We start from the raw sequence: 72,089 nt of genomic DNA on the forward strand, positions 1-72,089 counted from the left end.
TCGACGACCAACACCGCGGTTCCTGGTGTGTCCGCTGTGCCGTGCGTGTGATCATTGCTTGTACAGCCCTCTTTCAGTGTCCGGAGCAAGTATGGTGGGCCTGACACACCGGTGTCAATGTGTTCTTTTTTCCATTTCCAGGAGTGTATAATGCTCCGCAAATACACTTGCTAACTGTAAACTATTAAAATAATGCATTGCTCAGCATATAGACCTGCAAACCACTCGTAAATAACCGATCTAATGCAGTACACTGATGTACAGACACGCAAACAAGTCGTAAATTGTCAAAATAATGCAAACAAGCTAACTCCACAGACATGTGAACTACTCATAAATTACCGAAATAATACAGTACACTGGTGCACAGACACATTCACTACGTGTAAAATCATCAAAAACAAAGAATGTGTTGTGCTATGCAAACACGCTCACAACGCTTAAACTACCGAAATAATGCAGTGCACAAACACACATTGCATGTAAAACAGTTTTCCAACTATCGTTCGTAAATTCAAGCACAACGTATCAGCAAACTGTCCCCTACAGATTTTCAAGGCGGAATGATGACCAGATGCATTCTTCCTAGAGGTCCCAATGGGACAGCCCATCCCACATGCGAGATGCATCTAGCCACGCATGTGTCTGCCGTGGCTGATGGATAGTTTTCAGAGTTGCGGGTCCATTCTCGAGTGAGAGACGTTTGCATAGTGACTCACCCTCGCAGGCGCAGTTAAAAGATTGTCAGTATTACACTGACGTCACATGTCTCTGTAAATAAGAGCCAAGTCTACCTATCAGAAATTGAAAGTGCTGCAGAAACAGTTAACCATCACTTTTATTGTTGCTGTAGGAGTTTTCGTGACGTCTCAGCTTGTTTGCATGGAATTTCTTGTCCTAACAAGACCTGTTTACGAAAATATCCCAGAATAGCGCCGAATGCATTCCTCCTGATGGTCCTAACGAGGCACCCCGTCCATCATATGTTAGCCTTCGTGGAAATCGTGCTGTCATGCTTTCAACAAACATTTCCAATACGGTAAACGTTCTCACCGCTATGTAGAGGCTGTTACATCCCAGCACAAATGATGTCGTCTGATTGAAAGAAGCTTTCTGATTGGCTCTTACTGAATTTACCCCCCAAATTACTGAAGCTGCCAGTGTGGGAGCAATGTTCTCCTTTCTTTCTGCTGGCAAGACATGGAGTGCCAAAAATATTTTGTACAGATGGCCATACTGCACTGACAGTTAAACCCCGCAAAAGTGGTCTCCAGATCGTCAAATACGGAAAGACTCTCGTTCAATTACACTGATCTGCCTCTGACGATGGAAGCGTGAATAATTCAGCGTGAAACTTATCTCCACGTACCATAGATACGTAGTAAACACACAGTTCGTATCCTGCGCCACACAAAATCGCTACTTTTGCATCCTGCATATATCCATCGACCACCAGACACTTGTACAAATACCGCGAAGACAGACAGCATAGCCGGCCGCGGTGGTCTCGCGGTTCTAGGCGCTCAGTCCGGAACCGCGCGACTGCTATGGTCGCAGGTTCGAATCCTGCCTCGGGCATGGATGTGTGTGATGTCCTTAGGTTAATTAGGTTTAATTAGTTCTAAGTTCTAGGCGACTGATGACCACAGATGTTAAGTCGCATAGTGCTCAGAGCCATTTCAACCATTTGAACAGACAGCATAAACACCTGCATCATACAGTATATACTCCTCGCAGCATTAGACATTTCCCGAGAGGTCATATGATCATCAACCGCTGCTGACGGTCACAAGTCATCTGCCCCCTCCTCCCCGCCCCCACACACACACTGACCTGGTGCATGGTGAGAGTGCTGTCAGTGGACCGAGAAGACTCTCCAAACTGTTGAACAAAGACAGGGTCGGTTCCCCTCGGCACAAAGGCGTTACTATTTCTGGCCCCTACCTGCTTGCTTGCTTGCTTTGAACACCCACCTCCAGACTCTGGGATTCCAAGAGCATATGTATTTTCACAGGGTTTGCCAGAATATCATACCATTTTTGCGGTACTTCTCGATATCAAGAACTTAGCAGTATGCTACCGATCGCCTGCACACTATAATTCCGAAGATGTAGACTGGAGACTATTTCTCTAGAAACCCGAAACTTTAGCGAGTTGAAGTGTGCTGTAAACCACTGAGTAACTAGAAACGTTTGAGAAGACATTTACATGAAAACTCGAGAAAAATAGAGGAAACTGATATCTCCACTCGTGAATACCGATGTCGATTATTTTACAGATTCCATATCGTCCTTATAAATTACAAAGTCACTAAGGTGTTTCTCATGTCTAGAGAACCAGCTACCGTGTCTTCCATGCGTCTTTCACCTGCTAGATGCACACAACACACACCACAATCGATGTCCTCTCAACCAAATAAAGGCGGGAGGTGTGCAGAAGCAGTCAACCGGACAATTTTCATGGGAGGGAACAATGGTCCAGCGCAAACACACGTCCATATTGAATCTTCTCAAATTTCCACGGAGAAAACACGCAGTCATGAAGGCTGCCCAACACATACCGAGTATTAGTTCGCTATTCAGCCGTCTAGAGGACGACTCAGTTAGGTCAGGTACACTCCTGTACCCTAACAGACCTTTCCATTTGGACAGTTCCTGCCGTTAGCCAGAAACGTTAATCATTCCCGTCACAGGCCACTGACGGCGCCCGCCACGCACCCCCAAACAGAATCGTCCTAGGAAACTGCTCACATACGTATTTGATCGCTATGCCTACAATTAAATGTAACGATTGCACTCTCAATTGGACGACATTCAACAATGAACGAAGTATCGGAAATACCCCCCGCTGACGGCTGTGACTCTGGAAACAGAAATATCTGTACCATTGTTATGACGACATACTTTTCCAAGTAAAAAAAATCTTTCATTCCCTTTGCGCCTATCGAAGTATTCCACGTCAGATCCATACCTTCCCTTATGACAGGACATAGTCATTTTCTTTGCAAATGTCGGAACACACACACACACACACATATACTCTATAAGCCTGATACCCAAGGCTAGTTTATCACACATCGACTACTACTAGGTACAATACTTCTCCAGTAACTGATTGCTGGCGATACGAAAAAATACTGATCGAAAATCAACGATGGGTGGACATGTCTCACAAGTTTTTCTTGCGAGTGGTACCACTGTGTCTTAGAAAGAGACACATAATCGTCTTACAAGGCGCCAGACGTTAAAAACACGATCGCAACAAATATGTTACTATCACAAGCGGTCTTGGTCCTACGGGTGCTCACAGGTATCGCTGACGATAGCCATGGAATGGAATGGAATGATTCTCATACACCCAGGCGAGCACGTATGTACCTTTATCCTTCCACATTATTTGTTATATGTTGATAAATTTTACGTATTTTCAGTCAATTTTCGAAATTTTATCAGATTTTTCCGTATTTTCAACGCATTTCACTCAATTATTGGAGGTCCAAAACACCACTCTCGACAAACTGTCACGTCAACAAAACGTTAGGTCGCGTCGATCCCATGATGCTATCAGCCAATGACATTGCAGAATGTTTCTTAATTTCTGCGTCATTGCTAAACCGCCCCCTCCCCCATATTACTTTCCAAAGGTCATATACATGTGGACACGTCGCGAACCCTGTTACACTGCTTTCACTACATAATGCAAATATTCTTTCATAGTGTAAGAAACAGCCATCGGCAGAGAAGATGTGCAGAAGTTACGTTCCTTAGCCGAAACAAATTATAAATTCGGTAAGATTTTATTACGATTTTTCATCTGACCCCATGTGGATGACAGTCACAACTCTGAACAAAACTCTGGATGGTCTCGCTACGTATCTCGTAGCTCTTCCTCCGTCTCTAACCAACCCTCCCTGCAACATTGCTCTGATTTAATTTGGAACTGACCAGAAGTAGGAGGGTACTATGTTCACTGCATTCGACGCCTTATGAAGGAACAAAATGATTTGATTTTCGTGTAATCTATACACAGTCATATGTTGCTTTCGCAAAGAGTATAACATTTGCTCCAAACTTGTACTGACCGACTCTAGTGATGCAGACCAGTATGCTCATTCCAATATTGTGACTGCCATTCTGTGAAGACTATTCCATACCAATCTTACTCATATCACCGGTCCAAATACACACGATCTCTCCAGATGCTTGCGTGCTAAGGAGTGTATAGTAGATATGCGCCTGATACATTTGTGAGTATTGTGGTGATATAACAGACGATTAAGAAGAAGAAACGTACAATAGGATATATGCATATTGGAGCTCCAGGAAGAGGGAGTTGGAAACATTTTACGTAGATCATTTGTGCTGTCAACTTGTGTTTGACTTTCGTACCAAGAAGATACTGGGAAAAGAGAAATGATCATAGAACATAAACAATCACTCCTAAGACTACACTGTTTTGTACTTAAGCATTCTGTAATGTTAGAGCAGTTTGTTCCCGATATACACTGAGGCGCCAAAGAAACTGGTTTAGGCATGAGTATTCAAATACAGAGATATGTAAACAGGCAGAATACGGCGCTGCGGTCGACAACGCCTATATACAACAGGTGCCTGGCGCAGTTGTTAGATCGGTTACTGCTGCTACGATGGCGGGTTATCAAGATTTAAGTGAGTTTCAAAGTGGTGTTGTAGCCTGCGCACGAGCGATGGGACACAGCATCTCCGTGGCCGCGATGAAGTAAGGATTTTCCGGTGCGACCATTCCGCGAGTGTACCATGAATTTCAGGAATCCGATAAAACATCAAATCTGCAACGTCGCTGTGACCGGAAAAAGATCCTGCAAAGACGGGGCTAACGACGACTGAAGAGAATCGTTAAACGTGACAGAAGCGCAATCCTTCCGCAAATTGCTGCAGATTTCAATGCTGGTCCATCAACAAGTGTCAGTGTGCTAAAAATTCAAAGAAACATCATCGATATGGGCTTTCGGATCCGAAGGTCCACTCGTGTACCCTTGACGACTGCACAAGACGTGGCTTAACAGCTCGCGTGGGCCCATCAACATCGACAATGGACTTTTGATAACTGAAAACCACAACACGTAGCTTAATGGCTCGCGTGGGCCCGTCAACACCGACAATGGACTTTTGATAACTGAAAACCACAACACTTAGCTTAACGGCTCGCATGGGCCCGTCAACACCGACAATGGACTTTTGATAACTGAAAACCACAACACATAGCTTAACGGCTCGCGTGGGCCCGTCAACACCAACAATGGTCTTTTGATAACTGAAAACAACAACACTTAGCTTAACGGCTCGCGTGGGCCCGTGAACACCGACAATGGACTTTTGATAACTGAAAACCACAACACATAGCTTAACGGCTCGCGTGGGCCTGTCAGCACCGTCAATGGACTTTTGATAACTGAAAACCACAACACGTAGCTTAACGGCTCGCGTGGGCCCGTGAACACCGACAATGGACTTTTGATAACTGAAAACCACAAAACGTAGCTTAACGGCTCGCGTGGGCCAGTCAACACCGACAATGGACTTTTGATAACTGAAAACCACAACACGTGGCTTAACGGCTCGCGTGGGCCCGTCAACACCGACAATGGACTTTTGTTAACTGAAAACCACAACACGTAGCTTAACGGCTCGCATGGGCCCGTCAACACCGGCAATGGACTTTTGATAACTGAAAACCACAACACGTAGATTAACGGCTCGCGTGGGCCCGTCAACACCGACAATGGACTTTTGATAACTGAAAACCACAACACGTAGCTTAACGGCTCGCGTGGGCCCGTCAACACCGACAATGGACTTTTGATAACTGAAAACCACAACACGTAGCTTAACGGCTCGCGTGAGCCCGTCAACACCGACAATGGACTTTTGATAACTGAAAACCACAACACGTAGCTTAACGGCTCGCGTGGGCCCTTCAACACCAACAATGGACTTTTGATAACTGAAAACCACAACACGTAGCTTAACGGCTCGCGTGGGCCCGTCAACACCGACAATGGACTTTTGATAACTGAAAACCACAACACGTAGCTTAACGGCTCGTGTGGGCCCGTGAACACCGACAATGGACTTTAGATAACTGAAAACCACAACACGTAGCTTAACGGCTCACGTGGGCCCGTCAACACCAACTATGGACTTTTGATAACTGAAAACCACAACACGTAGCTTAACGGCTCGCGTGGGCCCGTCAACACCGACCATGGACTTTTGATACCTGAAAACCACAACACGTAGCTTAACGGCTCGCGTGGGCCCGTCAACACCGACAATGGACTTTTGATAACTGAAAACCACAACACGTAGCTTAACGGCTCGCGTGGGCCCGTGAACACCGACAATGGACTTTTGATAACTGAAAACCACAACACGTAGCTTAACGGCTCGCGTGGGCCCGTCAACACCGACAATGGACTTTTGATAACTGAAAAACACAACACGTAGCTTAACGGCTCGCCTGGGCCCGTCAACACCGACAATGGACTTTTGATAACTGAAAATCACAACACGTAGCTTAACGGCTCGCGTGGGCCCGTCAACACCAACAATGGACTTTTGATAACTGAAAACCACAACAAGTAGCTTAACGGCTCGCATGGGCCCGTCAACACCAACAATGGACTTTTGATAACTGAAAGCCACAACACGTAGCATAACGGCGCGCGTGGGCCCGTCAACACCGACCTTGGAATTTTGATAACTAGAAAACCACAACACGTAGCTTAACGACTTGTGTGGGCCCGTCAACACCGACAATGGACTTTCGATAACTGAAAACCACAACACGTAGCATAACGGCTTGCATTGGCCCGTCAACACCGACAATGGACTTTTGATAACTGAAAACCACAACACGTAGGTTAACAGCTCGCGTGGGCCCGTCAACACCAACAATGGACTTTTGATAACTGAAAACCACAACACGTAGCTTAACGGCTCGCGTGGGCCCGTCAACACCGACAATGGACTTTTGATAACTGAAAACCACAACACGTAGCTTAACGGCTCGCGTGGGCCCGTCAACACCGACAATGGACTTTTGATAACTGAAAACCACAACACGTAGCTTAACGGCTCATGTGGGCCAGTCAACACCTAATTTGGACTTTTGATAACTGAAAACCACAACACGTAGCTTAACGGCTCGCGTGGGCTCGTCAACACAGACCATGGAATTTTGATAACTGAAAACCACAACACGTAGCTTAACGGCTCCCGTGGGCCCGTCAACACCATCAATGGACTTTCGATAACTGGAAACCACAACACGAAGCTTAACGGCTCGCGTGGGCCCGTCAACACCGACAATGGACTTTTGATAACTGAAAACCACAACACGTAGCTGAACACCTCGCGTGGGCCCGTGAACACCGACAATGGACTTTTGTCAACTGAAAACCACAACACGTAGCTTAACGGCTCGCGTGGGCCCGTGAACACCGACAATGGACTTTTGATAACTGAAAACCACAACACGTAGCATAACGGCTTGCGTTGGCCCGTCAACACCGACAATGGACTTTTGATAACTGAAAACCACAACACGTAGGTTAACGGCTCGCGTGGGCCCGTCAACACCAACAATGGACTTTTGATAACTGAAAACCACAACACGTAGCTTAACGGCTCGCGTGGGCCCGTCAACACCGACAATGGACTTTTGATAACTGAAAACCACAACACATAGCTTAACGGCTCGCGTGGGCCCGTCAACACCGACAATGGACTTTTGATAACTGAAAACAACAACACGTAGCTTAACGGCTCGTGTGGGCCCGTGAACACCGACAATGCACTTTTGATAACTGAAAACCACAACACGTAGCTTTACGGCTCGCGTGGGCCCGTCAACACCGACAATGGACTTTTGATAACTGAAAACCACAACACGTAGCTTAACGGCTCGCGTGAGCCCGTCAACACCGACAATGGACTTTTGATAACTGAAAACCACAACACGTAGCTTAACGGCTCACGTGGGCCAGTCAACACCAAATTTGGACTTTTGATAACTGAAAACCACAACACGTAGCTTAACGGCTCGCGTGGGCTCGTCAACACAGACCATGGAATTTTGATAACTGAAAACCACAACACGTAGCTTAACGGCTCACGTGGGCCCGTCAACACCGACAATGGACTTTTGATAACTGAAAACAACAACACGTAGCTTAACGGCTCGTGTGGGCCCGTGAACACCGACAATGCACTTTTGATAACTGAAAAACACAACACGTAGCTTTACGGCTCGCGTGGGCCCGTCAACACCGACAATGGACTTTTGATAACTGAAAACCACAACACGTAGCTTAACGGCTCGCGTGAGCCCGTCAACACCGACAATGGACTTTTGATAACTGAAAACCACAACACGTAGCTTAACGGCTCACGTGGGCCAGTCAACACCAAATTTGGACTTTTGATAACTGAAAACCACAACACGTAGCTTAACGGCTCGCGTGGGCCCGTGAACACCGACAATGGACTTTTGATAACTGAAAACCACAAAACGTAGCTTAACGGCTCGCGTGGGCCCGTCAACACCGACAATGGACTTTTGATAACTGAAAACCACAACACGTGGCTTAACGGCTCGCGTGGGCCCGTCATCACCGACAATGGACTTTTGTTAACTGAAAACCACAACATGTAGCTTAACGGCTCGCATGGGCCCGTCAACACCGGCAATGGACTTTTGATAACTGAAAACCACAACACGTAGCTTAACGGCTCGCGTGGGCCCGTCAACACCGACAATGGACTTTTGATAACTGAAAACCACAACACGTAGCTTAACGGCTCGCGCGGGCCCGTCAACACCGACAATGGACTTTTGATAACTGAAAACCACAACACGTAGCTTAACGGCTCGCGTGAGCCCGTCAACACCGACAATGGACTTTTGATAACTGAAAACCACAACACGTAGCTTAACGGCTCGCGTGGGCCCTTCAACACCAACAATGGACTTTTGATAACTGAAAACCACAACACGTAGCTTAACGGCTCGTGTGGGCCCGTGAACACCGACAATGGACTTTTGATAACTGAAAACCACAACACGTAGCTTAACGGCTCACGTGGGCCCGTCAACACCAACTATGGACTTTTGATAACTGAAAACCACAACACGTAGCTTAACGGCTCGCGTGGGCCCGTCAACACCGACCATGGACTTTTGATACCTGAAAACCACAACACGTAGCTTAACGGCTCGCGTGGGCCCGTCAACACCGACAATGGACTTTTGATAACTGAAAACCACAACACGTAGCTTAACGGCTCGCGTGGGCCCGTGAACACCGACAATGGACTTTTGATAACTGAAAACCACAACACGTAGCTTAACGGCTCGCGTGGGCCCGTCAACACTGACAATGGACTTTTGATAACTGAAAACCACAACACGTAGCTTAACGGCTCGCGTGGGCCCGTCAACACTGACAATGGACTTTTGATAACTGAAAAACACAACACGTAGCTTAACGGCTCACGTGGGCCAGTCAACACCAAATTTGGACTTTTGATAACTGAAAACCACAACACGTAGCTTAACGGCTCGCGTGGGCTCGTCAACACAGACCATGGAATTTTGATAACTGAAAACCACAACACGTAGCTTAACGGCTCACGTGGGCCCGTCAACACCGACAATGGACTTTTGATAACTGAAAACCACAACACGTAGCTTAATGGCTCGCTTGGGCCCGTCAACACCGACAATGGACTTTTGATAACTGAAAACCACAACACGTACCTTAACGGCTCACGTGGGCCAGTCAACACCAAATTTGGACTTTTGATAACTGAAAACCACAACAAGTAGCTTAACGGCTCACGTGGGCTCGTCAACACCGACCATGGACTTTTGATAACTGAAAACCACAACACTTAGCTTAACGGCTCGCGTGGGCCCGTCAACACCGACAATGGACTTTTGATAACTGAAAACCACAACACGTAGCTTAACGGCTCGCGTGGGCCCGTCAACACCGACAATGGACTTTTGATAACTGAAAACCACAACACGTAGCTTAACGGCTCGCGTGGGCCCGTCAACACCGACAATGGACTTTTGATAACTGAAAACCACAACACGTAGCTTAACGGCTCACGTGGGCCAGTCAACACAAAATTTGGACTTTTGATAACTGAAAACCACAACACGTAGCTTAACGGCTCGCGTGGGCTCGTCAACACAGACCATGGAATTTTGATAACTGAAAACCACAACACGTAGCTTAACGGCTCGCGTGGGCCCGTCAACACCATCAATGGACTTTCGATAACTGGAAACCACAACACGAAGCTAAACGGCTCGCGTGGGCCCGTCAACACCGACAATGGACTTTTGATAACTGAAAACCACAACACGTAGCTGAACACCTCGCGTGGGCCAGTGAACACCGACAATGGACTTTTGTCAACTGAAAACCACAACACTTAGCTTAACGGCTCGCGTGGGCCCGTGAACACCGACAATGGACTTTTGATAACTGAAAACCACAACACGTAGCTTAACGGCTCGCGTGGGCCCGTGAACACCGACAATGGACTTTTGATAACTGAAAACCACAACACGTAGCTTAACGGCTCGTGTGGGCCCGTGAACACCGACAATGGTCTTTTGATAACTGAAAACCACAACACGTAGCTTAACGGCTCGCGTGGGCCCGTCAACACCAACAATAGACTTTTGATAACTCAAAACCACAACAAGTAGCTTAACGGCTCGCATGGGCCCGTCAACACCGACAATGGACTTTTGATAACTGAAAACCACAACACGTAGCATAACGGCGAGCGTGGGCCCGTCAACACCGACCTTGGACTTTTGATAACTAGAAAACCACAACACGTAGCTTAACGACTCGTGTGGGCCCGTCAACACCGACAATGGACTTTTGATAACTGAAAACCACAACACGTAGCATAACGGCTTGCGTTGGCCCGTCAACACCGACAATGGACTTTTGATAACTGAAAACCACAACACGTAGGTTAACGGCTCGCGTGGGCCCGTCAACACCAACAATGGACTTTTGATAACTGAAAACCACAACACGTAGCTTAACGGCTCGCGTGGGCCCGTCAACACCGACAATGGACTTTTGATAACTGAAAACCACAACACGTAGCTTAACGGCTCGCGTGGGCCCGTCAACACCGACAATGGACTTTTGATAACTGAAAACCACAACACGTAGCTTAACGGCTCGCGTGAGCCCGTCAACACCGACAATGGACTTTTGATAACTGAAAACCACAACACGTAGCTTAACGGCTCACGTGGGCCAGTCAACACCAAATTTGGACTTTTGATAACTGAAAACCACAACACGTAGCTTAACGGCTCGCGTGGGCTCGTCAACACAGACCATGGAATTTTGATAACTGAAAACCACAACACGTAGCTTAACGGCTAGCGTGGGCCCGTCAACACCAACAATGGACTTTTGATAACTGAAAACCACAAGACGAAGTTTAACGGCTCGAGTGGGCCCGTCAACACCGACAATGGACTTTTGATAACTGAAAACCACAACACGTAGCTGAACACCTCGCGTGTTCCCGTGAACACCGACAATGGACTTTTGTCAACTGAAAACCACAACACGTAGCGTAACGGCTCACGTGGGCCCGTCAACACCGACAATGGACTTTTGATAACTGAAAACCACAACACGTAGCTTAACGGCTCGCATGGGCCCGTCAACACCGACAATGGACTTTTGATAACTGAAAACCACAACACGTAGCTTAACGGGTCGCGTGGGCCCGTCAACACCGACAATGGACTTTTGATAACTGAAAACCATAACACGTAGCTTAACGGCTCGTGTGGGCCCGTGAACACTGACAATGGACTTTTGATAACTGAAAACCACAACACGTAGCTATACGGCATGCGTGGGCCCGTCAACACCGACAATGGACTTTTGATAACTGAAAACCACAACACGTAGCTTAACGGCTCGCTTGGGCCCGTCAACACCGACAATGGACTTTTGATAACTGAAAACCACAACACGTACCTTAACGGCTCACGTGGGCCAGTCAACACCAAATTTGGACTTTTGATAACTGAAAACCACAACAAGTAGCTTAACGGCTCACGTGGGCTCGTCAACACCGACCATGGACTTTTGATAACTGAAAACCACAACACTTAGCTTAACGGCTCGCGTGGGCCCGTCAACACCGACAATGGACTTTTGATAACTGAAAACCAAAACACGTAGCTTAACGGCTCGCGTGGGCCCGTCAACACCGACAATGGACTTTTGATAACTGAAACCCACAACACGTAGCTTAACGGCTCGCGTGGGCTCGTCAACACCGACAATGGACTTTTGATAACTGAAAACCACAACACGTAGCTTAACTGCTCGCGTGGGCCCGTGACACTAACAATGGACTTTTGATAACTGAAAACCACAACACATAGCTTTACAGCTCGCGTGGGCCCATCAACACCGACAATGGACTTTTGATAACTGAAAACCACAACACGTAGCTTAACGGCTCGCGTGGGCCCGTGAACACCGACAATGGACTTTTGATAACTGAAAACCACAACACGTAGCTTAACGGCTCGCGTGGGCCCGTGAACACCGACAGTGGACTTTTGATAACTGAAAACCACAACACGTAGCTTAACGGCTCGCGTGGGCCCGTGAACACCGACAATGGACTTTTGATAACTGAAAACCACAACACGTAGCTTAACGGCTCGCGTGGGCCCGTGAACACCGACAATGGACTTCTGATAACTGAAAACCACAACACGTAGCTTAACGGCTCGCGTCGGCCCGTGAACACCGACAATGGACTTTTGTCAACTGAAAACCACAACACGTAGCTTAACGGCTCGCGTGGGCCCGTCAACACCGTCAATGGATTTTTGACAACTGAAAACCACAACACGTAGCTTAACAGCTCGCGTGGGCCCGTCAACACTAACAATGGACTTTTGATAACTGAAATCCACAACACGTAGCTTAACGGCTCGCGTGTGCCCGTGAACACCGACAATGGACTTTTGTTAACTGAAAACCTCAACACGTAGCTTAACGGCTCACGTGGGCCTGTCAACACCGAGAATGGACTTTTGATAACAAAACCACAACACGTAGCTTAACGGCTCGCGTGGGCCCGTGAACACCGACAATGGGCTTTTGATAACTGAAAACCACAACACGTAGCTTAACGGATCGCGTGGGCCCGTCAACACCGTTAATGGACTTTTGATAACTGAAAACCACAACACGTAGCTTAACGGCTCGTGTGGGCCCGTCAACACCGACAATGGACTTTTGATAAGTGAAAACCACAACACGTAGCTTAATGGCTCGCATGGGCCCGTCAACACCGACAATGGACTTTTGATAACTGAAAACCACAACACGTAGCTTAACGGCTCGCGTGGGCCCGTCAACACCGACAATGGACTTTTGATAACTGAAAACCACAACACGTAGCTTAACGGCTCGCGTGGGCCCGTCAACACCGACAATGGACTTTTGATAACTGAAAACCACAACACGTAGCTTAACGGCTCGCGTGGGCCCGTGAACACCGACAATGGACTTTTGATAACTGAAAACTACAACACGTAGCTTAACGGCTCCCGTGCGCCCGTCAACACCGACAATTGTCTTTTGATAACTGAAAACCACAACACGTAGCTTAACGGCTCGCGTTGGCCCGTCAACACCGAGAATGGACTTTTGATAACAAAACCACAACACGTAGCTTAATGGCTCGCGTGGGCCCGTGAACACCGACAATGGACTTTTGATAACTGAAAACCACAACACGTAGCTTAACGGCTCGCGTGGGCCCGTCAACGCCGACAATGGACTTTTGATAACTGAAAACCACAACACGTAGCTTAACGGCTCGCGTGGGCCCGACAACACCGACAATGGACTTTTGATAAGTGAAAACCACAACACGTAGCTTAATGGCTCGCGTGGGCCCGTCAACACCGACAATGGACTTTTGATAACTGAAAACCACAACACGTAGCTTATCGGCTCGCGTGGGCCCGTCAACACCGACAATGGACTTTTGATAACTGAAAACCACAACACGTAGCTTAACGGCTCGCGTGGGCCCGTCAACACCGACAATGGACTTTTGATAACTGAAAACCACAAAACGTAGCTTAATGGCTCGCGTGGGCCCGTGAACACCGACAATGGACTGTTGATAACCGAAAACAACAACACGTAGCTTAACGGCTCACGTGGGCCCGTCAACACCAACAATGGACTTTTGATAACTGAAAACCACAACACGAAACTTAATGGCTCACGTGGGCCCGTGAACACCGACAATGGACTTTTGATAACTGAAAACCACAACACGTAGCGTAACGGCTCGCGTGGGCCCGTCAACACCGACAATGGACTTTTGATAACTGAAAACCACAACACGTAGCTTAGCGGCTCGCGTGGGCCCGTGAACACCAACAATGGACTTTTGATAACTGAAAACCACAACACGTAGCTTAACGGCTCGCGTGGGCCAGTCAACACCGACAATGTACTTTTGATAACAGAAAACCACAACACGTAGCTTAATGGTTCGCGAGGGCCCATCAACACCGACAATGGACTTTTGATAACTGAAAACCACAAAACGTAGCTTAACGGCTCGCGTGGGCCCGTCAAAACCGACAATGGACTTTTGATAACTGAAAACCACAACACGTAGCTTAACGGCTCGCGTGGGCCCGTGAACACCGACAATGGACTTTTGTTAACTGAAAACCACAACACGTAGCTTAACGGCTTGCGTGGGCCCGTGAACACCGACAATGGACTTTTGATAACTGAAAACCACAATACGTAGCTTAACGGCTCGCGTGGGCCCGTGAACACCGACAGTGGACTTTTGATAACTGAAAACCACAACACGTAGCTTAACGGCTCGCGTGGGCCCGTGAACACCGACAATGGACTTTTGATAACTGAAAACCACAACACGTAGCTTAACGGCTCGCGTGGGCCCGTCAACACCGACAATGGACTTCTGATAACTGAAAACCACAACACGTAGCTTAATGGCTCGCGTCGGCCCGTGAACACCGACAATGGACTTTTGTCAGCTGAAAACCACAACACGTAGCTTAACGGCTCGCGTGGGCCCGTCAACACCGACAATGGACTTTTGATAACTGAAAACCACAACACGTAGCATAACGGCTTGCGTTGGCCCGTCAACACCGACAATGGACTTTTGATAACTGAAAACCACAACACGTAGGTTAACGGCTCGCGTGGGCCCGTCAACACCAACAATGGACTTTTGATAACTGAAAACCACAACACGTAGCTTAACGGCTCGCGTGGGCCCGTCAACACCGACAATGGACTTTTGATAACTGAAAACCACAACACGTAGCTTAACGGCTCGCGTGGGCCCGTCAACACCGACAATGGACTTTTGATAACTGAAAACCACAACACGTAGCTTAACGGCTCGCGTGAGCCCGTCAACACCGACAATGGACTTTTGATAACTGAAAACCACAACACGTAGCTTAACGGCTCACGTGGGCCAGTCAACACCAAATTTGGACTTTTGATAACTGAAAACCACAACACGTAGCTTAACGGCTCGCGTGGGCTCGTCAACACAGACCATGGAATTTTGATAACTGAAAACCACAACACGTAGCTTAACGGCTAGCGTGGGCCCGTCAACACCAACAATGGACTTTTGATAACTGAAAACCACAAGACGAAGTTTAACGGCTCGAGTGGGCCCGTCAACACCGACAATGGACTTTTGATAACTGAAAACCACAACACGTAGCTGAACACCTCGCGTGTTCCCGTGAACACCGACAATGGACTTTTGTCAACTGAAAACCACAACACGTAGCGTAACGGCTCACGTGGGCCCGTCAACACCGACAATGGACTTTTGATAACTGAAAACCACAACACGTAGCTTAACGGCTCGCATGGGCCCGTCAACACCGACAATGGACTTTTGATAACTGAAAACCACAACACGTAGCTTAACGGGTCGCGTGGGCCCGTCAACACCGACAATGGACTTTTGATAACTGAAAACCATAACACGTAGCTTAACTGCTCGTGTGGGCCCGTGAACACTGACAATGGACTTTTGATAACTGAAAACCACAACACGTAGCTATACGGCATGCGTGGGCCCGTCAACACCGACAATGGACTTTTGATAACTGAAAACCACAACACGTAGCTTAACGGCTCGCTTGGGCCCGTCAACACCGACAATGGACTTTTGATAACTGAAAACCACAACACGTACCTTAACGGCTCACGTGGGCCAGTCAACACCAAATTTGGACTTTTGATAACTGAAAACCACAACAAGTAGCTTAACGGCTCACGTGGGCTCGTCAACACCGACCATGGACTTTTGAAAACTGAAAACCACAACACTTAGCTTAACGGCTCGCGTGGGCCCGTCAACACCGACAATGGACTTTTGATAACTGAAAACCAAAACACGTAGCTTAACGGCTCGCGTGGGCCCGTCAACACCGACAATGGACTTTTGATAACTGAAACCCACAACACGTAGCTTAACGGCTCGCGTGGGCTCGTCAACACCGACAATGGACTTTTGATAACTGAAAACCACAACACGTAGCTTAACTGCTCGCGTGGGCCCGTGACACTAACAATGGACTTTTGATAACTGAAAACCACAACACATAGCTTTACAGCTCGCGTGGGCCCATCAACACCGACAATGGACTTTTGATAACTGAAAACCACAACACGTAGCTTAACGGCTCGCGTGGGCCCGTGAACACCGACAATGGACTTTTGATAACTGAAAACCACAACACGTAGCTTAACGGCTCGCGTGGGCCCGTCAACACCGACAATGGACTTTTGATAACTGAAAACCACAACACGTAGCTTAACGGCTCGCGTGGGCCCGTGAACACCGACAATGGACTTTTGATAACTGAAAACTACAACACGTAGCTTAACGGCTCCCGTGCGCCCGTCAACACCGACAATTGTCTTTTGATAACTGAAAACCACAACACGTAGCTTAACGGCTCGCGTTGGCCCGTCAACACCGAGAATGGACTTTTGATAACAAAACCACAACACGTAGCTTAATGGCTCGCGTGGGCCCGTCAACACCAACAATGGACTTTTGATAACTGAAAACCACAACACGTAGCTTAACGGCTCGCGTGGGCCCGTCAACACCGACAATGGACTTTTGATAACTGAAAACCACAACACGTAGCTTAACGGCTCGCGTGGGCCCGTCAACACCGACAATGGACTTTTGATAACTGAAAACCACAACACGTAGCTTAACGGCTCGCGTGAGCCCGTCAACACCGACAATGGACTTTTGATAACTGAAAACCACAACACGTAGCTTAACGGCTCACGTGGGCCAGTCAACACCAAATTTGGACTTTTGATAACTGAAAACCACAACACGTAGCTTAACGGCTCGCGTGGGCTCGTCAACACAGACCATGGAATTTTGATAACTGAAAACCACAACACGTAGCTTAACGGCTAGCGTGGGCCCGTCAACACCAACAATGGACTTTTGATAACTGAAAACCACAAGACGAAGTTTAACGGCTCGAGTGGGCCCGTCAACACCGACAATGGACTTTTGATAACTGAAAACCACAACACGTAGCTGAACACCTCGCGTGTTCCCGTGAACACCGACAATGGACTTTTGTCAACTGAAAACCACAACACGTAGCGTAACGGCTCACGTGGGCCCGTCAACACCGACAATGGACTTTTGATAACTGAAAACCACAACACGTAGCTTAACGGCTCGCATGGGCCCGTCAACACCGACAATGGACTTTTGATAACTGAAAACCACAACACGTAGCTTAACGGGTCGCGTGGGCCCGTCAACACCGACAATGGACTTTTGATAACTGAAAACCATAACACGTAGCTTAACGGCTCGTGTGGGCCCGTGAACACTGACAATGGACTTTTGATAACTGAAAACCACAACACGTAGCTATACGGCATGCGTGGGCCCGTCAACACCGACAATGGACTTTTGATAACTGAAAACCACAACACGTAGCTTAACGGCTCGCTTGGGCCCGTCAACACCGACAATGGACTTTTGATAACTGAAAACCACAACACGTACCTTAACGGCTCACGTGGGCCAGTCAACACCAAATTTGGACTTTTGATAACTGAAAACCACAACAAGTAGCTTAACGGCTCACGTGGGCTCGTCAACACCGACCATGGACTTTTGATAACTGAAAACCACAACACTTAGCTTAACGGCTCGCGTGGGCCCGTCAACACCGACAATGGACTTTTGATAACTGAAAACCAAAACACGTAGCTTAACGGCTCGCGTGGGCCCGTCAACACCGACAATGGACTTTCGATAACTGAAACCCACAACACGTAGCTTAACGGCTCGCGTGGGCTCGTCAACACCGACAATGGACTTTTGATAACTGAAAACCACAACACGTAGCTTAACTGCTCGCGTGGGCCCGTGACACTAACAATGGACTTTTGATAACTGAAAACCACAACACATAGCTTTACAGCTCGCGTGGGCCCATCAACACCGACAATGGACTTTTGATAACTGAAAACCACAACACGTAGCTTAACGGCTCGCGTGGGCCCGTGAACACCGACAATGGACTTTTGATAACTGAAAACCACAACACGTAGCTTAACGGCTCGCGTGGGCCCGTGAACACCGACAGTGGACTTTTGATAACTGAAAACCACAACACGTAGCTTAACGGCTCGCGTGGGCCCGTGAACACCGACAATGGACTTTTGATAACTGAAAACCACAACACGTAGCTTAACGGCTCGCGTGGGCCCGTGAACACCGACAATGGACTTCTGATAACTGAAAACCACAACACGTAGCTTAACGGCTCGCGTCGGCCCGTGAACACCGACAATGGACTTTTGTCAACTGAAAACCACAACACGTAGCTTAACGGCTCGCGTGGGCCCGTCAACACCGACAATGGATTTTTGACAACTGAAAACCACAACACGTAGCTTAACAGCTCGCGTGGGCCCGTCAACACTAACAATGGACTTTTGATAACTGAAATCCACAACACGTAGCTTAACGGCTCGCGTGTGCCCGTGAACACCGACAATGGACTTTTGTTAACTGAAAACCTCAACACGTAGCTTAACGGCTCACGTGGGCCTGTCAACACCGAGAATGGACTTTTGATAACAAAACCACAACACGTAGCTTAACGGCTCGCGTGGGCCCGTGAACACCGACAATGGGCTTTTGATAACTGAAAACCACAACACGTAGCTTAACGGATCGCGTGGGCCCGTCAACACCGTTAATGGACTTTTGATAACTGAAAACCACAACACGTAGCTTAACGGCTCGTGTGGGCCCGTCAACACCGACAATGGACTTTTGATAAGTGAAAACCACAACACGTAGCTTAATGGCTCGCATGGGCCCGTCAACACCGACAATGGACTTTTGATAACTGAAAACCACAACACGTAGCTTAACGGCTCGCGTGGGCCCGTCAACACCGACAATGGACTTTTGATAACTGAAAACCACAACACGTAGCTTAACGGCTCGCGTGGGCCCGTCAACACCGACAATGGACTTTTGATAACTGAAAACCACAACACGTAGCTTAACGGCTCGCGTGGGCCCGTGAACACCGACAATGGACTTTTGATAACTGAAAACTACAACACGTAGCTTAACGGCTCCCGTGCGCCCGTCAACACCGACAATTGTCTTTTGATAACTGAAAACCACAACACGTAGCTTAACGGCTCGCGTTGGCCCGTCAACACCGAGAATGGACTTTTGATAACAAAACCACAACACGTAGCTTAATGGCTCGCGTGGGCCCGTGAACACCGACAATGGACTTTTGATAACTGAAAACCACAACACGTAGCTTAACGGCTCGCGTGGGCCCGTCAACGCCGACAATGGACTTTTGATAACTGAAAACCACAACACGTAGCTTAACGGCTCGCGTGGGCCCGACAACACCGACAATGGACTTTTGATAAGTGAAAACCACAACACGTAGCTTAATGGCTCGCGTGGGCCCGTCAACACCGACAATGGACTTTTGATAACTGAAAACCACAACACGTAGCTTATCGGCTCGCGTGGGCCCGTCAACACCGACAATGGACTTTTGATAACTGAAAACCACAACACGTAGCTTAACGGCTCGCGTGGGCCCGTCAACACCGACAATGGACTTTTGATAACTGAAAACCACAAAACGTAGCTTAATGGCTCGCGTGGGCCCGTGAACACCGACAATGGACTGTTGATAACCGAAAACAACAACACGTAGCTTAACGGCTCACGTGGGCCCGTCAACACCAACAATGGACTTTTGATAACTGAAAACCACAACACGAAACTTAATGGCTCACGTGGGCCCGTGAACACCGACAATGGACTTTTGATAACTGAAAACCACAACACGTAGCGTAACGGCTCGCGTGGGCCCGTCAACACCGACAATGGACTTTTGATAACTGAAAACCACAACACGTAGCTTAGCGGCTCGCGTGGGCCCGTGAACACCAACAATGGACTTTTGATAACTGAAAACCACAACACGTAGCTTAACGGCTCGCGTGGGCCAGTCAACACCGACAATGTACTTTTGATAACAGAAAACCACAACACGTAGCTTAATGGTTCGCGAGGGCCCATCAACACCGACAATGGACTTTTGATAACTGAAAACCACAAAACGTAGCTTAACGGCTCGCGTGGGCCCGTCAAAACCGACAATGGACTTTTGATAACTGAAAACCACAACACGTAGCTTAACGGCTCGCGTGGGCCCGTGAACACCGACAATGGACTTTTGTTAACTGAAAACCACAACACGTAGCTTAACGGCTCGCGTGGGCCCGTGAACACCGACAATGGACTTTTGATAACTGAAAACCACAATACGTAGCTTAACGGCTCGCGTGGGCCCGTGAACACCGACAGTGGACTTTTGATAACTGAAAACCACAACACGTAGCTTAACGGCTCGCGTGGGCCCGTGAACACCGACAATGGACTTTTGATAACTGAAAACCACAACACGTAGCTTAACGGCTCGCGTGGGCCCGTCAACACCGACAATGGACTTCTGATAACTGAAAACCACAACACGTAGCTTAATGGCTCGCGTCGGCCCGTGAACACCGACAATGGACTTTTGTCAGCTGAAAACCACAACACGTAGCTTAACGGCTCGCGTGGGCCCGTCAACACCGACAATGGATTTTTGATAACTGAAAACCACAACACGTAGCTTAACAGCTCGCGTGGGCCCGTCAACACTGACAATGGACTTTTGATAACTGAAATCCACAACACGTAGCTTAACGGCCCGCGTGGGCCCGTGAACACCGACAATGGACTTTTGTTAACTGAAAACCACAACACGTAGCTTAACGGCTCACGTGGGCCCGTCAACACCGAGAATGGACTTTTGATAACAAAACCACAACACGTAGCTTAACGGCTCGCGTGGGCCCGTCAACACCGACAATGGACTTTTGATAACTGAAAACCACAACACGTAGCTTAACGGCTCGCGTGGGCCCGTCAACACCGACAATGGACTTTTGATAACTGAAAACCACAACACGTAGCTTAACGGCTCGCGTGGGCCCGTCAACACCGACAATGGACTTTTGATAAGTGAAAACCAAAACACATAGCTTAATGGCTCGCGTGGGCCCGTCAACACCGACAATGGACTTTTGATAACTGAAAACCACAACACGTAGCTTAACGGCTCGCGTGGGCCCGTCAACACCGACAATGGGCTTTTGATAACTGAAAACCACAACACGTAGCTTAACGGCTCGCGTGGGCCCGTCAACACCGACAATGGACTTTTGATAACTGAAAACCACAACACGTAGCTTAACGGCTCGCGTGGGCCCGTCAACACCGACAATGGACTTTTGATAACTGAAAACCACAACGCGTAGCTTAACGGCTCGCGTGGGCCCGTCAACACCGACAATTGTCTTTTGATAACTGAAAACCACAACACGTAGCTTAACGGCTCGCGTTGGCCCGTCAACACCGAGAATGGACTTTTGATAACAAAACCACAACACGTAGCTTAATGGCTCGCGTGGGCCCGTGAACACCGACAATGGACTTTTGATAACTGAAATCCACAACACGTAGCTTAACGGCCCGCGTGGGCCCGTGAACACCGACAATGGACTTTTGTTAACTGAAAACCACAACACGTAGCTTAACAGCTCACGTGGGCCCGTCAACACCGAGAATGGACTTTTGATAACAAAACCACAACACGTAGCTTAACGGCTCGCGTGGGCCCGTCAACACCGACAATGGACTTTTGATAACTGAAAACCACAACACGTAGCTTAACGGCTCGCGTGGGCCCGTCAACACCGACAATGGACTTTTGATAACTGAAAACCACAACACGTAGCTTAACGGCTCACGTGGGCCCGTCAACACCGACAATGGACTTTTGATAAGTGAAATCAAAACACATAGCTTAATGGCTCGCGTGGGCCCGTCAACACCGACAATGGACTTTTGATAACTGAAAACCACAACACGTAGCTTAACGGCTCGCGTGGGCCCGTCAACACCGACAATGGGCTTTTGATAACTGAAAACCACAACACGTAGCTTAACGGCTCGCGTGGGCCCGTCAACACCGACAATTGACTTTTGATAATTGAAAACCACAACACGTAGCTTAACGGCTCGCGTGGGCCCGTCAACACCGACAATGGACTTTTGATAACTGAAAACCACAACACGTAGCTTAACGGCTCGCGTGGGCCCGTCAACACCGACAATGGACTTTTGATAAGTGAAAACCACAACACGTAGCTTAACGGCTCGCGTGGGCCCGTCAACACCGACAATGGACTTTTGATAACTGAAAACCACAACACGTAGCTTAACAGCTCGCGTGGGCCTGTCAACACCGACAATGGACTTTTGATAACTGAAAACCACAACACGTAGCTTAACGGCTCGCGTGGGCCCGTCAACACCGACAATGGACTTTTGATAACTGAAAACCACAACACGTAGCTTAACGGCTCGCGTGGGCCCGTCAACACCGACAATGGACTTTTGATACCTGAAAACCACATCACGTAGCTTAACGGCTCGCGTGGGCCCGTCAACACCGACCATGGACTTTTTATAACTGAAAACCACAACACATAGCTTAATGGCTCGTGTGGGCCCGTGAACACCGACAATGGACTTTTGTCAACTGAAAACCAAAACACGTAGCTTAACGGCTCGCGTGGGCCGTCAACACCGACAATGGACTTTTGATAACTGAAAACCACAACACGTAGCTTAACAGCTCGCGTGGGAACGTCAACACTGACAATGGACTTTTGATAGGTGAAAACCACATTACGTAGCTTAACGGCTTGTGTGGGCCCGTCCACACCGACAATGGACTTTTGATAACTGAAAACCACAATATGTAGCTTAACGGCTCGCGTGGGCCCGTCAACAACGACAATGGACTTTTGATAACAAAACCACAACACATAGCTTAACGGCTCGCGTGGGCCCGTGAACACCGACAATGGACTTTTGATAAATGAAAACCACAACACGTAGCTTAACGGCTCGCATGGGCCCGTCAACACAGACAATGGACTTTTGATAACTGAAAACCACAACAAGTAGCTTAACGGCTCGCGTGGGCCCGTGAACACCGACATTGGACTTTTGTTAACTGAAAACCACAACACGTAGCTTAACGGCTCGCGTGGGCCCGTGAACACCGACAATGGACTTTTGATAACTGAAAACCACAATAAGTAGCTTAACGGCTCGCGTGGGCCCGTGAACACCGACAGTGGACTTTTGATAACTGAAAACCACAACACGTAGCTTAACGGCTCGCGTGGGCCCGTGAACACCGACAATGGACTTTTGATAACTGAAAACCACAACACGTAGCTTAACGGCTAGCGTGGGCCCGTCAACACCGACAATGGACTTCTGATAACTGAAAACCACAACACGTAGCTTAACGGCTCGCGTCGGCCCGTGAACACCGACAATGGACTTTTGTCAACTGAAAACCACAACACGTAGCTTAACGGCTCGCGTGGGCCTGTCAACACCGACAATGGATTTTTGATAACTCAAAACCACAACACGTAGCTTAACAGCTCGCGTGGGCCCGTCAACACTGACAATGGACTTTTGATAACTGAAATCCACAACACGTAGCTTAACGGCTAGCGTGGGCCCGTGAACACCGACAATGGACTTTTGTTAACTGAAAACCACAACACGTAGCTTAACGGCTCACGTGGGCCCGTCAACACCGAGAATGGACTTTTGATAACAAAACCACAACACGTAGCTTAACGGCTCGCGTGGGCCCGTCAACACCGACAATGGACTTTTGATAACTGAAAACGACATCACATAGCTTAACGGCTCGCGTGGGCCCGTCAACACCGACAATGGACTTTTGATAACTGAAAACCACAACACGTAGCTTAACGGCTCGCGTGGGCCCGTCAACACCGACAATGGACTTTTGATAAGTGAAAACCACAACACGTAGCTTAATGGCTCGCGTGGGCCCGTCAACACCGACAATGGACTTTTGATAACTGAAAACCACAACACGTAGCTTAACGGCTCGCGTGGGCCCGTCAACATCGACAATGGGCGTTTGATAACTGAAAACCACAACACGTAGCTTAACGGCTCCCGTGCGCCCGTCAACACCGACAATGGACTTTTGAAAACTGAAAACCACAACACGTAGCTTAACGGCTCGCGTGGGCCCGTCAACACCGACAATGGACTTTTGATAACTGAAAACCACAACGCGTAGCTTAACGGATCGCGTGGGCCCGTCAACACCGACAATTGTCTTTTGATAACTGAAAACCACAACACGTAGCTTAACGGCTCGCGTTGGCCCGTCAACACCGAGAATGGACTTTTGATAACAAAACCACAACACGTAGCTTAATGGCTCGCGTGGGCCCGTGAACACCGACAATGGACTTTTGATAACTGAAAACCACAACACGTAGCTTAACGGCTCGCGTGGGCCCGTCAACACCGACAATGGACTTTTGATAACTGAAAACCACAACACGTAGCTTAACGGCTCGCGTGGGACCGTCAACACTGACAATGGATTTTTGATATGTGAAAACCACAACACGTAGCTTAATGGCTCGCGTGGGCCCGTCAACACCGACAATGGACTTTTGATAACTGAAAACCACAACACGTAGCTTAACGGCTCGCATGGGCCCGTCAACACCGACAATGGACTTTTGATAACTGAAAACCACAACACGTAGCTTAACGGCTTGCGTGGCCCCGTCAACACCGACAATTGACTTTTGATAACTGAAAACCACAACACGTAGCTTAACGGCTCGCGTGGGCCCGTCAACACCGACAATGGACTTTTGATAACTGAAAACCACAACACGTACCTTAACGGCTCGCGTGGGCCCGTCAACACCGACAATGGACTTTTGATAACTGAAAACCACAACACGTAGCTTAACGGCTCGTGTGGGCCCGTCAACACCGACAATTGACTTTTGATAACTGAAAACCACAACACGTAGCTTAACGTCTCGCGTGGGCCCGTTAACACCGACAATGGACTTTTGATAACTGAAAACCACAACACGTAGCTTAACGGCTCGCGTGGTTCCGTCAACATCGACATTGGACTTTTGATAAGTGAAAACCACAACACGTAGCTTAACGGCTCGCGTGGGCCCGTCAACACCGACAATGGACTTTTGATAACTGAAAACCACAACACGTAGCTTAACGGCTCGCGTGGGCCTGTCAACACCGACAATGGACTTTTGATAACTGAAAACCACAACACGTAGCTTAACGGCTCGCGTGGGCCCGTCAACACCGACAATGGACTTTTGATAACTGAAAACCACAACACGTAGCTTAACGGCTCGCGTGGGCCCGTCAACACCGACAATGGACTTTTGATACCTGAAAACCACAACACGTAGCTTAACGGCTTGCGTGGGCCCGTCAACACCGACAATGGACTTTTTATAACTGAAAACCACAACATATAGCTTAATGGCTCGTGTGGGCCCGTGAACACCGACAATGGACTTTTGTCAACTGAAAACCAAAACACGTAGCTTAACGGCTCGCGTGGGCCGTCAACACCGACAATGGACTTTTGATAACTGAAAACCACAACACGTAGCTTAACAGCTCGCGTGGGAACGTCAACACTGACAATGGACTTTTGATAGGTGAAAACCACATTACGTAGCTTAACGGCTTGTGTGGGCCCGTCCACACCGACAATGGACTTTTGATAACTGAAAACCACAACATGTAGCTTAACAGCTCGCGTGGGCCCGTCAGCACCGACAATGGACTTTTGATAACAAAACCACAACACGTAGCTTAACGGCTCGCGTGGGCCCGTGAACACCGACAATGGACTTTTGATAACTGAAAACCACAACACGTAGCTTAACGGCTCGCATGGGCCCGTCAACACAGACAATGGACTTTTGATAACAGAAAACCACAACAAGTAGCTTAACGGCTCGCGTGGGCCCGTGAACACCGACAATGGACTTTTGATAACTGAAAACCACAACACGTAGCTTAACGGCTCACGTGGGCCCGTCAACACCAACAATGGACTTTTGATAACTGAAAACCACAACACGTAGCTTAACGGCTCACGTGGGCCCGTCAACACCGACCATGGACTTTTGATAACTGAAAACCACAACACGTAGCTTAACGGCTCGCGTGGGCCCGTCAACACCGACAATGGACTTTTGATAACTGAAAACCACAACACGTAGCTTAATGGCTCGCGTGGGCCCGTCAACACCGACAATGGACTTTTGATAATAAAACCACAACACGTAGCTTAACGGCTCGCGTGGGCCCGTCAACACCGACAATGGACTTTTGAAAACTGAAAACCACAACACGTAGCTTAACGGCGCGCGTGGGCCCGTCAACACCGACAATGGACTTTTGATAACTGAAAACCACAACACGTAGCTTAACGGCTCGCGTGGGCCCGTGAACACCGACAATGGACTTTTGATAACTGAAAACCACATCACATAGCTTAACGGCTCACGTGGGCCCGTCAACACCGACAATGGACTTTTGATAACTGAAAACCATAACACGTAGCTTAACGGCTCGCGTGGGCCCGTGAACACCGACAATGGACTTTTGTCAACTGAAAACCACAACACGTAGCTTAACGGCTCGTGTGGGCCCGTCAACACCGACAATGGACTTTTGATAACGGAAAACCACAACACGTAGCTTAACGGCTCGCGTGGGCCCGTCAACACCAACAATGGACTTTTGATAACTGAAAACCACAACACGTAGCTTAACGGCTCGCGTGGGCCCATGAACACCGACAATGGGCTTTTGTTAACTGAAAACCACAATACGTAGCCTAACGGCACGCATGGGCCCGTCAGCACTGACAATGGACTTTTGATAACTGAAAACAAGAACACGTAGCTTAACGGCTCGCGTGGGCCCGTCAACACCGACAATGGACTTTTGATAACTGAAAACCACAACACGTAGCTTAACGGCTCGCGTGGGCCCGTCAACACCGACAATGGACTTTTGATAATTGAAAACCACAACACGTAGCTTAACAGCTCGCGTGGGCCCGTCAACACCGACAATGGACTTTTGATAACTAAAAACCACAGCACGTAGCTTAACGGCTCGCTTGGGCCCGTCAACACCGACAATGGGCTTTTGATAACTGAAAACCACAACACGTAGCTTAACGGCTCGCGTGGGCCCGTGAACACCGACAATGGACTTTTGATAACTGAAAACCACAACACGTAGCTTAACAGCTCACGTGGGCCCGTGAACACCGACAATGGACTTTTGATAACTGAAAACCACAACACGTACCTTAACGGCTCGCGTGGGCCCGTCAACACCGACAATGGACTTTTGATAACTGAAAACCACAACACGTAGCTTAACGGCTCGCGTGGGCCCGTCAACACCGACAATTGCCTTTTGATAACTGAAAACCACAACACGTAGCTTAACGGCTCGCGTGGGCCCGTCAACACCGACAATGGACTTTTGATAAGTGAAAACCACAACACGTAGCTTAATGGCTCGCGTGGGCCCGTCAACACCGACAATGGACTTTTGATAACTGAAAACCACAACACGTAGCTTAACGGCTCGCGTGGGCCCGTCAACATCGACAATGGGCGTTTGATAACTGAAAACCACAACACGTAGCTTAACGGCTCCCGTGCGCCCGTCAACACCGACAATGGACTTTTGAAAACTGAAAACCACAACACGTAGCTTAACGGCTCGCGTGGGCCCGTCAACACCGACAATGGACTTTTGATAACTGAAAACCACAACGCGTAGCTTAACGGATCGCGTGGGCCCGTCAACACCGACAATTGTCTTTTGATAACTGAAAACCACAACACGTAGCTTAACGGCTCGCGTTGGCCCGTCAACACCGAGAATGGACTTTTGATAACAAAACCACAACACGTAGCTTAATGGCTCGCGTGGGCCCGTGAACACCGACAATGGACTTTTGATAACTGAAAACCACAACACGTAGCTTAACGGCTCGCGTGGGCCCGTCAACACCGACAATGGACTTTTGATAACTGAAAACCACAACACGTAGCTTAACGGCTCGCGTGGGACCGTCAACACTGACAATGGATTTTTGATATGTGAAAACCACAACACGTAGCTTAATGGCTCGCGTGGGCCCGTCAACACCGACAATGGACTTTTGATAACTGAAAACCACAACACGTAGCTTAACGGCTCGCATGGGCCCGTCAACACCGACAATGGACTTTTGATAACTGAAAACCACAACACGTAGCTTAACGGCTTGCGTGGCCCCGTCAACACCGACAATTGACTTTTGATAACTGAAAACCACAACACGTAGCTTAACGGCTCGCGTGGGCCCGCCAACACCGACAATGGACTTTTGATAACTGAAAACCACAACACGTAGCTTAACGGCTCGCGTGGGCCCGTCAACACCGACAATGGACTTTTGATAAGTGAAAACCACAACACGTAGCTTAACGGCTCGCGTGGGCCCGTCAACACCGACAATGGACTTTTGATAACTGAAAACCACAACACGTAGCTTAACGGCTCGCGTGGGCCCGTCAACACCGACAATGGACTTTTGATAACTGAAAACCACAACACGTAGCTTAACGGCTCGTGTGGGCCCGTCAACACCGACAATTGACTTTTGATAACTGAAAACCACAACACGTAGCTTAACGTCTCGCGTGGGCCCGTTAACACCGACAATGGACTTTTGATAACTGAAAACCACAACACGTAGCTTAACGGCTCGCGTGGTTCCGTCAACATCGACAATGGACTTTTGATAAGTGAAAACCACAACACGTAGCTTAACGGCTCGCGTGGGCCCGTCAACACCGACAATGGACTTTTGATAACTGAAAACCACAACACGTAGCTTAACGGCTCGCGTAGGCCTGTCAACACCGACAATTGACTTTTGATAACTGAAAACCACAACACGTAGCTTAACGGCTCGCGTGGGCCCGTCAACACCGACAATGGACTTTTGATAACTGAAAACCACAACACGTAGCTTAACGGCTCGCGTGGGCCCGTCAACACCGACAATGGACTTTTGATACCTGAAAACCACAACACGTAGCTTAACGGCTTGCGTGGGCCCGTCAACACCGACAATGGACTTTTTATAACTGAAAACCACAACACATAGCTTAATGGCTCGTGTGGGCCCGTGAACACCGACAATGGACTTTTGTCAACTGAAAACCAAAACACGTAGCTTAACGGCTCGCGTGGGCCGTCAACACCGACAATGGACTTTTGATAACTGAAAACCACAACACGTAGCTTAACAGCTCGCGTGGGAACGTCAACACTGACAATGGACTTTTGATAGGTGAAAACCACATTACGTAGCTTAACGGCTTGTGTGGGCCCGTCCACACCGACAATGGACTTTTGATAACTGAAAACCACAACATGTAGCTTAACGGCTCGCGTGGGCCCGTCAACACCGACAATGGACTTTTGATAACAAAACCACAACACGTAGCTTAACGGCTCGCGTGGGCCCGTGAACACCGACAATGGACTTTTGATAACTGAAAACCACAACACGTAGCTTAACGGCTCGCATGGGCCCGTCAACACAGAAATGGACTTTTGATAACTGAAAACCACAACAAGTAGCTTAACGGCTCGCGTGGGCCCGTGAACACCGACAATGGACTTTTGATAACTGAAAACCACAACACGTAGCTTAACGGCTCACGTGGGCCCGTCAACACCGACCATGGACTTTTGATAACTGAAAACCACAACACGTAGCTTAACGGCTCGCGTGGGCCCGTCAACACCGACAATGGACTTTTGATAACTGAAAACCACAACACGTAGCTTAATGGCTCGCGTGGGCCCGTCAACACCGACAATGGACTTTTGATAATAAAACCACAACACGTAGCTTAACGGCTCGCGTGGGCCCGTCAACACCGACAATGGACTTTTGAAAACTGAAAACCACAACACGTAGCTTAACGGCGCGTGGGCCCGTCAACACCGACAATGGACTTTTGATAACTGAAAACCAGAACACGTAGCTTAACGGCTCGCGTGGGCCCGTGAACACCGACAATGGACTTTTGATAACTGAAAACCACATCACATAGCTTAACGGCTCACGTGGGCCCGTCAACACCGACAATGGACTTTTGATAACTGAAAACCATAACACGTAGCTTAACGGCTCGCGTGGGCCCGTGAACACCGACAATGGACTTTTGTCAACTGAAAACCACAACACGTAGCTTAACGGCTCGTGTGGGCCCGTCAACACCGACAATGGACTTTTGATAACGGAAAACCACAACACGTAGCTTAACGGCTCGCGTGGGCCCGTCAACACCAACAATGGACTTTTGATAACTGAAAACCACAACACGTAGCTTAACGGCTCGCGTGGGCCCATGAACACCGACAATGGGCTTTTGTTAACTGAAAACCACAATACGTAGCCTAACGGCACGCATGGGCCCGTCAGCACTGACAATGGACTTTTGATAACTGAAAACAAGAACACGTAGCTTAACGGCTCGCGTGGGCCCGTCAACACCGACAATGGACTTTTGATAACTGAAAACCACAACACGTAGCTTAACGGCTCGCGTGGGCCCGTCAACACCGACAATGGACTTTTGATAACTGAAAACCACAACACGTAGCTTAACGGCTCGCGTGGGCCCGTCAACACCGACAATGGACTTTTGATAATTGAAAACCACAACACGTAGCTTAACAGCTCGCGTGGGCCCGTCAACACCGACAATGGACTTTTGATAACTAAAAACCACAGCACGTAGCTTAACGGCTCGCTTGGGCCCGTCAACACCGACAATGGGCTTTTGATAACTGAAAACCACAACACATAGCTTAACGGCTCGCGTGGGCCCGTGAAGACCGACAATGGACTTTTGATAACTGAAAACCACAACACGTAGCTTAACAGCTCACGTGGGCCCGTGAACACCGACAATGGACTTTTAATAACTGAAAACCACAACACGTACCTTAACGGCTCGCGTGGGCCCGTCAACACCGACAATGGACTTTTGATAACTGAAAACCACAACACGTAGCTTAACGGCTCGCGTGGGCCCGTCAACACCGACAATTGCCTTTTGATAACTGAAAACCACAACACGTAGCTTAACGGCTCGGATTGGCCCGTCAACACCGAGAATGGACTTTTGATAACAAAACCACAACACGTAGCTTAACGGATCGCGTGGGCCCGTGAACACCGACAATGGACTTTTGATAACTGAAAACCACAACACGTAGCTTAACGGCTCGCGTGGGCCCGTCAACACCGACAATGGACTTCTGATAACTGAAAACCACAACACGTAGCTTAATGGCTCGCGTGGGCCCGTCAACACCGACAATGGACTTTTGATAAGTGAAAACCACAACACGTAGCTTAATGGCTCGCGTGGGCCCGTCAACACCGACAATGGACTTTTGATAACTGAAAACCACAACACGTAGCTTAACGGCTCGCGTGGGCCCAACAACACCGACAATGGACTTTTGATAACTGAAAACCACAACACGTAGCTTAACGGCTCGCGTGGGCCCGTCAACACTGACAATGGACTTTTGATAACTGAAAACCACAACACGTAGCTTAACGGCTCGCGTGGGCCCGTCAACACCGACAATGGACTTTTGATAACTGAAAACCACAACACGTAGCTTAACGGCTCGCGTGGGCCCGTCAACACCGACAATGGACTTTTGATACCTGAAAACCACAACACGGAGCTTAACGGCTCGCGTGGGGCCGTCAACACCGACAATGGACTTTTTATAACTGAAAACCACAACACATATCTTAATGGCTCGTGTGGGCCCGTGAACACCGACAATGGACTTTTGTCAACTGAAAACCAAAACACGTAGCTTAACGGCTCGCGTGGGCCGTCAACACCGACAATGGACTTTTGATAACTGAAAACCACAACACGTGGCTTAACAGCTCGTGTGGGCCCGTCAACACTGACAATGGACTTTTGATAGGTGAAAACCACATTACGTAGCTTAACGGCTTGTGTGGGCCCGTCCACACCGACAATGGACTTTTGATAACAAAACCACAACACGTAGCTTAACGGCTCGCGTGGGCCCGTGAACACCGACAATGGACTTTTGATAACTGAAAACCACAACACGTAGCTTAACGGATCGCATGGGCCCGTCAACAGTGACAATGGACTTTTGATAACTGAAAACCACAACACGTAGCTTAACGGCTCGCGTGGGCCCGTCAACACCGACAATGAACTTTTGATAACTGAAAACCACAACACGTAGCTTAACGGCTCGCGTGGGCCCGTCAAAACCGACAATGGACTTTTGATAACTGAAAACCACAACACGTAGCTTAACGGCTCGCGTGGGCCCGTCAACACCGACAATGGACTTTTGATAACTGAAAACCACAACACGTAGCTTAACGGCTCGCGTGGGACCGTCAACACCGACAATGGACTTTTGATAACTGAAAACCACAACACGTAGCTTAACGGCTCGCGAGGGCCCGTGAACACCGACAATGGACTTTTGATAACTGAAAACCACAACACGTAGCTTAACGGCTCGCATGGGCCCGTCAACACCGACAATGGACTTTTGATAATAAAACCACAACACGTAGCTTAACGGCTCGCGTGGGAACGTCAACACCGACAATGGACTTTTGAAAACTGAAAACCACAACACGTAGCTTAACGGCTCGCGTGGGCCCGTCAACACCGACAATGGACTTTTGATAACTGAAAACCACAACACGTAGCTTAACGGCTCACGTGGGCCCGTCAACACTGACAATGGACTTTTGATAACTGAAAACCACAACACGTAGCTTAACGGCTCGCATGGGCCCGTGAACACCGACAATGGGCTTTTGTCAACTGAAAACCACAACACGTAGCTCAACGGCTCGTGTGGGCCCGTCAACACCGACAATGGACTTTTGATAACTGAAAACCACAACACGTAGCTTAACGGCTCGCGTGGGCCCGTCAACACTGACAATGGACTTTTGATAACTGAAAACCACAACACGTAGCTTAACGGCTCGCGTGGGCCCATGACCACCGACAATGAACTTTTGTTAACTGAAAACCACAATACGTAGCCTAACGGCTCGCATGGGCCCGTCAACACCGACAATGGACTTTTGATAACTGAAAACAAGAACACGTAGCTTAACGGCTCGCGTGGGCCTGTCAACACCGACAATGGACTTTTGATAACTGAAAACCACAACACGTAGCTTAACGGCTCGCGTGGGCCCGTCAACACCGACAATGGGCTTTTGATAACTGAAAACCACAACACGTAGCTTAACGGCTCGCGTGGGCCTGTCAACACCGACAATGGACTTTTGATAACTGAAAACCACAACACGTAGCCTAACAGCTCGCATGGGCCCGTCAACACTGACAATGGACTTTTGACAACTGAAAACCACAACACGTAGCTTAACAGCTCGCGTGGGCCCGTCAACACCGACAATGGACTTTTGATAACTAAAAACCACAGCACGTAGCTTAACGGCTCGCGTGGGCCCGTCAACACCGACAACGGACTTTTGATAACTGAAAACCACAACACGTAGCTTAACGGCCCGCGTGGGCCCGTGAACACCGACAATGGACTTTTGATAACTGAAAACCACAACACGTAGCTTAACAGCTCACGTGGGCCCGTGAACCCGACAATGGACTTTTGATAACTGAAAACCACAACACGTAGCTTAACGGCTCGCGTGGGCCCGCGAACACCGACAATGGACTTTTGATAACTGAAAACCACAACACGTAGCTTAACGGCTCGCGTGGGAACGTCAACACCGACAATGGACTTTTGATAACTGAAAACCACTACATGTAGCTTAACGGCTCGCGTGGGCCCGTGAACACCGACAATGGACATTTCATAACTGAAAACCACAACACGTAGCTTATCGGCTCGCGTGGGCCCGCCAACACCGACAATGGACTTTTGATAACAGAAAACCACAACACGTAGCTTAACGGCTCGCGTGGGCCCGTCAACATCGACAATGGACTTTTGATAACTGAAAACCACAACACGTAGCTTAACGGCTCGCGTGGGCCCGTCAACACCGACAATGGACTTTTGATAACTGAAAACCACAACACGTACCTTAACGGCTCGCGTGGGCCCGTGAACACCGACAATGGACTTTTGATAACTGAAAACCACAACACGTAGCTTAACGGCTCGCGTGGGCCCGTCAACACCGACAACTGACTTTTGATAACTGAAAACCACAACACGTAGCTTAACGGCTCGCGTGGGCCTGTCAACACCGACAATGGACTTTTGATAAGTGAAAACCACAACACGTAGCTTAATGGCTCGCGTGGGCCCGTCAACACCGACAATGGACTTTTGATAACTGAAAACCACAACACGTAGCTTAACGGCTCGCGTGGGCCCAACAACACCGACAATGGACTTTTGATAACTGAAAACCACAACACGTAGCTTAACGGCTCGCGTGGGCCCGTCAACACTGACAATGGACTTTTGATAACTGAAAACCACAACACGTAGCTTAACGGCTCGCGTGGGCCCGTCAACACCGACAATGGACTTTTGATAACTGAAAACCACAACACGTAGCTTAACGGCTCGCGTGGGCCCGTCAACACCGACAATGGACTTTTGATACCTGAAAACCACAACACGGAGCTTAACGGCTCGCGTGGGGCCGTCAACACCGACAATGGACTTTTTATAACTGAAAACCACAACACATATCTTAATGGCTCGTGTGGGCCCGTGAACACCGACAATGGACTTTTGTCAACTGAAAACCAAAACACGTAGCTTAACGGCTCGCGTGGGCCGTCAACACCGACAATGGACTTTTGATAACTGAAAACCACAACACGTGGCTTAACAGCTCGTGTGGGCCCGTCAACACTGACAATGGACTTTTGATAGGTGAAAACCACATTACGTAGCTTAACGGCTTGTGTGGGCCCGTCCACACCGACAATGGACTTTTGATAACAAAACCACAACACGTAGCTTAACGGCTCGCGTGGGCCCGTGAACACCGACAATGGACTTTTGATAACTGAAAACCACAACACGTAGCTTAACGGATCGCATGGGCCCGTCAACAGTGACAATGGACTTTTGATAACTGAAAACCACAACACGTAGCTTAACGGCTCGCGTGGGCCCGTCAACACCGACAATGAACTTTTGATAACTGAAAACCACAACACGTAGCTTAACGGCTCGCGTGGGCCCGTCAAAACCGACAATGGACTTTTGATAACTGAAAACCACAACACGTAGCTTAACGGCTCGCGTGGGCCCGTCAACACCGACAATGGACTTTTGATAACTGAAAACCACAACACGTAGCTTAACGGCTCGCGTGGGACCGTCAACACCGACAATGGACTTTTGATAACTGAAAACCACAACACGTAGCTTAACGGCTCGCGAGGGCCCGTGAACACCGACAATGGACTTTTGATAACTGAAAACCACAACACGTAGCTTAACGGCTCGCATGGGCCCGTCAACACCGACAATGGACTTTTGATAATAAAACCACAACACGTAGCTTAACGGCTCGCGTGGGAACGTCAACACCGACAATGGACTTTTGAAAACTGAAAACCACAACACGTAGCTTAACGGCTCGCGTGGGCCCGTCAACACCGACAATGGACTTTTGATAACTGAAAACCACAACACGTAGCTTAACGGCTCACGTGGGCCCGTCAACACTGACAATGGACTTTTGATAACTGAAAACCACAACACGTAGCTTAACGGCTCGCATGGGCCCGTGAACACCGACAATGGGCTTTTGTCAACTGAAAACCACAACACGTAGCTCAACGGCTCGTGTGGGCCCGTCAACACCGACAATGGACTTTTGATAACTGAAAACCACAACACGTAGCTTAACGGCTCGCGTGGGCCCGTCAACACTGACAATGGACTTTTGATAACTGAAAACCACAACACGTAGCTTAACGGCTCGCGTGGGCCCATGACCACCGACAATGAACTTTTGTTAACTGAAAACCACAATACGTAGCCTAACGGCTCGCATGGGCCCGTCAACACCGACAATGGACTTTTGATAACTGAAAACAAGAACACGTAGCTTAACGGCTCGCGTGGGCCTGTCAACACCGACAATGGACTTTTGATAACTGAAAACCACAACACGTAGCTTAACGGCTCGCGTGGGCCCGTCAACACCGACAATGGGCTTTTGATAACTGAAAACCACAACACGTAGCTTAACGGCTCGCGTGGGCCTGTCAACACCGACAATGGACTTTTGATAACTGAAAACCACAACACGTAGCCTAACAGCTCGCATGGGCCCGTCAACACTGACAATGGACTTTTGACAACTGAAAACCACAACACGTAGCTTAACAGCTCGCGTGGGCCCGTCAACACCGACAATGGACTTTTGATAACTAAAAACCACAGCACGTAGCTTAACGGCTCGCGTGGGCCCGTCAACACCGACAACGGACTTTTGATAACTGAAAACCACAACACGTAGCTTAACGGCCCGCGTGGGCCCGTGAACACCGACAATGGACTTTTGATAACTGAAAACCACAACACGTAGCTTAACAGCTCACGTAGGCCCGTGAACCCGACAATGGACTTTTGATAACTGAAAACCACAACACGTAGCTTAACGGCTCGCGTGGGCCCGCGAACACCGACAATGGACTTTTGATAACTGAAAACCACAACACGTAGCTTAACGGCTCGCGTGGGAACGTCAACACCGACAATGGACTTTTGATAACTGAAAACCACTACATGTAGCTTAACGGCTCGCGTGGGCCCGTGAACACCGACAATGGACATTTCATAACTGAAAACCACAACACGTAGCTTATCGGCTCGCGTGGGCCCGCCAACACCGACAATGGACTTTTGATAACAGAAAACCACAACACGTAGCTTAACGGCTCGCGTGGGCCCGTCAACATCGACAATGGACTTTTGATAACTGAAAACCACAACACGTAGCTTAACGGCTCGCGTGGGCCCGTCAACACCGACAATGGACTTTTGATAACTGAAAACCACAACACGTACCTTAACGGCTCGCGTGGGCCCGTGAACACCGACAATGGACTTTTGATAACTGAAAACCACAACACGTAGCTTAACGGCTCGCGTGGGCCCGTCAACACCGACAACTGACTTTTGATAACTGAAAACCACAACACGTAGCTTAACGGCTCGCGTGGGCCTGTCAACACCGACAATGGACTTTTGATAAGTGAAAACCACAACACATAGCTTAACGGCTCGCGTGGGCCCGTCAACACCAACAATGGACTTTTGATAAGTGAAAACCACAACACGTAGCCTAGCGGCTCGCGTGGGCCTGTCAACACCGACAATGGACATTTGATATCTGAAAACCTCAACACGTAGCTTAACGGCTCGCGTGGGCCCGTCAACACCGACAATGGACTTTTGATAACTGAAAACCACAACACGTAGCTTAACGGCTCGTGTGGGCCCGTCAACACCGACAATGGACCTTTGATAACTGAAAACCACAACACGTAGCTTAACGGCTCGCGTGGGCCCGTCAACACCGACAATGGACTTTTGATAACTGAAAACCACAACACATAGCCTAAAGGCTCGCGTGGGCCTGCCAACACCGACAATGGACTTTTGATAACTGAAAACCTCAACACGTAGCTTAACGGCTCGCGTGGGCCCGTCAACACCGACAATGGACTTTTGATAACTGAAAACCACAACATGAAGCTTAATGGCTCGCGTGGGCCCGTCAACACTGATAATGGACTTTTGATAACTGAAAACCACAACACGTAGCTTAACGGCTCGCGTGGGCCCGTCAACACCGACAATGGACTTTTGATAACTGAAAACCACAACACGTAGCTTAACGGCTCGCGTGGGCCCGTCAACACCGACAATGGACTTTTGATACCTGAAAACCACAACACGTAGCTTAACGGCTCGCGTGGGGCCATCAACACCGACAATGGACTTTTTATAACTGAAAACCACAACACATATCTTAATGGCTCGTGTGGGCCCGTGAACACCGACAATGGACTTTTGTCAACTGAAAACCAAAACAAGTAGCTTAACGGCTCGCGTGGGCCGTCAACACCGACAATGGACTTTTGATAACTGAAAACCACAACACGTGGCTTAACAGCTCGTGTGGGCCCGTCAACACTGACAATGGACTTTTGATAGGTGAAAACCACATTACGTAGCTTAACGGCTTGTGTGGGCCCGTCCACACCGACAATGGACTTTTGATAACAAAACCACAACACGTAGCTTAACGGCTCGCGTGGGCCCGTGAACACCGACAATGGACTTTTGATAACTGAAAACCACAACACGTAGCTTAACGGATCGCATGGGCCCGTCAACACTGACAATGGACTTTTGATAACTGAAAACCACAACACGTAGCTTAACGGCTCGCGTGGGCCCGTCAACACCGACAATGGACTTTTGATAACTGAAAACCACAACACGTAGCTTAACGGCTCGCGTGGGCCCGTCAAAACCGACAATGGACTTTTGATAACTGAAAACCACAACACGTAGCTTAACGGCTCGCGTGGGCCCGTCAACACCGACAATGGACTTTTGATAACTGAAAACCACAACACGTAGCTTAACGGCTCGCGTGGGACCGTCAACACCGACAATGGACTTTTGATAACTGAAAACCACAACACGTAGCTTAACGGCTCGCGAGGGCCCGTGAACACCGACAATGGACTTTTGATAACTGAAAACCACAACACGTAGCTTAACGGCTCGCATGGGCCCGTCAACACCGACAATGGACTTTTGATAATAAAACCACAACACGTAGCTTAACGGCTCGCGTGGGCCCGTCAACACCGACAATGGACTTTTGAAAACTGAAAACCACAACACGTAGCTTAACGGCTCGCGTGGGCCCGTCAACACCGACAATGGACTTTTGATAACTGAAAACCACAACACGTAGCTTAACGGCTCACGTGGGCCCGTCAACACTGACAATGGACTTTTGATAACTGAAAACCACAACACGTAGCTTAACGGCTCGCATGGGCCCGTGAACACCGACAATGGGCTTTTGTCAACTGAAAACCACAACACGTAGCTCAACGGCTCGTGTGGGCCCGTCAACACCGACAATGGACTTTTGATAACTGAAAACCACAACACGTAGCTTAACGGCTCGCGTGGGCCCGTCAACACTGACAATGGACTTTTGATAACTGAAAACCACAACACGTAGCTTAACGGCTCGCGTGGGCCCATGAACACCGACAATGAACTTTTGTTAACTGAAAACCACAATACGTAGCCTAACGGCTCGCATGGGCCCGTCAACACCGACAATGGACTTTTGATAACTGAAAACAAGAACACGTAGCTTAACGGCTCGCGTGGGCCTGTCAACACCGACAATGGACTTTTGATAACTGAAAACCACAACACGTAGCTTAACGGCTCGCGTGGGCCCGTCAACACCGACAATGGGCTTTTGATAACTGAAAACCACAACACGTAGCTTAACGGCTCGCGTGGGCCTGTCAACACCGACAATGGACTTTTGATAACTGAAAACCACAACACGTAGCCTAACAGCTCGCATGGGCCCGTCAACACTGACAATGGACTTTTGACAACTGAAAACCACAACACGTAGCTTAACAGCTCGCGTGGGCCCGTCAACACCGACAATGGACTTTTGATAACTAAAAACCACAGCACGTAGCTTAACGGCTCGAGTGGGCCCGTCAACACCGACAACGGACTTTTGATAACTGAAAACCACAACACGTAGCTTAACGGCCCGCGTGGGCCCGTGAACACCGACAATGGACTTTTGATAACTGAAAACCACAACACGTAGCTTAACAGCTCACGTGGGCCCGTGAACCCGACAATGGACTTTTGATAACTGAAAACCACAACACGTAGCTTAACGGCTCGCGTGGGCCCGCGAACACCGACAATGGACTTTTGATAACTGAAAACCACAACACGTAGCTTAACGGCTCGCGTGGGAACGTCAACACCGACAATGGACTTTTGATAACTGAAAACCACTACATGTAGCTTAACGGCTCGCGTGGGCCCGTGAACACCGACAATGGACATTTCATAACTGAAAACCACAACACGTAGCTTATCGGCTCGCGTGGGCCCGCCAACACCGACAATGGACTTTTGATAACAGAAAACCACAACACGTAGCTTAACGGCTCGCGTGGGCCCGTCAACATCGACAATGGACTTTTGATAACTGAAAACCACAACACGTAGCTTAACGGCTCGCGTGGGCCCGTCAACACCGACAATGGACTTTTGATAACTGAAAACCACAACACGTACCTTAACGGCTCGCGTGGGCCCGTGAACACCGACAATGGACTTTTGATAACTGAAAACCACAACACGTAGCTTAACGGCTCGCGTGGGCCCGTCAACACCGACAACTGACTTTTGATAACTGAAAACCACAACACGTAGCTTAACGGCTCGCGTGGGCCCGTCAACACCGACAATGGACTTTTGATAAGTGAAAACCACAACACATAGCTTAACGGCTCGCGTGGGCCCGTCAACACCAACAATGGACTTTTGATAAGTGAAAACCACAACACGTAGCCTAGCGGCTCGCGTGGGCCTGTCAACACCGACAATGGACTTTTGATAACTGAAAACCTCAACACGTAGCTTAACGGCTCGCGTGGGCCCGTCAACACCGACAATGGACTTTTGATAACTGAAAACCACAACACGTAGCTTAACGGCTCGTGTGGGCCCGTCAACACCGACAATGGACCTTTGATAACTGAAAACCACAACACGTAGCTTAACGGCTCGCGTGGGCCCGTCAACACCGACAATGGACTTTTGATAACTGAAAACCACAACACATAGCCTAAAGGCTCGCGTGGGCCTGTCAACACCGACAATGGACTTTTGATAACTGAAAACCTCAACACGTAGCTTAACGGCTCGCGTGGGCCCGTCAACACCGACAATGGACTTTTGATAACTGAAAACCACAACACGTAGCTTAACGGCTCGCGTGGGCCCGTCAACACTGACAATGGACTTTTGATAACTGAAAACCACAACACGTAGCTTAACGGCTCGCGTGGGCCCGTCAACACCGACAATGGACTTTTGATAACTGAAAACCACAACACGTAGCTTAACGGCTCGCGTGGGCCCGTCAACACCGACAATGGACTTTTGATACCTGAAAACCACAACACGTAGCTTAACGGCTCGCGTGGGGCCGTCAACACCGACAATGGACTTTTTATAACTGAAAACCACAACACATATCTTAATGGCTCGTGTGGGCCCGTGAACACCGACAATGGACTTTTGTCAACTGAAAACCAAAACACGTAGCTTAACGGCTCGCGTGGGCCGTCAACACCGACAATGGACTTTTGATAACTGAAAACCACAACACGTGGCTTAACAGCTCGTGTGGGCCCGTCAACACTGACAATGGACTTTTGATAGGTGAAAACCACATTACGTAGCTTAACGGCTTGTGTGGGCCCGTGAACACCGACAATGGACTTTTGATAACTGAAAACCACAACACGTAGCTTAACGGATCGCATGGGCCCGTCAACACTGACAATGGACTTTTGATAACTGAAAACCACAACACGTAGCTTAACGACTCGCGTGGGCCCGTCAACACCGACAATGGACTTTTGATAACTGAAAACCACAACACGTAGCTTAACGGCTCGCGTGGGCCCGTCAAAACCGACAATGGACTTTTGATAACTGAAAACCACAACACGTAGCTTAACGGCTCGCGTGGGCCCGTGAACACCGACAATGGACTTTTGATAACTGAAAACCACAACACGTAGCTTAACGGCTCGCGTGGGACCGTCAACACCGACAATGGACTTTTGATAACTGAAAACCACAACACGTAGCTTAACGGCTCGCGAGGGCCCGTGAACACCGACAATGGACTTTTGATAACTGAAAACCACAACACGTAGCTTAACGGCTCGCATGGGCCCGTCAACACCGACAATGGACTTTTGATAATAAAACCACAACACGTAGCTTAACGGCTCGCGTGGGCCCGTCAACACCGACAATGGACTTTTGAAAACTGAAAACCACAACACGTAGCTTAACGGCTCGCGTGGGCCCGTCAACACCGACAATGGACTTTTGATAACTGAAAACCACAACACGTAGCTTAACGGCTCACGTGGGCCCGTCAACACTGACAATGGTCTTTTGATAACTGAAAACCACAACACGTAGCTTAACGGCTCGCATGGGCCCGTGAACACCAACAATGGGCTTTTGTCAACTGAAAACCACAACACGTAGCTCAACGGCTCGTGTGGGCCCGTCAACACCGACAATGGACTTTTGATAACTGAAAACCACAACACGTAGCTTAACGGCTCGCGTGGGCCCGTCAACACTGACAATGGACTTTTGATAACTGAAAACCACAACACGTAGCTTAACGGCTCGCGTGGGCCCATGAACACCGACAATGAACTTTTGTTAACTGAAAACCACAATACGTAGCCTAACGGCTCGCATGGGCCCGTCAACACCGACAATGGACTTTTGATAACTGAAAACAAGAACACGTAGCTTAACGGCTCGCGTGGGCCCGTCAACACCGACAATGGACTTTTGATAACTGAAAACCACAACACGTAGCTTAACGGCTCGCGTGGGCCCGTCAACACCGACAATGGGCTTTTGATAACTGAAAACCACAACACGTAGCTTAACGGCTCGCGTGGGCCTGTCAACACCGACAATGGACTTTTGATAACTGAAAACCACAACACGTAGCCTAACAGCTCGCATGGGCCCGTCAACACTGACAATGGACTTTTGACAACTGAAAACCACAACACGTAGCTTAACAGCTCGCGTGGGCCCGTCAACACCGACAATGGACTTTTGATAACTAAAAACCACAGCACGTAGCTTAACGGCTCGCGTGGGCCCGTCAACACCGACAACGGACTTTTGATAACTGAAAACCACAACACGTAGCTTAACGGCCCGCGTGGGCCCGTGAACACCGACAATGGACTTTTGATAACTGAAAACCACAACACGTAGCTTAACAGCTCACGTGGGCCCGTGAACCCGACAATGGATTTTTGATAACTGAAAACCACAACACGTAGCTTAACGGCTCGCGTGGGCCCGCGAACACCGACAATGGACTTTTGATAACTGAAAACCACAACACGTAGCTTAACGGCTCGCGTGGGAACGTCAACACCGACAATGGACTTTTGATAACTGAAAACCACTACATGTAGCTTAACGGCTCGCGTGGGCCCGTGAACACCGACAATGGACATTTCATAACTGAAAACCACAACACGTAGCTTATCGGCTCGCGTGGGCCCGCCAACACCGACAATGGACTTTTGATAACAGAAAACCACAACACGTAGCTTAACGGCTCGCGTGGGCCCGTCAACATCGACAATGGACTTTTGATAACTGAAAACCACAACACGTAGCTTAACGGCTCGCGTGGGCCCGTCAACACCGACAATGGACTTTTGATAACTGAAAACCACAACACGTACCTTAACGGCTCGCGTGGGCCCGTGAACACCGACAATGGACTTTTGATAACTGAAAACCACAACACGTAGCTTAACGGCTCGCGTGGGCCCGTCAACACCGACAACTGACTTTTGATAACTGAAAACCACAACACGTAGCTTAACGGCTCGCGTGGGCCCGTCAACACCGACAATGGACTTTTGATAAGTGAAAACCACAACACATAGCTTAACGGCTCGCGTGGGCCCGTCAACACCAACAATGGACTTTTGATAAGTGAAAACCACAACACGTAGCCTAGCGGCTCGCGTGGGCCTGTCAACACCGACAATGGACTTTTGATAACTGAAAACCTCAACACGTAGCTTAACGGCTCGCGTGGGCCCGTCAACACCGACAATGGACTTTTGATAACTGAAAACCACAACACGTAGCTTAACGGCTCGTGTGGGCCCGTCAACACCGACAATGGACCTTTGATAACTGAAAACCACAACACGTAGCTTAACGGCTCGCGTGGGCCCGTCAACACCGACAATGGACTTTTGATAACTGAAAACCAAAACACGTAGCTTAACGGCTCGCGTGGGCCCGTCAACACCGACAATGGACTTTTGATACCTGAAAACCACAACACGTAGCTTAACGGCTCGCATGGGCCCGTCAACACCGACAATGGACTTTTGATAACTGAAAACCACAACACGTAGCTTAACAGCTCGCGTGGGCCCGTCAACACTGACAATGGACTTTTGATAGGTGAAAACCACATTACGTAGCTTAACGGCTTGTGTGGGCCCGTCCACACCGATAATGGACTTTTGATAACTGAAAACCACAACATGTAGCTTAACGGCTCGCGTGGGCCCGTCAACACCAACAATGGACTTTTGATAACAAAGCCACAACACGTAACTTAACGGCTCGCGTGGGCCCGTGAACACCGACAATGGACTTTTGATAACTGAAAACCACAACACGTAGCTTAACGGCTTGCATGGGCCCGTCAACACTGACAATGGACTTTTGATAACTGAAAACCGCAACACGTAGCTTAACGGCTCGCGTGGGCCCGTCAACACCGACAATGGACTTTTGATAACTGAAAACCACAACATGTAGCTTAACGGCTCGCGTGGGCCCGTCAAAACCGACAATGGACTTTTGATAACTGAAAACCACAACACGTAGCTTAACGGCTCGCGTGGGCCCGTGAACACCGACAATGGACTTTTGATAACTGAAAATCACAACACGTAGCTTAACGGCTCGCGTGGGACCGTCAACACCGACAATGGACTTTTGATAACTGAAAACCACAACACGTAGCTTAACGGCTCGCGAGGGCCCGTGAACATCGACAATGGACTTTTGATAACTGAAAACCACAACACGTAGCTTAACGGCTCGCATGGGCCCGTCAACACCGACAATGGACTTTTGATAATAAAACCACAACAAGTAGCTTAACGGCTCGCGTGGGCCCGTCAACACCGACAATGGACTGTTGAAAACTGAAAACCACAACACGTAGCTTAACGGCTCGCGTGGGCCCGTGAACACCGACAATGGACTTTTGATAACTGAAAACCACAACACGTAGCTTAACGGCTCACGTGGGCCCGTCAACACCGACAATGGACTTTTGATAACTGAAAACCACAACACGTAGCTTAACGGCTCGCATGGGCCCGTGAACACCGACAATGGGCTTTTGTCAACTGAAAACCACAACACGTAGCTTAAAGGCTCGCGTGGGCCCGTCAACACCGACAATGGACTTTTGATAACTGAAAACCACAACACGTAGCTTAACGGCTCTCGTGGGCCCGTCAACACCGACAATGGACTTTTGATAACTGAAAACCACAACACGTAGCTTAACAGCTCGCATGGGCCCGTCAACACTGACAATGGACTTTTGATAACTGAAAACGACAACACGTAGCTTAACAGCTCGCGTGGGCCCGTCAACACCGACAATGGACTTTTGATAACTAAAAACCAAGGCACGTAGCTTAACGGCTCGCGTGGGCCCGTCAACACCGACAATGGACTTTTGATATCTGAAAACCACAACACGTAGCTTAACGGCTCGCGTGGGCCCGTGAACACCGACAGTGGACTTTTGATAACTGAAAACCACAACACGTAGCTTAACAGCTCACGTGGGCCCGTGAACACCGACAATGGACTTTTGATAACTGAAAACCACAACACGTAGCTTAACGGCTCGCGTGGGTCCGCGAACACCGACAATGGACTTTTGATAACTGAAAACCACAACACGTAGCTTAACGACTCGCGTGGGCCCGTCAACACCGACAATGGACTTTTGATAACTGAAAACCACAACGTGTAGCTTAACGGCTCGCGTCGGCCCGTGAACACCGACAATGGACTTTTGAGAACTGAAAACCACAACACGTAGCTTAACGGCTCGCGTGGGCCCGCCAACACCGACAATGGACTTTTGATAACAGAAAACCACAACACGTAGCTTAACGGCTCGCGTGGGCCCGTCAACACCGACAGTAGACTTTTGATAACAAAACCACAACACGTAGTTTAACGGCTCGTGTGGGTCCGTGAACACCGACAATGGACTTTTGATAACTGAAAACCACAACACGTAGCTTAACGGCTCGCGTGGGCCCGTCAACACCGACAATGGACTTTTGATAACTGAAAACCACAACACGTAGCTTAACGGCTCGCGTGGGCCCGTCAAAACCGACAATGGACTGTTGATAACTGAAAACCACAACACGTAGCTTAACGGCTCACGTGGGCCCGTCAACACCAACAATGGACTTTTGATAACTGAAAAACACAACACGTAGCTTAACGGCTCGCGTGGGCCCGTCAACACTGACAATGGACTTTTGATAACTGAAAACCACAACACGTAGCTTAACGGATCGCGTGGGCCCGTGAACACTGACAATGGCCTTTTGTCAACTGAAAACCACAACACGTAGCTTAACGGCTCGCGTGGGCCCGTCAACACCGACAATGGACTTTTGATAACTGAAAACCACAACACGTAGCTTAACGGCTCGCGTGCGCCCGTCAACACTGACAATGGACTTTTGATAACTGAAAACCACAACACGTAGCTTAACATCTCGCGTGGGCCCATGAACACCGACAATGGACTTTTGATAACTGAAAACCACAACATGTAGCTTAACAGCTCGCGTGGGCACGTCAACACCGACAATGGACTTTTGATAACTGAAAACCACAACACGTAGCTTAACGGCTCGCGTGGGCCCGTGAACACCGACAATGGACTTTTGTTAACTGAAAACCACAACACGTAGCTTAACGGCTTGCATGGGCCCGTCAACACTGACAATGGACTTTTGATAACTGAAAACCACAATACGTAGCTTAACGGGTCGCATGGGCCCGTCAACACTGACAATGGACTTTTGATAACTGAAAACCACAACACGTAGCTTAACGGCTCGCGTGGGCCCGTCAACACCGACAATGGACTTTTGATAACTGAAAACCACAACACGTAGCTTAACAGCTCGCGTGGGCCCGTGAACACCGACAATGGACTTTTGATAACTGAAAACCACAACACGTAGCTTAACGGCTCGCGTGGGCCCGTGAACACCGACAATGGACTTTTGATAACTGAAAACCACAACACGTAGCTTAACGGCTCGCGTGGGCCCGTCAACACCGACAATGGACTTTTGATAACTGAAAACCACAACAAGTAGCTTAACGGCTCGCGTGGGCCCGTGAACACCGACAATGGACTTTTGATAACTGAAAACCACAACACGTAGCTTAACGGCTCGCGTGGGCCCGTCAACACCGACAATGGACTTTCGATAACTGAAAACCACAACACGTAGCTTAACGGCTCGCGTGGGCACGTCAACACCGACAATGGACTTTTGATAACTGAAAACCACAACACGTAGCTTAACGGCTCACGTGGGCCCGTCAACACCAACAATGGACCTTTGATAACTGAAAACCACAACACGTAGCTTAACGGCTCGCGTGGGCCCGTCAACACCGACAATGGACTTTTGATAACTGAAAACCACAACACGTAGCTTAACGGCTCACGTGGGCCCGTGAACACTGACAATGGAATTTTGTCAACTGAAAACCACAACACGTAGCTTAACGGCTCGCGTGGGCCCGTCAACACCGACAATGGACTATTGATAACTGAAAACCACAACAAGTAGCTTAACGGCTCGCGTGGGCCCGTGAACACCGACACTGGACTTTTCATAACTGAAAACCACAACACGTAGCTTAACGGCTCACGTGGGCCCATCAACACCATCAATGGACTTTTGATAACTGAAAACCACAACACGTAGCTTAACGGCTCACGTGGGCCCGTCAACACCGACCATGGACTTTTGAATAACTGAAAACCACAACACGTAGCTTAACGGCGCGCGTGGGCCCGTCAACACCGACAATGGACTTTTGATAACTGAAAACCACAACACGTTGCTTAACGGCTCGCGTTGGCACGTCAACACCGACAATGGACTTTTGATAACAAAACCACAACACGTAGCTTAACGGCTCGCGTGGGTCCGTGAACACCGACAATGGACTTTTGATAACTGAAAACCACAACACGTAGCTTAACGGCTCGCGTGGGCCCGTCAACACCGACAATGGACTTTTGATAACTGAAAACCACAACACGTAGCTTAACGGCTCGCATGGGCCCGTGAACACCGACAATGGACTTTTGATAACTGAAAACCACAACAAGTAGCTTAACGTCTCGCGTGGGCCCGTCAACACCAACAATGGACTTTTGATAACTGAAAACCACAACACGTAGCTTAACGGCTCGCGTGGGCCCGTCAACACCGACAGTAGACTTTTGATAACAAAACCACAACACGTAGCTTAACGGCTCGTGTGGGTCCGTGAACACTGAGAATGGACTTTTGATAACTGAAAACCACAACACGTAGCTTAACGGCTCGCGTGGGCCCGTCAACACCGACAATGGACTTTTGATAACTGAAAACCACAACACGTATCTTAACGGCTCGCGTGGGCCCGTCAAAACCGACAATGGACTTTTGATAACTGAAAACCACAACACGTAGCTTAACGGCTCGCGTGGGCCCGTCAACACCGACAATGGACTTTTGATAACTGAAAACCACAACACGTAGCTTAACGGATCGCGTGGGCCCGTGAACACTGACAATGGACTTTTGTCAACTGAAAACCACAACACGTAGCTTAACGGCTCGCGTGGGCCCGTCAACACCGACAATGGACTTTTGATAACTGAAAACCACAACACGTAGCTTAACGGCTCGCGTGCGCCCGTCAACACTGACAATGGACTTTTGATAACTGAAAACCACAACACGTAGCTTAACATCTCGCGTGGGCCCATGAACACCGACAATGGACTTTTGATAACTGAAAACCACAACATGTAGCTTAACAGCTCGCGTGGGCACGTCAACACCGACAATGGACTTTTGATAACTGAAAACCACAACACGTAGCTTAACGGCTCGCGTGGGCCCGTGAACACCGACAATGGACTTTTGTTAACTGAAAACCACAACACGTAGCTTAACGGCTTGCATGGGCCCGTCAACACTGACAATGGACTTTTGATAACTGAAAACCACAATACGTAGCTTAACGGGTCGCATGGGCCCGTCAACACTGACAATGGACTTTTGATAACTGAAAACCACAACACGTAGCTTAACGGCTCGTGTGGGCCCGTCAACACCGACAATGGACTTTTGATAACTGAAAACCACAACACGTAGCTTAACGGCTCGCGTGGGCCCGTGAACACCGACAATGGACTTTTGATAACTGAAAACCACAACACGTAGCTTAACGGCTCACGTGGGCCCGTCAACACCGACAATGGACTTTTGATAACTGAAAACCACAACACGTAGCTTAACGGCTCGCGTGGGCCCGTCAACACCGACAATGGACTTTTGATAACTGAAAACCACAACACGTAGCTTAACGGCTCACGTGGGCCCGTGAACACTGACAATGGACTTTTGTCAACTGAAAACCACAACACGTAGCTTAACGGCTCGCGTGGGCCCGTCAACACCGACAATGGACTTTTGATAACTGAAAACCACAACAAGTAGCTTAACGGCTCGCGTGGGCCCGTGAACACCGACACTGGACTTTTCATAACTGAAAACCACAACACGTAGCTTAACGGCTCACGTGGGCCCATCAACACCATCAATGGACTTTTGATAACTGAAAACCACAACACGTAGCTTAACGGCTCACGTGGGCCCGTCAACACCGACCATGGACTTTTGAATAACTGAAAACCACAACACGTAGCTTAACGGCGCGCGTGGGCCCGTCAACACCGACAATGGACTTTTGATAACTGAAAACCACAACACGTAGCTTAACGGCTCGCGTTGGCCCGTCAACACCGACAATGGACTTTTGATAACAAAACCACAACACGTAGCTTAACGGCTCGCGTGGGTCCGTGAACACCGACAATGGACTTTTGATAACTGAAAACCACAACACGTAGCTTAACGGCTCGCGTGGGCCCGTCAACACCGACAATGGACTTTTGATAACTGAAAACCACAACACGTAGCTTAACGGCTCGCATGGGCCTGTCAACACCGACAATGGACTTTTGATAACTGAAAACCACAACAAGTAGCTTAACGTCTCGCATGGGCACGTCAACACCAACAATGGACTTTTGATAACTGAAAACCACAACACGTAGCTTAACAGCTTGCGTGGGCCCGTCAACACCGACAATGGCCTTTTGATAACAAAACCACAACACGTAGCTTAACGGCTCGCGTGGGCCCGTGAACACCGACAATGGACTTTTGATAACTGAAAACCACAACACGTAGCTTAACGGCTCGCGTGGGCCCGTCAACACCGACAATGGACTTTTGATAAGTGAAAACCACAACACGTAGCTTAACGGCTCGCGTGGGCCTGTCAACACCAACAATGGACTTTTGATAACTGAAAACCACAACACGTAGCTTAACGGCTCGCGTGGGCCCGTCAACACCGACAATGGGCTTTTGATAACTGAAAACCACAACACGTAGCTTAATGGCTCGCGTGGGCCCGTCAACACCGACAATGGACTTTTGATAACTGAAAACCACAACACGTAGCTTAACGGGTCTCGTGGGCCTGTGAACACCGACAATGGACTTTTGATAACTGAAAACCACAACACTTAGCTCAACGGCTGGCGTGGGCCCGTCAACACCGACAATGGACTTTTGATAACTGAAAACCACAACACGTAGCTTAACGGCTCGCGTGGGCCCGTGAACACTGACAATGGACTTTTGTGAACTGAAAACCACAACACGGAGCTTAACGGCTCGCGGTTGCTCGTCGACACCGACAATGGACTTTTGATAACTGAAAACCACAACACGTAGCTTAACAGCTCGCGTGGGCCCGTCAACACTGACAATGGACTTTTTATTACTGAAAACCACAACACGTAGCTTAACGGCTTGCGTGGGCCCTTCAACACCGACAATGGACTTTTGATAACTGAAAACCACAACACGTAGCTTAACGGCTCGCGTGGGCCCGTCAACACCGACAATGGACTTTTGATAACTGAAAACGACAACACGTAGCTTAACGGCTCGCGTGGGCCCATCAACACAGACAATGGACTTTTGATAACTGAAAACCACAACACGTAGCTTAACGGCTCGCGTGGGCCCGTCAACACCGACAATGGACTTTTGATAACTGAAAACCACAACACGTAGCTTAACGGCTCGCGTGGGCCCGTCAACACCGACAATGGGCTTTTGATAACTGAAAACCACAAGACGTAGCTTAACGGCTCGCGTGGGCCCGTCAACACCGACAATGGACTTTTGATAACTGAAAACCACAACACGTAGCTTAACGGCTCGCGTGGGCCTGTGAACACCGACAATGGACTTTTGATAACTGAAAACCACAACACTTAGCTCAACGGCTTGCGTGGGCCCGTCAACACCGACAATGGACTTTTGATAACTGAAAACCACAACACGTAGCTTAACAGCTCGCGTGGGCTTGTCAACACTGACAATGGACTTTTTATAACTGAAAACCACAACACGTAGCTTAACGGCTTGCGTGGGCCCTTCAACACCGACAATGGACTTTTGATAACTGAAAACCACAACACGTAGCTTAACGGCTCGCGTGGGCCCGTCAACACCGACTATGGACTTCTGATAACAAAACCACAACACGTAGCTTAACGGCTCGCGTGGGTCCGTGAACACCGACAATGGACTTTTGATATCTGAAAACCACAACACGTAGCTTAACGGCTCGCGTGGGCCTGTCAACACCGACAATGGACTTTTGATAACTGAAAACCACAACACGTAGCTTAACGGCTCACGTGGGCCCGTCAACACCGACAATGGACTTTTGATAACTGAAAACCACAACACGTAGCTTAACGGCTCGCGTTGGCCCGTGAACACCGACAACGGACTTTTGATAACTGAAAACCACAACACGTACCTTAACGGCTCGCGTGGGCCCGTGAACACTGACAATGGACTTTTGATAACTGAAAACCACAACACGTAGCTTAACGGCTCGCGTGGGCCCGTCAACACCGACAATGGACTTTTGATAACTGAAAACCACAACAAGTAGCTTAACGGCTCGCGTGGGCCCGTGAACACCGACAATGGACTTTTGATAACTGAAAACCACAACACGTAGCTTAACGGCTCGCGTGGACCCGTCAACACCGACAATGGACTTTTGATAACTGAAAACCACAACACGTAGCTTAACGGCTCGCGTGGGCCCGTCAACACCGACAATGGACTTTTGATAACTGAAAACCACAACAAGTAGCTTAACGGCTCGCGTGGGCCCGTGAACACCGACACTGGACTTTTCATAACTGAAAACCACAACACGTAGCTTAACGGCTCACGTGGGCCCATCAACACCATCAATGGACTTTTGATAACTGAAAACCACAACACGTAGCTTAACGGCTCACGTGGGCCCGTCAACACCGACCATGGACTTTTGAATAACTGAAAACCACAACACGTAGCTTAACGGCTCGCGTGGGCCCGTCAACACCGACAATGGACTTTTGATAACTGAAAACCACAACACGTAGCTTAACGGCTCGCGTGGGCCCGTCAACACCGACAATGGACTTTTGATAACAAAACCACAACACGTAGCTTAACGGCTCGCGTGGGTCCGTGAACACCGACAATGGACTTTTGATAACTGAAAACCACAACACGTAGCTTAACGGCTCGCGTGGGCCCGTCAACACCGACAGTGGACTTTTGATAACTGAAAACCACAACTCGTAGCTTAACGGCTCGCGTGGCCCCGTCAACTCCGACAATGGACTTTTGATAACTGAAAACCACAACACGTAGCTTAACGGCTCTCGCGGGCCCGTGAACACTGACAATGGACTTTTGTCAACTGAAAACCACAACATGTAGCTTAACGGCTCGCGTGGGCCCGTCAACACCGACAATGGACTTTTGATAACTGAAAACCACAACACGTAGCTTAACGGCTCGCGTGGGCACGTCAACACCAACAATGGACTTTTGATAACTGAAAACCACAACACGTAGCTTAACAGCTTGCGTGGGCCCGTCAACACCGACAATGGCCTTTTGATAACAAAACCACAACACGTAGCTTAACGGCTCGCGTGGGCCCGTGAACACCGACAATGGACTTTTGATAACTGAAAACCACAACACGTAGCTTAACGGCTCGCGTGGGCCCGTCAACACCGACAATGGACTTTTGATAAGTGAAAACCACAACACGTAGCTTAACGGCTCGCGTGGGCCTGTCAACACCAACAATGGACTTTTGATAACTGAAAACCACAACACGTAGCTTAACGGCTCGCGTGGGCCCGTCAACACCGACAATGGGCTTTTGATAACTGAAAACCACAACACGTAGCTTAATGGCTCGCGTGGGCCCGTCAACACCGACAATGGACTTTTGATAACTGAAAACCACAACACTTAGCTTAACGGCTCTCGTGGGCCTCTGAACACCGACAATGGACTTTTGATAACTGAAAACCACAACACTTAGCTCAACGGCTGGCGTGGGCCCGTCAACACCGACAATGGACTTTTGATAACTGAAAACCACAACACGTAGCTTAACGGCTCGCGTGGGCCCGTGAACACTGACAATGGACTTTTGTGAACTGAAAACCACAACACGGAGCTTAACGGCTCGCGGTTGCTCGTCGACACCGACAATGGACTTTTGATAACTGAAAACCACAACACGTAGCTTAACAGCTCGCGTGGGCCCGTCAACACTGACAATGGACTTTTTATTACTGAAAACCACAACACGTAGCTTAACGGCTTGCGTGGGCCCTTCAACACCGACAATGGACTTTTGATAACTGAAAACCACAACACGTAGCTTAACGGCTCGCGTGGGCCCGTCAACACCGACAATGGACTTTTGATAACTGAAAACGACAACACGTAGCTTAACGGCTCGCGTGGGCCCATCAACACCGACAATGGACTTTTGATAACTGAAAACCACAACACGTAGCTTAACGGCTCGCGTGGGCCCGTCAACACCGACAATGGACTTTTGATAACTGAAAACCACAACACATAGCTTAACGGCTCGCGTGGGCCCGTCAACACCGACAATGGGCTTTTGATAACTGAAAACCACAACACGTAGCTTAACGGCTCGCGTGGGCCCGTCAACACCGACAATGGACTTTTGATAACTGAAAACCACAACACGTAGCTTAACGGCTCGCGTGGGCCTGTGAACACCGACAATGGACTTTTGATAACTGAAAACCACAACACTTAGCTCAACGGCTTGCGTGGGCCCGTCAACACCGACAATGGACTTTTGATAACTGAAAACCACAACACGTAGCTTAACAGCTCGCGTGGGCCCGTCAACACTGACAATGGACTTTTTATAACTGAAAACCACAACACGTAGCTTAACGGCTTGCGTGGGCCCTTCAACACCGACAATGGACTTTTGATAACTGAAAACCACAACACGTAGCTTAACGGCTCGCGTGGGCCCGTCAACACCGACAATGGACTTTTGATAACAAAACCACAACACGTAGCTTAACGGCTCGCGTGGGTCCGTGAACACCGACAATGGACTTTTGATATCTGAAAACCACAACATGTAGCTTAACGGCTCGCGTGGGCCTGTCAACACCGACAATGGACTTTTGATAACTGAAAACCACAACACGTAGCTTAACGGCTCGCGTGGGCCCGTCAACACCGACAATGGACTTTTGATAACTGAAAACCACAACACGTATCTTAACGGCTCGCGTTGGCCCGTGAACACCGACAACGGACTTTTGATAACTGAAAACCACAACACGTAGCTTAACGGTTCGCGTGGGCCCGTGAACACTGACAATGGACTTTTGATAACTGAAAACCACAACACGTAGCTTAACGGCTCGCGTGGGCCCGTCAACACCGACAATGGACTTTTGATAACTGAAAACCACAACAAGTAGCTTAACGGCTCGCGTGGGCCCGTCAACACCGACAATGGACTTTTGATAACTGAAAACCACAACAAGTAGCTTAACGTCTCGCGTGGGCACGTCAACACCAACAATGGACTTTTGATAACTGAAAACCACAACACGTAGCTTAACAGCTTGCGTGGGACCGTCAACACCGACAATGGCCTTTTGATAACAAAACCACAACACGTAGCTTAACGGCTCGCGTGGGCCCGTGAACACCGACAATGGACTTTTGATAACTGAAAACCACAACACGTAGCTTAACGGCTCGCGTGGGCCCGTCAACACCGACAATGGACTTTTGATAAGTGAAAACCACAACACGTAGCTTAACGGCTCGCGTGGGCCTGTCAACACCAACAATGGACTTTTGATAACTGAAAACCACAACACGTAGCTTAACGGCTCGCGTGGGCCCGTCAACACCGACAATGGGCTTTTGATAACTGAAAACCACAACACGTAGCTTAATGGCTCGCGTGGGCCCGTCAACACCGACAATGGACTTTTGATAACTGAAAACCACAACACGTAGCTTAACGGCTCGCGTGGGCCTGTCAACACCAACAATGGACTTTTGATAACTGAAAACCACAACACGTAGCTTAACGGCTCGCGTGGGCCCGTCAACACCGACAATGGACTTTTGATAAGTGAAAACCACAACACGTAGCTTAACGGCTCGCGTGGGCCTGTCAACACCAACAATGGACTTTTGATAACTGAAAACCACAACACGTAGCTTAACGGCTCGCGTGGGCCCGTCAACACCGACAATGGGCTTTTGATAACTGAAAACCACAACACGTAGCTTAATGGCTCGCGTGGGCCCGTCAACACCGACAATGGACTTTTGATAACTGAAAACCACAACACGTAGCTTAACGGGTCTCGTGGGCCTGTGAACACCGACAATGGACTTTTGATAACTGAAAACCACAACACTTAGCTCAACGGCTGGCGTGGGCCCGTCAACACCGACAATGGACTTTTGATAACTGAAAACCACAACACGTAGCTTAACGGCTCGCGTGGGCCCGTGAACACTGACAATGGACTTTTGTGAACTGAAAACCACAACACGGAGCTTAACGGCTCGCGGTTGCTCGTCGACACCGACAATGGACTTTTGATAACTGAAAACCACAACACGTAGCTTAACAGCTCGCGTGGGCCCGTCAACACTGACAATGGACTTTTTATTACTGAAAACCACAACACGTAGCTTAACGGCTTGCGTGGGCCCTTCAACACCGACAATGGACTTTTGATAACTGAAAACCACAACACGTAGCTTAACGGCTCGCGTGGGCCCGTCAACACCGACAATGGACTTTTGATAACTGAAAACGACAACACGTAGCTTAACGGCTCGCGTGGGCCCATCAACACCGACAATGGACTTTTGATAACTGAAAACCACAACACGTAGCTTAACGGCTCGCGTGGGCCCGTCAACACCGACAATGGACTTTTGATAACTGAAAACCACAACACGTAGCTTAACGGCTCGCGTGGGCCCGTCAACACCGACAATGGGCTTTTGATAACTGAAAACCACAACACGTAGCTTAACGGCTCGCGTGGGCCCGTCAACACCGACAATGGACTTTTGATAACTGAAAACCACAACACGTAGCTTAACGGCTCGCGTGGGCCTGTGAACACCGACAATGGACTTTTGATAACTGAAAACCACAACACTTAGCTCAACGGCTTGCGTGGGCCCGTCAACACCGACAATGGACTTTTGATAACTGAAAACCACAACACGTAGCTTAACAGCTCGCGTGGGCCGGTCAACACTGACAATGGACTTTTTATAACTGAAAACCACAACACGTAGCTTAACGGCTTGCGTGGGCCCTTCAACACCGACAATGGACTTTTGATAACTGAAAACCACAACACGTAGCTTAACGGCTCGCGTGGGCCCGTCAACACCGACTATGGACTTTTGATAACAAAACCACAACACGTAGCTTAACGGCTCGCGTGGGTCCGTGAACACCGACAATGGACTTTTGATATCTGAAAACCACAACACGTAGCTTAACGGCTCGCGTGGGCCTGTCAACACCGACAATGGACTTTTGATAACTGAAAACCACAACACGTAGCTTAACGGCTCGCGTGGGCCCGTCAACACCGACAATGGACTTTTGATAACTGAAAACCACAACACGTAGCTTAACGGCTCGCGTTGGCCCGTGAACACCGACAACGGACTTTTGATAACTGAAAACCACAACACGTAGCTTAACGGCTCGCGTGGGCCCGTGAACACTGACAATGGACTTTTGATAACTGAAAACCACAACACGTAGCTTAACGGCTCGCGTGGGCCCGTCAACACCGACAATGGACTTTTGATAACTGAAAACCACAACAAGTAGCTTAACGGCTCGCGTGGGCCCGTGAACACCGACAATGGACTTTTGATAACTGAAAACCACAACACGTAGCTTAACGGCTCGCGTGGGCCCGTCAACACCGACAATGGACTTTTGATAACTGAAAACCACAACACGTAGCTTAACGGCTCGCGTGGGCCCGTCAACACCGACAATGGACTTTTGATAACTGAAAACCACAACAAGTAGCTTAACGGCTCGCGTGGGCCCGTGAACACCGACACTGGACTTTTCATAACTGAAAACCACAACACGTAGCTTAACGGCTCACGTGGGCCCATCAACACCATCAATGGACTTTTGATAACTGAAAACCACAACACGTAGCTTAACGGCTCACGTGGGCCCGTCAACACCGACCATGGACTTTTGAATAACTGAAAACCACAACACGTAGCTTAACGGCTCGCGTGGGCCCGTCAACACCGACAATGGACTTTTGATAACTGAAAACCACAACACGTAGCTTAACGGCTCGCGTGGGCCCATCAACACCGACAATGGACTTTTGATAACAAAACCACAACACGTAGCTTAACGGCTCGCGTGGGTCCGTGAACACCGACAATGGACTTTTGATAACTGAAAACCACAACACGTAGCTTAACGGCTCGCGTGGGCCCGTCAACACCGACAGTGGACTTTTGATAACTGAAAACCACAACTCGTAGCTTAACGGCTCGCGTGGCCCCGTCAACTCCGACAATGGACTTTTGATAACTGAAAACCACAACACGTAGCTTAACGGCTCTCGCGGGCCCGTGAACACTGACAATGGACTTTTGTCAACTGAAAACCACAACACGTAGCTTAACGGCTCGCGTGGGCCCGTCAACACCGACAATGGACTTTTGATAACTGAAAACCACAACACGTAGCTTAACGGCTCGCGTGGGCACGTCAACACCAACAATGGACTTTTGATAACTGAAAACCACAACACGTAGCTTAACAGCTTGCGTGGGCCCGTCAACACCGACAATGGCCTTTTGATAACAAAACCACAACACGTAGCTTAACGGCTCGCGTGGGCCCGTGAACACCGACAATGGACTTTTGATAACTGAAAACCACAACACGTAGCTTAACGGCTCGCGTGGGCCCGTCAACACCGACAATGGACTTTTGATAAGTGAAAACCACAACACGTAGCTTAACGGCTCGCGTGGGCCTGTCAACACCAACAATGGACTTTTGATAACTGAAAACCACAACACGTAGCTTAACGGCTCGCGTGGGCCCGTCAACACCGACAATGGGCTTTTGATAACTGAAAACCACAACACGTAGCTTAATGGCTCGCGTGGGCCCGTCAACACCGACAATGGACTTTTGATAACTGAAAACCACAACACGTAGCTTAACGGCTCTCGTGGGCCTGTGAACACCGACAATGGACTTTTGATAACTGAAAACCACAACACTTAGCTCAACGGCTGGCGTGGGCCCGTCAACACCGACAATGGGCTTTTGATAACTGAAAACCACAACACGTAGCTTAACGGCTCGCGTGGGCCCGTGAACACTGACAATGGACTTTTGTGAACTGAAAACCACAACACGGAGCTTAACGGCTCGCGGTTGCTCGTCGACACCGACAATGGACTTTTGATAACTGAAAACCACAACACGTAGCTTAACAGCTCGCGTGGGCCCGTCAACACTGACAATGGACTTTTTATTACTGAAAACCACAACACGTAGCTTAACGGCTCGCGTGGGCCCGTCAACACCGACAATGGACTTTTGATAACTGAAAACGACAACACGTAGCTTAACGGCTCGCGTGGGCCCATCAACACCGACAATGGACTTTTGATAACTGAAAACCACAACACGTAGCTTAACGGCTCGCGTGGGCCCGTCAACACCGACAATGGACTTTTGATAACTGAAAACCACAACACGTAGCTTAACGGCTCGCGTGGGCCCGTCAACACCGACAATGGGCTTTTGATAACTGAAAACCACAACACGTAGCTTAACGGCTCGCGTGGGCCCGTCAACACCGACAATGGACTTTTGATAACTGAAAACCACAACACGTAGCTTAACGGCTCGCGTGGGCCTGTGAACACCGACAATGGACTTTTGATAACTGAAAACCACAACACTTAGCTCAACGGCTTGCGTGGGCCCGTCAACACCGACAATGGACTTTTGATAACTGAAAACCACAACACGTAGCTTAACAGCTCGCGTGGGCCCGTCAACACTGACAATGGACTTTTTATAACTGAAAACCACAACACGTAGCTTAACGGCTTGCGTGGGCCCTTCAACACCGACAATGGACTTTTGATAACTGAAAACCACAACACGTAGCTTAACGGCTCGCGTGGGCCCGTCAACACCGACAATGGACTTTTGATAACAAAACCACAACACGTAGCTTAACGGCTCGCGTGGGTCCGTGAACACCGACAATGGACTTTTGATATCTGAAAACCACAACACGTAGCTTAACGGCTCGCGTGGGCCTGTCAACACCGACAATGGACTTTTGATAACTGAAAACCACAACACGTAGCTTAACGGCTCGCGTGGGCCCGTCAACACCGACAATGGACTTTTGATAACTGAAAACCACAACACGTAGCTTAACGGCTCGCGTTGGCCCGTGAACACCGACAACGGACTTTTGATAACTGAAAACCACAACACGTAGCTTAACGGCTCGCGTGGGCCCGTGAACACTGACAATGGACTTTTGATAACTGAAAACCACAACACGTAGCTTAACGGCTCGCGTGGGCCCGTCAACACCGACAATGGACTTTTGATAACTGAAAACCACAACACGTAGCTTAACGGCTCGCGTGGGCCCGTGAACACCGACAATGGACTTTTGATAACTGAAAACCACAACACGTAGCTTAACGGCTCGCGTGGGCCCGTCAACACCGACAATGGACTTATGATAACTGAAAACCACAACACGTAGCTTAACGGCTCGCGTGGGCCCGTCAACACCGACAATGGACTTTTGATAACTGAAAACCACAACAAGTAGCTTAACGGCTCGCGTGGGCCCGTGAACACCGACACTGGACTTTTCATAACTGAAAACCACAACACGTAGCTTAACGGCTCACGTGGGCCCATCAACACCATCAATGGACTTTTGATAACTGAAAACCACAACACGTAGCTTAACGGCTCACGTGGGCCCGTCAACACCGACCATGGACTTTTGAATAACTGAAAACCACAACACGTAGCTTAACGGCTCGCGTGGGCCCGTCAACACCGACAATGGACTTTTGATAACTGAAAACCACAACACGTAGCTTAACGGCTCGCGTGGGCCCGTCAACACCGACAATGGACTTTTGATAACAAAACCACAACACGTAGCTTAACGGCTCGCGTGGGTCCGTAAACACCGACAATGGACTTTTGATAACTGAAAACCACAACACGTAGCTTAACGGCTCGCGTGGGCCCGTCAACACCGACAGTGGACTTTTGATAACTGAAAACCACAACTCGTAGCTTAACGGCTCGCGTGGCCCCGTCAACTCCGACAATGGACTTTTGATAACTGAAAACCACAACACGTAGCTTAACGGCTCTCGCGGGCCCGTGAACACTGACAATGGACTTTTGTCAACTGAAAACCACAACATGTAGCTTAACGGCTCGCGTGGGCCCGTCAACACCGACAATGGACTTTTGATAACTGAAAACCACAACACGTAGCTTAACGGCTTGCGTGCGCCCGTCAACACTGACAATGGACTTTTGATAACTGAAAACCACAACACGTAGCTTAACGGCTCGCGTGGGCCCATGAACACCGACAATGGACTTTTGATAACTGAAAACCACAACATGTAGCTTAAAGGCTCGCGTGGGCCCGTCAACACCGACAATGGACTTTTGATAACTGAAAACCACAACACGTAGCTTAACGGCTCGCATGGGCCCGTGAACACCGACAATGGACTTTTGTTAACTGAAAACCACAACACGTAGCTTAACGGCTCGCATGGGCCCGTCAACACTGACAATGGACTTTTGATAACTGAAAACCACAACACGTAGCTTAACGGCTCGCGTGGGCCCGTGAACACCGACAATGGACTTTTGATAACTGAAAACCACAACACGTAGCTTAACGGCTCGCATGGGCCCGTCAACACCGACAATGGACTTTTGATAACTGAAAACCACAACAAGTAGCTTAACGTCTCGCGTGGGCCCGTCAACACCAACAATGGACTTTTGATAACTGAAAACCACAACACGTAGCTTAACAGCTCGCGTGGGCCCGTCAACACCGACAATGGCCTTTTGATAACAAAACCACAACACGTAGCTTAACGGCTCGCGTGGGCCCGTGAACACCGACAATGGACTTTTGATAACTGAAAACCACAACACGTAGCTTAACGGCTCGTGTGGGCCCATCAACACCGACAATGGACTTTTGATAAGTGAAAACCACAACACGTAGCTTAACGGCTCGCGTGGGCCCGTCAACACCGACTATGGACTTTTGATAACTGGAAACCACAACACGTAGCTTAACGGCTCGCGTGCGCCCGTCAACACCGACAATGGGCTTTTGATAACTGAAAACCACAACACGTAGCTTAATGGCTCGCGTGGGCCCGTCAACACCGACAATGGACTTTTGATAACTGAAAACCACAACACATAGCTTAACGGCTCTCGTGGGCCTGTGAACACCGACAATGGACTTTTGATAACTGAAACCCCAACACTTAGCTCAACGGCTCGCGTGGGCCCGTCAACATCGACAATGGACTTTTGATAACTGAAAACCACAACACGTAGCTTAACGGCTCGCGTGGGCCCGTGAACACTGACAATGGACTTTTGTGAACTGAAAACCACAACACGGAGCTTAACGGCTCGCGGTTGCCCGTCGACACCGACAATGGACTTTTGATAACTGAAAACCACAACACGTAGCTTAACAGCTCGCGTGGGCCCGTGAACACTGACAATGGACTTTTGATAACTGAAAACCACAACACGTAGCTTAACGGCTCGCGGTTGCCCGTCAACACCGACAATGGACTTTTGATAACTGAAAACCACAACACGTAGCTTAACAGCTCTCGTGGGTCCGTCAACACTAACAATGGACTTTTTATAACTGAAAACCACAACATGTAGCTTAACGGCTTGCGTGGGCCCTTCAACACCGACAATGGACTTTTGATAACTGAAAACCACAACACGTAGCTTAACGGCTCGCGTGGGCCCGTCAACACCGACAATGGTCTTTTGATATCAAAACCACAACACGTAGCTTAACGGCTCGCGTGGGTCCGTGAACACCGACAATGGACTTTTGATAACTGAAAACCACAACACGTAGCTTAACGGCTCGTGTGGGCCTGTCAACACCGACAATGGACTTTTGATAACTGAAAACCACAACACGTAGCTTAACGGCTCGCGTGGGCCCGTCAACACCGACAATGGACTTTTGATAACTGAATACCACAACACGTAGCTTAACGGCTCGCGTTGGCCCGTGAACACCGACAATGGACTTTTGATAACTGAAAACCACAACACGTAGCTTAACGGCTTGCGTGGGCCCTTCAACACCGACAATGGACTTTTGATAACTGAAAACCACAACACGTAGCTTAACGGCTCGCGGTTGCCCGTCAACACCGACAATGGACTTTTGATAACTGAAAACCACAACACGTAGCTTAACAGCTCGCGTGGGCCCGTCAACACTGACAATGGACTTTTTATAACTGAAAACCACAACACGTAGCTTAACGGCTGGCGTGGGCCCTTCAACACCGACAATGGACTTTTGATAACTGAAAACCACAACACGTAGCTTAACAGCTCGCGTGGGGCCGTCAACACCGACAATGGACTTTTGATAACAAAACCACAACACGTAGCTTAACGGCTCGCGTGGGTCCGTGAACACCGACAATGGACTTTTGATAACTGAAAACCACAACACGTAGCTTAACGGCTCGCGTGGGCCTGTCAACACCGACAATGGACTTTTGATAACTGAAAACCACAACAAGTAGCTTAACGGCTCGCGTGGGCCCGTGAACACCGACACTGGACTTTTCATAACTGAAAACCACAACACGTAGCTTAACGGCTCACGTGGGCCCATCAACACCATCAATGGACTTTTGATAACTGAAAACCACAACACGTAGCTTAACGGCTCACGTGGGCCCGTCAACACCGACCATGGACTTTTGAATAACTGAAAACCACAACACGTAGCTTAACGGCTCGCGTGGGCCCGTCAACACCGACAATGGACTTTTGATAACTGAAAACCACAACACGTAGCTTAACGGCTCGCGTGGGCCCGTCAACACCGACAATGGACTTTTGATAACAAAACCACAACACGTAGCTTAACGGCTCGCGTGGGTCCGTAAACACCGACAATGGACTTTTGATAACTGAAAACCACAACACGTAGCTTAACGGCTCGCGTGGGCCCGTCAACACCGACAGTGGACTTTTGATAACTGAAAACCACAACTCGTAGCTTAACGGCTCGCGTGGCCCCGTCAACTCCGACAATGGACTTTTGATAACTGAAAACCACAACACGTAGCTTAACGGCTCTCGCGGGCCCGTGAACACTGACAATGGACTTTTGTCAACTGAAAACCACAACATGTAGCTTAACGGCTCGCGTGGGCCCGTCAACACCGACAATGGACTTTTGATAACTGAAAACCACAACACGTAGCTTAACGGCTTGCGTGCGCCCGTCAACACTGACAATGGACTTTTGATAACTGAAAACCACAACACGTAGCTTAACGGCTCGCGTGGGCCCATGAACACCGACAATGGACTTTTGATAACTGAAAACCACAACATGTAGCTTAAAGGCTCGCGTGGGCCCGTCAACACCGACAATGGACTTTTGATAACTGAAAACCACAACACGTAGCTTAACGGCTCGCGTGGGCCCGTGAACACCGACAATGGACTTTTGTTAACTGAAAACCACAACACGTAGCTTAACGGCTCGCATGGGCCCGTCAACACTGACAATGGACTTTTGATAACTGAAAACCACAACACGTAGCTTAACGGCTCGCGTGGGCCCGTGAACACCGACAATGGACTTTTGATAACTGAAAACCACAACACGTAGCTTAACGGCTCGCATGGGCCCGTCAACACCGACAATGGACTTTTGATAACTGAAAACCACAACAAGTAGCTTAACGTCTCGCGTGGGCCCGTCAACACCAACAATGGACTTTTGATAACTGAAAACCACAACACGTAGCTTAACAGCTCGCGTGGGCCCGTCAACACCGACAATGGCCTTTTGATAACAAAACCACAACACGTAGCTTAACGGCTCGCGTGGGCCCGTGAACACCGACAATGGACTTTTGATAACTGAAAACCACAACACGTAGCTTAACGGCTCGTGTGGGCCCATCAACACCGACAATGGACTTTTGATAAGTGAAAACCACAACACGTAGCTTAACGGCTCGCGTGGGCCCGTCAACACCGACTATGGACTTTTGATAACTGGAAACCACAACACGTAGCTTAACGGCTCGCGTGCGCCCGTCAACACCGACAATGGGCTTTTGATAACTGAAAACCACAACACGTAGCTTAATGGCTCGCGTGGGCCCGTCAACACCGACAATGGACTTTTGATAACTGAAAACCACAACACATAGCTTAACGGCTCTCGTGGGCCTGTGAACACCGACAATGGACTTTTGATAACTGAAACCCCAACACTTAGCTCAACGGCTCGCGTGGGCCCGTCAACATCGACAATGGACTTTTGATAACTGAAAACCACAACACGTAGCTTAACGGCTCGCGTGGGCCCGTGAACACTGACAATGGACTTTTGTGAACTGAAAACCACAACACGGAGCTTAACGGCTCGCGGTTGCCCGTCGACACCGACAATGGACTTTTGATAACTGAAAACCACAACACGTAGCTTAACAGCTCGCGTGGGCCCGTGAACACTGACAATGGACTTTTGATAACTGAAAACCACAACACGTAGCTTAACGGCTCGCGGTTGCCCGTCAACACCGACAATGGACTTTTGATAACTGAAAACCACAACACGTAGCTTAACAGCTCTCGTGGGTCCGTCAACACTAACAATGGACTTTTTATAACTGAAAACCACAACATGTAGCTTAACGGCTTGCGTGGGCCCTTCAACACCGACAATGGACTTTTGATAACTGAAAACCACAACACGTAGCTTAACGGCTCGCGTGGGCCCGTCAACACCGACAATGGTCTTTTGATATCAAAACCACAACACGTAGCTTAACGGCTCGCGTGGGTCCGTGAACACCGACAATGGACTTTTGATAACTGAAAACCACAACACGTAGCTTAACGGCTCGTGTGGGCCTGTCAACACCGACAATGGACTTTTGATAACTGAAAACCACAACACGTAGCTTAACGGCTCGCGTGGGCCCGTCAACACCGACAATGGACTTTTGATAACTGAATACCACAACACGTAGCTTAACGGCTCGCGTTGGCCCGTGAACACCGACAATGGACTTTTGATAACTGAAAACCACAACACGTAGCTTAACGGCTTGCGTGGGCCCTTCAACACCGACAATGGACTTTTGATAACTGAAAACCACAACACGTAGCTTAACGGCTCGCGTGGGCCCGTCAACACCGACAATGGACTTTTGATAACTGAAAACCACAACACGTAGCTTAACGGCTCGCGTGGGCCCGTGAACACTGACAATGGACTTTTGTGAACTGAAAACCACAACACGTAGCTTAACGGCTCGCGGTTGCCCGTCAACACCGACAATGGACTTTTGATAACTGAAAACCACAACACGTAGCTTAACAGCTCGCGTGGGCCCGTCAACACTGACAATGGACTTTTTATAACTGAAAACCACAACACGTAGCTTAACGGCTGGCGTGGGCCCTTCAACACCGACAATGGACTTTTGATAACTGAAAACCACAACACGTAGCTTAACAGCTCGCGTGGGCCCGTCAACACTGACAATGGACTTTTGATAACAAAACCACAACACGTAGCTTAACGGCTCGCGTGGGTCCGTGAACACCGACAATGGACTTTTGATAACTGAAAACCACAACACGTAGCTTAACGGCTCGCGTGGGCCTGTCAACACCGACAATGGACTTTTGATAACTGAAAACCACAACACGTAGCTTAACGGCTCGCGTGGGCCCGTCAACACCGACAATGGACTTTTGATAACTGAAAACCACAACACGTAGCTTAACGGCTCGCGTTGGCCCGTGAACACCGACAATGGACTTTTGATAACTGAAAACCACAACACCTAGCTTAACGGCTCGCGTGGGCCCGTGAACACTGACAATGGACTTTTGATAACTGAAAACCACAACACGTAGCTTAACGGCACGCGTGGGCCCGTCAACACCGACAATGGACTTTTGATAACTGAAAACCACAACAAGTAGCTTAACGGCTCGCGTGGGCCCGTGAACACCGACAATGGACTTTTGATAACTGAAAACCACAACACGTAGCTTAACGGCTCGCGTGGGCCCGTCAACACCGACAATGGACTTTTGATAACTGAAAACCACAACACGTAGCTTAACGGCTCGCGTGGGCCCGTCAACACCGACAATGGACTTTTGATAACTGAAAACCACAACAAGTAGCTTAACGGCTCGCGTGGGCCCGTGAACACCGACACTGGACTTTTCATAACTGAAAACCACAACACGTAGCTTAACGGCTCACGTGGGCCCATCAACACCATCAATGGACTTTTGATAACTGAAAACCACAACACGTAGCTTAACGGCTCACGTGGGCCCGTCAACACCGACCATGGACTTTTGAATAACTGAAAACAACAACACGTAGCTTAACGGCTCGCGTGGGCCCGTCAACACCGACAATGGACTTTTGATAACTGAAAACCACAACACGTAGCTTAACGGCTCGCGTGGGCCCGTCAACACCGACAATGGACTTTTGATAACAAAACCACAACACGTAGCTTAACGGCTTGCGTGGGTCCGTGAACACCGACAATGGACTTTTGATAACTGAAAACCACAACACGTAGCTTAACGGCTCGCGTGGGACCGTCAACACCGACAGTGGACTTTTGATAACTGAAAACCACAACTCGTAGCTTAACAGCTCGCGTGGCCCCGTCAACTCCGACAATGGACTTTTGATAACTGAAAACCACAACACGTAGCTTAACGGCTCTCGCGGGCCCGTGAACGCTGACAATGGACTTTTGTCAACTGAAAACCACAACATGTAGCTTAACGGCTCGCGTGGGCCCGTCAACACCGACAATGGACTTTTGATAACTGAAAACCACAACACGTAGCTTAACGGCTTGCGTGCGCCCGTCAACACTGACAATGGACTTTTGATAACTGAAAACCACAACACGTAGGTTAACGGCTCGCGTGGGCCCATGAACACTGACAATGGACTTTTGATAACTGAAAACCACAACATGTAGCTTAAAGGCTCGCGTGGGCCCGTCAACACCGACAATGGACTTTTGATAACTGAAAACCACAACACGTAGCTTAACGGCTCGCGTGGGCCCGTGAACACCGACAATGGACTTTTGTTAACTGAAAACCACAACACGTAGCTTAACGGCTTGCGTGGGCCCTTCAACACCGACAATGGACTTTTGATAACTGAAAACCACAACACGTAGCTTAACGGCTCGCGTGGGCCCGTCAACACCGACAATGGTCTTTTGATATCAAAACCACAACACGTAGCTTAACGGCTCGCGTGGGTCCGTGAACACCGACAATGGACTTTTGATAACTGAAAACCACAACACGTAGCTTAACGGCTCGTGTGGGCCCGTCAACACCGACAATGGACTTTTGATAACTGAAAACCACAACACGTAGCTTAACGGCTCGCGTGGGCCCGTCAACACCGACAATGGACTTTTGATAACTGAATACCACAACACGTAGCTTAACGGCTCGCGTTGGCCCGTGAACACCGACAATGGACTTTTGATAACTGAAAACCACAACACGTAGCTTAACGGCTTGCGTGGGCCCTTCAACACCGACAATGGACTTTTGATAACTGAAAACCACAACACGTAGCTTAACGGCTCGCGTGGGCCCGTCAACACCGACAATGGACTTTTGATAACTGAAAACCACAACACGTAGCTTAACGGCTCGCGTGGGCCCGTGAACACTGACAATGGACTTTTGTGAACTGAAAACCACAACACGTAGCTTAACGGCTCGCGGTTGCCCGTCAACACCGACAATGGACTTTTGATAACTGAAAACCACAACACGTAGCTTAACAGCTCGCGTGGGCCCGTCAACACTGACAATGGACTTTTTATAACTGAAAACCACAACACGTAGCTTAACGGCTGGCGTGGGCCCTTCAACACCGACAATGGACTTTTGATAACTGAAAACCACAACACGTAGCTTAACAGCTCGCGTGGGCCCGTCAACACCGACAATGGACTTTTGATAACAAAACCACAACACGTAGCTTAACGGCTCGCGTGGGTCCGTGAACACCGACAATGGACTTTTGATAACTGAAAACCACAACACGTAGCTTAACGGCTCGCGTGGGCCTGTCAACACCGACAATGGACTTTTGATAACTGAAAACCACAACACGTAGCTTAACGGCTCGCGTGGGCCCGTCAACACCGACAATGGACTTTTGATAACTGAAAACCACAACACGTAGCTTAACGGCTCGCGTTGGCCCGTGAACACCGACAATGGACTTTTGATAACTGAAAACCACAACACCTAGCTTAACGGCTCGCGTGGGCCCGTGAACACTGACAATGGACTTTTGATAACTGAAAACCACAACACGTAGCTTAACGGCACGCGTGGGCCCGTCAACACCGACAATGGACTTTTGATAACTGAAAACCACAACAAGTAGCTTAACGGCTCGCGTGGGCCCGTGAACACCGACAATGGACTTTTGATAACTGAAAACCACAACACGTAGCTTAACGGCTCGCGTGGGCCCGTCAACACCGACAATGGACTTTTGATAACTGAAAACCACAACACGTAGCTTAACGGCTCGCGTGGGCCCGTCAACACCGACAATGGACTTTTGATAACTGAAAACCACAACAAGTAGCTTAACGGCTCGCGTGGGCCCGTGAACACCGACACTGGACTTTTCATAACTGAAAACCACAACACGTAGCTTAACGGCTCACGTGGGCCCATCAACACCATCAATGGACTTTTGATAACTGAAAACCACAACACGTAGCTTAACGGCTCACGTGGGCCCGTCAACACCGACCATGGACTTTTGAATAACTGAAAACCACAACACGTAGCTTAACGGCTCGCGTGGGCCCGTCAACACCGACAATGGACTTTTGATAACTGAAAACCACAACACGTAGCTTAACGGCTCGCGTGGGCCTGTCAACACCGACAATGGACTTTTGATAACAAAACCACAACACGTAGCTTAACGGCTCGCGTGGGTCCGTGAACACCGACAATGGACTTTTGATAACTGAAAACCACAACACGTAGCTTAACGGCTCGCGTGGGACCGTCAACACCGACAGTGGACTTTTGATAACTGAAAACCACAACTCGTAGCTTAACAGCTCGCGTGGCCCCGTCAACTCCGACAATGGACTTTTGATAACTGAAAACCACAACACGTAGCTTAACGGCTCTCGCGGGCCCGTGAACGCTGACAATGGACTTTTGTCAACTGAAAACCACAACATGTAGCTTAACGGCTCGCGTGGGCCCGTCAACACCGACAATGGACTTTTGATAACTGAAAACCACAACACGTAGCTTAACGGCTTGCGTGCGCCCGTCAACACTGACAATGGACTTTTGATAACTGAAAACCACAACACGTAGGTTAACGGCTCGCGTGGGCCCATGAACACTGACAATGGACTTTTGATAACTGAAAACCACAACATGTAGCTTAAAGGCTCGCGTGGGCCCGTCAACACCGACAATGGACTTTTGAAAACTGAAAACCACAACACGTAGCTTAACGGCTCGCGTCGGCCCGTGAACACCGACAATGGACTTTTGTTAACTGAAAACCACAACACGTAGCTTAACGGCTCGCATGGGCCCGTCAACACTGACAATGGACTTTTGATAACTGAAAACCACAACACGTAGCTTAACGGCTCGCGTGGGCCCGTCAACACCGACAATGGACTTTTGATAACTGAAAACCACAACACGTAGCTTAACGGCTCGCATGGGCCCGTCAACACCGACAATGGACTTTTGATAACTGAAAACCACAACAAGTAGCTTAACGTCTCGCGTGGGCCCGTCAACACCAACAATGGACTTTTGATAACTGAAAACCACAACACGTAGCTTAACAGCTCGCGTGGGCCCGTCAACACCGACAATGGCCTTTTGATAACAAAACCACAACATGTAGCTTAACGGCTCGCGTGGGCCCGTGAACACCGACAATGGACTTTTGATAACTGAAAACCACAACACGTAGCTTAACGGCTCACGTGGGCCCGTCAACACCGACAATGGACTTTTGATAAGTGAAAACCACAACACGTAGCTTAACGGCTCGCGTGTGCCCGTCAACACCGA

Source organism: Schistocerca gregaria, chromosome X (assembly GCF_023897955.1).
Source record: "Schistocerca gregaria isolate iqSchGreg1 chromosome X, iqSchGreg1.2, whole genome shotgun sequence".
Lineage (NCBI taxonomy): Eukaryota > Metazoa > Arthropoda > Insecta > Orthoptera > Acrididae > Schistocerca > Schistocerca gregaria.